Source organism: Pteropus medius, unplaced genomic scaffold, assembly GCF_902729225.1.
Source record: "Pteropus medius unplaced genomic scaffold, Ma_sr-lr_union100, whole genome shotgun sequence".
NCBI classification, from domain to species: Eukaryota; Metazoa; Chordata; class Mammalia; order Chiroptera; family Pteropodidae; genus Pteropus; species Pteropus medius.
Window position 1 is genome coordinate 5191774 of NW_024354875.1, and position 72089 is coordinate 5263862.

A 72089-nucleotide genomic window follows, 5' to 3' on the forward strand; every position below is an offset into this window, starting at 1 on the left:
TGGGTCTTGTTTTTCTCTTTTCTCCCCTCTTCCCCCTCATTTGTTTCCCACACATATTAGTCTCCAGCCCTAAACTTATCATTTTCCAACTAAGAGTCTTCATGTTTGCTATTTTTTTTTTTTTTGGCTTAGAATGCTCCTTTTCAAGGTTATCATGGACAGCATTGTGTACAGCACAACTTCAAGGTGACACTCATTTGTACTACATTATTACTGGTTTCCCCAGAATTTTGAAACATAGTGGCCTGATCGTCTACTCTAAGAAACTCAGTTTATACATTATATCTTTAGGTCTTTTCTCACAACCATATGCAAAGTCCCTCTACTCATCTTTTCTATCCAGTAACTCTGTTGGTTTCATTCATAACACTCATGAAAAGCAGTAAAAATGCCATTAATTTAGTTGTTACATATTAATCATATTCCTTCTTTAGGCCAAAGTTTCTTGAGTTTCGTGACCTTATACTAAGTTGTGTTTTGCAATATCTGTAATATCTTAAACCATGCCTGGCACATACAAAGTCCTCTATAAATCAGTGTTGCGTAAATAAAAACACAAATGAATAAATTAGTGAATAATTTTTTTTGGACACATTCATTTTTATTTCTCAATGCTAGGTCCTCATTAAAATTAGAGTAAATACCAGCCTCACGATAATGGTCTCACCATCGGTTGTGTGAAACATCACTTCCTTGGTTCCATGAATTTTTCTTTTCATTGAAGCCTTTTGATTAACATTTAGCTGTGCCCATGAAATATAGCTTACTGATTAACTCCACTTCCTCATTTTTGCTGATGCACATAGTGTGTTTGATGACAGCAATTTGTAAGTAAAACCTGAGTGGAAGTTAATATAGGATGGTAGATGGGGGAGGAGGCAGAAGAGAGTTGATCGATGGAGAGATCAGAGCACCCCATAGAGATTTTCCATCTAGTTTATGGTTCTATCCAAGGCCTGGCTGTTCACTGCTTAGCGAGAAGTAAGACCGATGATTGTGACACCCTATACTTTGTACCTTCTGCCTACATGATTTCAATACAGTGGTGGGCTCCCTGCACTTTATAGCTATTTGCAAGGGGTTCTCAGTTTTGCTCTTTGATGCCTTGAAAGGCCACTCGGCCAAAAACAACCTAGAAATGGAGAACAGGAAGGAGTTGTTTATACCTCTAGGAGCAATTTTCTACTGTAAAGGTATGGGATTTTGTGGCTAAATGTCCTAGGCTCTCTCCATCTTTAGTGGGACACTTTGGAAGCAGTTTCTACACTGTTACTCAAAGGGTAGAGCCACAGTCATCAGAAGCCATTGATGGGTTCAGTAGTGGGTTTATTCTTTTCCATCTCACTTTCCTCACCTTGTCACCAGCAAGTTTTGAAATCTCCTTCCAAATAACTACCTGGACCCAAGTATTTGCCTTAGTATCCACTTTGGGGGGGACCCAAACAGACAAGGACCTTCAACTTGTGTCCTCTCATTGAATTTGCATCCTATTCATCCTCTTCATAGGAACTTCTGTCATAGTTTTTCATTATTGCTTGATAAAAAATTTAGACTTTTTTTAAAGTAAAAAAAAAATTCCTGAAGTAAACATAAATTGATAAAAATCAAGTTGTTTAAGAGCTATGCATCCCAAAGCTGAGCATTCTTATTTAAGCCAAGTTGCTTCTTTTGATCAAGATGATCCCATCTTTTTACGATGGACCCATCATCCTTATAGTTGTCTAGTAACATAAAATCTGGTACGATCTAGTAGTTGTAGACAAGCAGACTAGATGAGGTTACTAAAACTCTCTTTTACTTCCTATTTTGTTTCTAACAGTACTTTTCTAGGGTCATTGCTATGGTTGGAAATGCTAATGGTATGTATTCACTCAAAATTGGAGAGATGAGTAGATTTTCCAAAATTATCTTAAAGAAAATTTAAATGTCAGATTTTCATCCTTACTTAATCTCATGAAAAGTATTTGGAAAAACTTTTTTTTTATGAAGTGCTTCAAATTATTATAACTCTGAAGGTGATGGTCGTGATTAGAAACTGTTCAGGCATGCAAACACCCACATTTAGTTAGATAAGACTCATCTTTGTATATGTAAGCATTTAAATTCCTGGCTCACTGTTAGATTAATAATGCTGTTTATCTATCATTACTGTTCCTCTCTTTTTTAAACTTATCTCCACTCTCTGGGAAACAGAAGTGGCAAATTTTAATGTACATTGAATCAGTGCCACAATGCTTTTCAGAAACTACTGAGAAAACACATCAACAGATATCTCTCTGGAATCCTCAACCTTTTAAACAAAACTCTGAGAGTTTTGAGATAGTAAATCATAGAGCCAAGATTTGAATCCAGGCCACTGGACTCCAGAGCCAGTAAATATTAAGTAATATTTAAGTAGATATTCTTCAAATCAGATAAAGCTAAAAATATTCAGTGAATGAGATATAAACCTAAAAGCAACAAACAAATAAGACAAACAAACAGAGATTCATGGACACGGACAAGAGACTAGTGGTTTCCAGAGGGTAGGGGTGAGAGGGGGATGGGGGAGATAGAGTAAAGGGAGTCAAATACATGGTGACAGAAAGGAATCTAACAACTGGCGGTGAACACACAATGCAATATATATATATATATGCCTTACTATTGAATTGTACACCTGAAACTTACTGGATTTCATTAACCAATGTCACCATAATAAAAATAAATACATTTAAAAAAATAAAATAAAATACTTAATCAATCTTAATTACTTTATTATTAAATCAAACTTAAAATTAAAAATATATTCAGTGAGAATCTACTACAATCAAATCACCATTCCAGAAGTAACTGGTCTTGGTATATCTTTGAAGTACAATTGATTATATGGTTAACAGTGGTGCTATTGACACGGATGTCACAAACGTGACATCTTAGAAAGTTGAAAACATTAATTGCAGATTCAGAAGTACAACCTTATGAAATATGCTTAACATTTTTTTTTCCTGATGATGAAACTAAAGTTTGGGGAGGTGAACTAAATTACCCCAATTCACACATTTTGTGAGCCACAATTTGAACTTAGGCAGCCTGACTGTTCTCCCAATCTAATTGATTATGTCTCTACCATATTCAAATTATGGTGCTAAAATAACTGCCATGGATTAATCTTAGCATCTCTTTTAATTGCTTACTAACTCTCTAACTTTACTAACAAAAAGGAATTTTCATTTGACCAAATACGCATTCAATCTGAGGGCTGGAACTGTTCATTGTAGGAAATATGAGAATGGACTTAAACAGGATTGTAAAAATGGAGTAGACCTGGGTAAGTGGAAAATCAATGGAGATATTTCTAGGCAAAAGGAGCTGGCTTTACATATGAAAGATTCATGCGTGGCAGCGAAATAACAATGATACTATTATCTTTATAATAGATAAAAGTTATCAGATGCTTACTTTGTTCCAAGCATGTACATATCATATGCTTCCTAATGTTCATTTTACAAGTGAACAATCAATAGTGTAGAGGGGTAAAGTAATTTACCCAAGTCACACGTCTAGTAAATTTCAAAGTTGAGTCTTGAACTGAAGCATGTCTAATTTCAAACCTATCTTGTCAAGCTTTTGCAATACTATTGACAATTAGGAACAAAAGAAATTTTTTAATTAAGAGCTTTTTCTCCCAATGCTGGAAAGATGGCAGTCAGTGGAAGTTGCAAATCACAGACTTCTCACTCAATGTTCAGTGCAAAGCTGCTTCTTGAGTATGTGCTCAGGAAACGCAAGAGAGCTCACTTCCAGACATGGACAGACTCACCGGAAGGAGCCTGTAACTAGGCCAGACTGCTCAGTACCTAATAACTCTGGGGTGGTGCTACAACGATTTCATGATGGCATCTTAATTTAGAGCAACCTGTTCTCATTGAGGAGCTAGAGACTCTGTGGAAAGAACTTAACACAATGTAATCCCTTGTCTCTGAAGATGGAGCTGGTCACACTTCCTTGAAAGCTAGAACTTGCTGTTTGGATGAATTTCTTAGTGAAACTCATCCTGAAGCCCTAAACTTGGGTGATATTTTTTGACTCTACATTTTTTGGAACATCTGCTTCAGTGCATGCTGTATTCTAACTTGCGTTATTAATACTTTTTCACCTGACACATCTTTCCTCCTGAATCACCAATATTTACAGGCAGAAACCTAGTCTGAATTACTTATGTGATTACATTCCCTATAAGTAGTATCTTTCATCACGTCTTGCAGAAGTATAGGTCTACATTTGTTGAATAATTAGTTGATTCATTTAGTTACAAATGAAAGGTAAAGAATTGCAACCATGACCAGAGCCTTCATTTTTTAAAAAATATTCTTATGATTCATGTCTGCTTTCAAAAGTCCAGAGATGGCATTGCTATTGATAGGGCCAAGCACATCCTGGTGAATCTTCAGGGTAACATGACCCAAAGTATGACACTGAACATGTTTTTATAATTTCTTTATTATTCATGTTACTTGGCTTCTCATACTGTAACATTCAGGAAAAATATGCACAAATATCTGAAAGTCTTCATAAGAGGAAAAGTTGAATAATAAGCATTGGAATTTCTCTTTGAAGAGTTGTTGTTTTTATCCATGTACAAGTTGACCTTCTCATGTGGTGCGCACATGACAAGGCTTTCAGACTGAAACCAGAGACACAGCCGTGCTCAAATCTCACCCTCCTTCTGTCCTTTGATGTTTTATTTGAATGTTTGTATTGTCCCCAAAGGAATTAAGACAAAATACTTCACAAGGGCTTAGAACATCAAATGTGAACCACTTTCTTTTAAACTGAAAAATAAAATCAGTGGCAGAACAACTGTAATAAATATCATACATTTATAATCAATAATATATATTAATCAATAAATATATATTATTTTTATATATAGTGTGTGTATGGTATAGAACTAGCATGTTAGGTATGATATACATAAGCAAAGGAGAAATCAAATGCATTAAGATAGATATTATATTATTATAATTATTAATTTTTTAAAAAGGATTTGAGGAATATCTGTATTTTTACCAAAAGGCATATAGGCCCTTTTACCTCTGTTACATTATTAAATTGTGGTTTTAAAGTTAATCAATTAACTTGAATATGTAATACATTCACAACATTTTTTTTAAGAGTAAAGGTTAAAAGTGAAAAGAATTGTTATAACATCCTCCCCTCCCCTCTCCTCACCTCGTTTAGTGTCCGTCCTTGGAGGAAACCATTATTACCAATTCTGAACTTGGACTTGCAGAGATTTTACACATTCAGTTTCTGTCAGTACAATCTAAACCTACCCATTTTATACTATTTAAGAGTTTCATAATGTCCCACGGTATTTATGTTACATTTTACTGTATTTGTTTACTCTAATGGAATGAAATTCGGAACATTTTACTATTGTTTTATATCTCCCTCTGCAATGCTACTTAAAGTGTGGACTGAAGACTTTGACTTTCTATAAAATTTTTATTACTGATCTGCAACAAAATAATGGAAATTGTGCATTAGTATTTAGAAACTTTAATAGCAAATTGATAATGTTATAATAACTCAGCATATATTCACTGTATTTTACAAAATTATTAGTCTACAACAGATTGTGGGGAAAAAGCTCTATTACTGTTTGAGAAATACAGCACTTGGTTCAGACTCATAAAAAAATAACTAATATAGTGTACACACTGACTAAATATCTATGGAAAGAATAAATGAGTATGTGTTTTCTTTCCAGCTTTATTGAGTTATGATTGACAAAACCTGTACACATTTAGGGCGCACAACATGATTTTTTTGATTTGTGTATACATTTTTAAATGATTACCATAATCAAATTAACTAACATATCCATCACCTCATTTAGTTACTGTTGGAGTGTGTGTGTGTGTGTGTGTGTGTGTGTGTGTGTGTGTGTGTGTGTGTGTAGTGAGAACACTTTAGATCTACTGTCTTAGTAAATTTCAAGTATACAGTCCATTTTTATTGACTATACCCACCATGCAGTACAGTAGGTCTCCAAGAATTGTTCATCTTATAACTGAAAGTTTGTACCCTTTAATCAATATCTACTTATTTTCTCACTCCTCAGCTTTTCTGTTACTATGAGTTTGACTTATTTTTTTAAGATTACACATATAAGTGATATTTGTCTTTATCTGGCTTATTTTACTTAATATAGTTTTTTACTTAATATAGATATTTGTCTTTATCTGGCTTATTTTACTTAATATAGTTTTCTCCAGATTCATCCATGTTGTAGCAAAAATCAGGACTTCATTTTTTTAAGGCAAGTAATATTTCAGTGTGTGTATTTATGTGTATGTGTGTGTAATTTTTAACCTTATATATTTATCTATCGACTTAGTTTTTTCCATATCTTGGCCACTGTAAATAATGCTGCAATGAATATGAGAGTCCAGCTATCTCTTCAAAATAGTGATTTTATTTATTTTGGATATATACCCAGAAGTGGGTTTGCTGAATCATATGATAGTTCTATTTTTAATTTTTAGAAGAATATTCATATTGTTTTTCATAACAGCTGTATCAGTTTACATTCCCACCAACAATGTCCAAGGTTCCCTTTTCTTCACATTGTTTCCAACACATGTTATCTCCTGTCTTTTTGATGGTAACCATCCTAACAGGTGTGAGATGATATTTTATTGCAGTTTAGATGTGCATTTCTCAGATGGACAGTAATGTTGTGTATTTTTTCATGTACCTACAGAACCACAAATGACCACAAATAGCTAAAGGAATTTTGAGCAAGAAAAACAAAGCGGAAAGTATCACATTTCCTGATTTCAAATTATACTACAAAGCTATAGTAATCAAAACAGTATGGCACTTGTACAGAAACAGAAATATAAGCCAATACAACAAAATCGAACTTGTGCATATGAGGTCAACACATTTTCAGAAATGAGCTTGTGCATATGAGGTCAACACATTTTCAACAAAAGAACCAAGAATACACAATGGAGAAAGGATATTTTTTTCAATCAATGGTATTGAGAAAACAGGATATCCATATGAAAAGGAGTGAAACTGGACTCTTAACTTATACCATACACAAAAAATTAACTCAGATCGATTAAAGACTTGACTGTAAGATTTAAAGCTATAAAACTAGAAGAAAATATAGGGAGAAGGTTCATTGACATCGATGTCAGCAATTATATTTTGAATTTGACACCAAAAGTAAAGGCAACAAAAGCAAAAACAAACAAACAAACAAACAAACAACAAACTAGTGAGAATACTTAAAACTAAAAGGTTTTTTCTGTACAGCAAAGGAAAGTATCAACAAAATTAAAAGTCATTCTACAACCTACTAAATGAACAAAAATATTTGTAAATCATATATCTGATAAGTGGTTAATATCCAAAATATATAAAGAACTCATACAACTTAATAGCCAAAAACAACAACAACAAAAACAATTTTAAATGGGCAAAGGATCTGAATAGGTATTTTTGTCATGAGGACATACAGAATGGCTCCTACCTCCCTTAGAAAACCAGGTTCTTAGCTTTCACTCATATGGATCAAAAGGGTGAAGGAGGTCAATGGCCATTCCAACCTGACTGTGAGACAGCAAATCCAGAGAAAGGAATAAACATTGATCCAGTCTTACCTTGGAGGTGTTCATGAATAAGCCAGTGTATCTCCTCTGGGTAAGTAAATGTGAAAGGATTTTTCCAGGATTTCTGAGAAAGTTGAAGTGCTGACAGAATGCTTCTTTTTTATGGGCAGACACTAGAAGGTGAGAATGGAGAGTTTCTTCTTGTATAGAGAAGAAACAAGTTCAGCTCTGAATCTTAGAGTGGGGAAAGATAGTTATTTAAATGGAAATGTAAAGGGGAGTGAGAAGGTGACTAACGTTGCAATCTGGAAAAAGCCAACATTTAAAGGTTAGAAGGAGAAAGCTAGCTATGTTAGTAAAAGGGAAAAAAAATATATTGCCCATGACCATGCTGAATGTACTGTTCCAATTACGTTTTTATTAATTAAATAAATCAGTATAAAAGAAGATTGATGTTGATAAGAATGACATTGATCAAAATTTCTACTCACAATAAAAATATATTTTTAGATCAAATGACTTTTTTAGAATGTGTGAAGATGTGTTTGCTGAGCGTGTGGAGTGAGAGCTGCTGTTCTTGCTAAGTATAGTACATGCTGCTAGGAAATAAAACAAACAGGTGTGAACCACCCAGTTGTCCCTGATGCCTCAGCAAATCTCACACCCACCACTGAAAATGTCAAACTCAGTTTTGAGCCTATAACTCGTATCTGTAAAATTGGTATTTGAACTTCTTTAGCTTTCTGTTAGCATTGCTTCAGAAAAAATAATTACTAGGTACCTAAATAAACACAGAGATTATAATAATCCATTAAATAGTATGCTGGAAAATGATGGGACACATACCTTATTTTTTAAATAGACAATTATGCAGGCAAATCAATTTTTTAGTGTGAGCGGAATTTCGAATAATGCTACTCTCTTTAAAAATCCTTTGCCAGACAGTTGACAAGTTTCCAAATGTCGAACTCATGAGTTTCTTAGGTTGCTATATATTATTTCTGATACAGTGGCATCTGCTATAACTAAGTCCCCAAATAACAAGGGCTTAAACAAGATAATTTCTCTTCCACAGGAATCTGGGGCTCACATGACACAGAGAACCCACCCTCTTTAATATAGTTATTTTTCAGTCCCTGGGTATTGTCCATATCCTCATAGTCCAAAGTAAGTAACAAGTATTTTACCTAATATGAAGGGAGAAAAGTAAGAGGAGACCACATACCTCATTTTAAAGACATGAATTCATTCTGCTCATATTCTATGTTACAGAGTTGAATAACATGGCTACAAAGAAGCTTATCAAGTGAACTCTTGTCTGGAAAGTCATTGGCATCATTGGCACAATAAAAATCTTGAGGTTCTAGGACTATGATAAATGAGCACAGCAAGAATTTTAAAGGCTGGTAGCAATATTCACAACAATCGATTTAGGAAATGGAGGAATCAACTGCTCCTGGGGAAAGTTTCTCAACCAAAATTGTCAACACAGAACCTACAAAAAGAAAGATAGATATGCTTGATTACATAAAATTAAAAAATTTTGCATGGCAAATCAATTAGCAAATGCTAAATTTTGAGAAAAATCTTAAAATACAGATGCTAATAAAAGTTAAATGTACTTACAGTCCAAAGGTCAAGATGAAATGATAGGGAAAAGGCATACATCACAGTAGAAAACAAATCCAAATACCCAAAAGAGTATGCAAATATGGTCAAACCCACTAGCAAGAAAATGTAAATTAAAGCAATAAGATATCACTTTAAACCCATCATACTACAAGATTTTTGAAAGTTTCAAGACCTATTCCAATATAAGTGCAAAGAAAGGGGTATACTAGTTTACTGTTGGGGGAAAGAGAAATTATTATATCTTTTTAAAAACCAATCTGGTAACACCGGAAGTTTTAAAACATCTTTTAGATCCCACACATAGGAATCTATTACATAGACACAGAAGAATCAACTGGTAAGATCATAGGTATTAGTGCTTATGAAGGTTTGGTTAGTAGTGACAAAAACCTGGAAAAAGAGTGAATCCCTAGCAACGGCAAATAGATGAATAAATTATTAAGCTCCTATATGACGGACTAGATAAGAATTACTACTTAAGAGAATAAAAATTATATTCTATTAAGTCATTGTAAGAGAATTAGTATAAAAATTATGAGAATTAAAGTTATACATTCATTAAGAATATGCATATTCTTAATATATATATTTAGAGCTATAACAATTGCTTTTGAAAGACTTTCATGAGGTATTATTGTGTGAAAGAAAGATGCAGAAGCTAAGTGTATGAATGTATCCATGTTCTATAAACACCTGAATTGTGTTCCACAAAAAGATATGTTGAAGTCCTAATCCCCAGTACCTTTAAACGTGACTTTATTTGCAAATTGGGCTTTTAAAACAATATGATTAGCGTCCTTGTAAGAAGAGAGACATAGACATGCACAGGGGAGAATGTTAGGTGAAGACAGAGGCTGAGATTGGAGTGATGTGTCTACAAGCCATAAAACACCAAGAATTGCTGGCAATCCCCAGAAGCTAGGAAAGATGCATGGATCAAATGTTATCTCACAACTTCCAGAAGGAAACAACCCTGACAATGTCTGGCTTTGGGTCTTCTGGGTTCCACAACCACAATAGAGTAAATATCTGTAGTTTTAAGCTACCCAGGGTAATGGCATTGCTACAGTCACCCTAAGAAACGAAGACAACGCCTAACTACCCAACCCTACATTTCGCTATGTAAGCATGGGAGAGAGCACACAGGGGAAAAACAAGAGGATAGTATGTCAAAAATAAATTAAAGAAAGTTTTAGAAAAAAAAAAGTCATTTTCCATAAATGTGTAAAACATTTTAAATTAATAACTTAAAACACAAACACATACAAATATATGCTTCTTCAACTCAAATACCAAACTGAGATTATGATGATACTATCTTGGGGTGGTTGGGCTTGTCTTTTTCTTCTTTCCATCTTCTGAATAATATATAAGTGAATATTACTTTTTTTTTCTTTCTCAGAAATACAATTCTGGTCCAGTGAATCTGTTACCTCTTTACATTAACTTTATCTTTTGATTGTAGAAAATACCTAAGGACTGCCACTTTTTTTTTTTTTTGACATTGTGGTCTAATTTGAGATTATATTGAGTTAGACAAGATTGAAGTTTCTCCATAAACAGCCACTTATACGTTTTTACAACAATCTTGTTTACGTAGCATTCACGAATTGTACAAATTAAACAATTCTTTAATAGCATACATCAAGCTCAAGGTACATGGAAGAACAAACTGTTATGAATGTAATCATTAAATTATCATTAACATACACTGTGATGCTTGTATTGCATGTTGAATAATTCTTCAAGCATTATTCAATTCCATTAGTAACTTGTAATGGTAGTTAATTTTGTCTGAAAAACTATCCCCTTTCTTGATTTTATTCTTAGAATATTTATGAATATCTCATCTTTTTCTATTGCCATTCTCCTCAACAATATAACATTATTATGATTGTAAGTTTTTATTGAGTATATCTGATATTTAAAATAATGTAATACAAGTATACATAAAATTTGACCTAAATGTAGGTCAATTAACTGCATTCTGGTTGGTGCAAGAATTTTCCTCCAAGGCTGTGATGTTTATATGTTGCTAAGATACAAGACAAAGATGTTAGCTTGACCGTCTTTATATAATAGAGTATATTCCACTAACTCGGCTTCTGAACAAATGAGTACAAATTGACAATAGTCTAAAATATTTTTTAAAAAATGAATATTAAATGCTATATGAAAACATTATATAGAAATATAAAACAATCAAAGAACTGCAAAGTAAAAATAAAGGAAGAAACACAAAATAGTAATTAAAAGGGCTTTAATAGTTATTAAATGTGCTATTATTAAAGTAATACTAAACACATATTGCAAATTTCAGATCAAAATACTTTATAATTCATTTTCATAACTTCCCTCTAATGCAGAGGAGTAAGCATTCACTTTCGCATAATGTGAATTTTTAATAACTGGTCCAGTCTGGTCCAAAGAACAGAAATTTATTACTTATAGTTAATTTTTTTTTTCTGGTGACAAGCCATTTTCCAAGCAGATCATCCACTTCAACACAGAAATACAAAAATTACTACATAGTCACAATATGGTACTATATCTTATTATAAAAAGTTGCCAACATAGGTGAGCCATCAAGGCTACTAGTTATGTTACTCTATCAGTCAAGTTGTTAAGAGGATAGCCCATGAATTTCACTAGGATATTTTTTGATGAAAATCTTTCATTGCAAGGCAAAGTCGATTCTCAGTCCAGCAGGAAAAATTTGTATCAGCTACATGTTGAACTTCTTAAATATTGGACAAATTAGAAGAGTGATAACCTTTAAAAGTAAAAGACATAGATAATCTGACAGATGTAGCAAGACGCAGGGTAATCAAGATGCCTCCACAGTGAAGTAAAATATTTTAATGGAAGTACAATAATTGATCAAAGAGACATTCAGGCCTCCTGGGTCTGCACTGAGGCTATCCCAAGTCCTTAAATCTGCCATAAAGCCCTAATGGACACCCAGGGGGACACTTCTGACAATTTATTTCAGTTTAAGTGAATTCTGGGACCTTAAATTACCAGAGAGAACCTAGTCACTCTTTAGATTTGCTTGCAGTTTCTGTTTCTGATTACTTAATGGATTAAATTAAAATTTTTCATTATTATTTCTTGATAAGCAACAAATAATTAAAAGTTATGTCATTGAATAGCTTGACCTATAAGTAAAACTCATTTGCTGAAAGGATCTGAGTTTTATCATTTTTAAACATTTATAATCCTCTCTCATTGCTTACTCAAAACTAGTTCAAAACATCCTTTATGCTAATACAAGTTTCATCACTTTTTCAAAAAAAAACTTGTATTACTTATATAATAGCGATGCTAACACACTATGTTAACCAACCACAAATTTATGCTAACCTACTAGCATTAGAACAGAATCTTAACTTTCAGAGATCCTTGTGAAATTACTCTTTTTTCCTCAAATAACAGCAAAATGACTGTGGAAAAGAGTCAGTTTATTGCCTTGTATAATGTGAAGTTTCTCCAAATAGCTTGTTCAAGTATACAATGGTTTTGAATCTCACTATGCCCACCATCTGGAATGGAGCTGCCATTGATTTTATTCTGCTAGCTGAACAAGGAGGAGTATAATTTTGAAAAGAAAAAAGAAAAGAAAAACAAAATCAGGATCCTGAAGGCCATATATTTTAGGCATTTTAGGTTTAAAAAATACATTGTGCTCATAGTGACAGACCCCTCTCCCACCTCAAATTTGTTTTCTTTCAGTATCCAGATCATTGAAAATAATTCATTAAATACCTTAAGCTGAATACTTCTATAAATTCTTCCTCCTCTTTAAAATTCATGACTAGATATAAAAATATGAAAATTAAAAGAGTCTAACAAAACTGAAGACCCCTTGTAAACCACTCCTGGTTTCCAAATATGAATACTCATAATTTTAATTTATTTTTATTAAATTATAAATTTTATACAACAGAATTTGCCCATGTTAAGTGCTTTATTTGATGAGTTTTAGTGAATGTGAATAGTTTTATCATCACTCCTAAAATCAAGAGATAGGGGATTTATATCACTCCCGAAAGGTCTCTCAAACTCAGTTGAATTAAATTTTCTTCCTTCACTCCCAGCCCTTGGCACTTTGCGTTTTCTGTCACTAAAATTTTTACTATCTGTATAACTACATATAAATTAAATCATAGATTATATGTGTCTGTATTCTTCCACTTGAGTAAAATTTGATCTTGGTACTTTACCTAATGTAAACAACCCGCATATTTTTATTGTAGTATTTAGACTATTTACATATATTGTAATTACCAGTATGATGTCTATGTTGTCTATTTGTTTCATTCATTTCTTGTTATCTTTTTCTCTGTCTCTGCCTTTTATGTGAATTATTTGTAGTTTTATCTCGGCTTTAGCATTCTCAGTGGGTTCTCTTTGTTTTTTGTTGTAGTTGTTCCAGGTTTACAATTACATCTTTAACTTATCCGGTCTATACTTTAATATAATTCTACTTAATGTAGACTATAACACCTTAAAACAGTATATTCTCATTTTCTCCTTCCTCTTTGACATGTTATAAAACTCATAACACAGTGTTATTATATTTGCTTTAAACAGTCATTTATCTTTTCGAGAGCTGAAGAGCAAAATCTGTTATATTTATTTATATATTTACCATTAATACTATCCTTTATTTATTTATTTTTGTAGATCTAAAGAAGTTAGGAAATTAAAAAAAAAAATTGCAGTACAAATCTACTGATGATGAATTCTCTTAGCTTTTTGTGTTCTCCAGTAACATTTTCCCCCTTTATGTTTGGAATATATATTTTCTAAGTATAGAATTCTGAATCGACAGTATTTTTTAAGTTTTTTAAATATGTGGTTTTATTTTTTCTGGCCTCTGTATTTGATGAAAGATCAGCCAACATTCTTATCTTTGTTTTTCTTAATATAAAGTGTCTTATTTCTCCAACAGCTTTTAAGAATTTTCCTTTGTCACTTAATTTAATAATTGAAGATCTTGGAGTGATTTTCTTCATGTTCATTTTGCTTGGTGTGCATTGAGCTTATTGTTATTATCGGAGTTTTACTTTTCTTATGAAATTGGAAAACTATAAGCTATTATTTCTTCAATTTTTTTTTTTCTGACAAATCTTTCAGACTCCTTTTAGGGATTCAAATTACAAGTACTTTTGACCAGTTGATATTTTTCTTCAGGTTTTTGCGGATCTGTTCTTTTTGCTGTTATTATTGTAGCTGTATATCTGTTTTTAAGTATTTTTTCTTTCTGTGCTTCATTTGAAAAGTTTTGATGTCTGTATTTTTTAAGACTGCTGGTTTTATTTTTCTTCTGCAATGACTAATATACACATAGTATATTTTTAATTTCAGATATTGTGTTATTCATCTGTAGCTGTTTCATTTGATTTTTTGAATATCTGTTCTATTTCCCTTCATCAAATTTAAGTTATTGTTTACACCTTTGAGTATACTTGTAACATATAATAAATTTTTAAGCTCTTTATCTACTAATTCAGTCATTTCTATATTATTTTCTTTATGGAATTTCCCTATTGTTTTTTATTCATTTGAAGAGTATTGGATTTTGTTCTGGTACTTTATTAAATATCTAAGTTACCAATTCGATCCTTTTGAGGCTAGCTTTTGTTTCTGGGACAATTTAGCTCTGCTACTAAGGCATGAGTACTTAATACTTTCTAGGTAGTACTTAATACTACCTAATGTCCTGTATATATATGAGTAACTTCCACTTTGTCTGGCAGAAACACCAAACAGTCTCAGGCCTGCGTGAGTTCTGGGAAAGGTTTTGGGCAATGTCTCTTTGGTGGTTCTTTCTCAGTCTTCAGTACGTTTCTTCTTACACATGAACAGATTATTTCTCAGACAAAGAGCCAAAACTCCCTTTTTTCCTATGTGCAGCTCTTTCCTTTTACATACTCTGTCTTGCATAATCTAGCCTCCTTTTGCCTTTTAAACTCTTATTTCTGTCTTCTTGACACATTAAGACAACCTAGCTCTGTTTAACTAGCCCACCCCACACTGTGACCTGGAAACTGTCTTCACGTTATATGCCAGGACAATCATAGAGCTATTTTTGTTGCTTTTCCTTTCCTTAGTTATTGAAATTCTGCACTGCCTTTTTTGTAATGTCTAAAATCTGGCATTTCGTATATTTTATTTGTTTTCGTGTTTGCTTATGGTGGGAGTGCAGCTCTGCTGGTAGTTATTTCTTCCTGGGCAGAGGTGAAAGTACCACGTAGTTCCTTAAAATAGATTCCTAATCCACCAAGATGGACAGTGTAATAAATGGAGACTGAAACAAAAACAGAATATTTGACATAGATGCAGAGATGGGAAAATTAGTAGGGTAGGATTAGAAGTCACATCTCCATGCCATTGTCCACTACTGCAGACGCTCTTAGTACCATCTCATCGTTTACTCTCATAGCCCACCTACAATAATGTCCGATCTCTAACAAACACCTTTCTATAGAACATGGTCAAGAAACAAAATGTTTTTATAAGTCTCTGAATAACAGACCATTTGTAGCAGGAGTCATAAAATTCATGTGTGTGTTTGACTCTTAATCAGAGCTGTATTGTTCCTCACTCGAAGACTCTTTTGTCTTTTTTGCTAATTTATAACCTATTTAGTTTTCTTTTCTTCAAGCTCATGGCAAGTTAAAGAATGAGATGTCCTTGAAAACGTTTGTGAAAGACACCCTAAATGTAAAGAAAGAAACAGAAAACTATAAAAGGCTGATAAAAACTAAAAACATCATTTTAATCTTAATGATGAACAATTTTTATCATTTATTTAGGGACTATATTGTGTTAAACACTTTTAGGCATATTCTACTTTATATTTTATTAATTAATGTAGGATAAAATTTATTCAATTTTTAAAAAATCACTGTAACTAAATTGTAATATCCCTTTTAACGAATGAGAAAATAGACTCCGGGAAATTAAGTAACTGGACCTAATTGATACAGCTAGTAAATGATAGATCATGGTCAAGAAGTTACATTCTTCTGAGTCCATAATTTATGTTTTTGAAAACTATATTAGTTGACATTTATAAATCAGAAAGCTTAGGTAATGTGCCTATAGTCATATATCTGGTACTTGGCATAGTAAGAATTTGAAACTTTGCCTACTTGATTACAAATATGCTGCTAGTACCCATTAAATTATACTAACATCTATTTCGCTATAAAGACAGGTGGTCATTTATCAACAATAGAAGACGATTAATAAAATTATGCATTATAGTTCTAGCTACATTTCTATGATAACCTCAAAGGAAATTATTTCAATAAATTATTTTAATTTTATGTCAACTAGAAGCAATTATAATTCTGATTTTACCCCAAATATCCTTGGAAATATATTAAAAATAAATTATAAAAAAAATACAGATACCATGAGAGGAATTAAAATGAACATCAGAGTAAATTTAAATTTTAAAAGATCAAAGAGATCTTTTAGCACTTCTAAATGTATTCTAATAACCAAAATAATTCTTACTGATTTTTAGCTACCACTACTTTTCACATAGGTATTGTTTTACATTAAAAATGCTACTAGTTCAAATATTGCTAAATTGTTTTAAAATATAAAAATTGCTCTAAAAACTAATAAGATGCAACTATGTTATCTGTAAGAAACTCACTCTAATATAAAGATTCTGATAAGTTAAAAGGATGAAGAAAGGTATATCATGATAAAACTAATTAAAGGAAAGCTGAAATAGCTATTTTAACTTTAGACCAAAAAAAAAAAAAATTCTGATCAAAAATTACCAGGAATACAGAGAGATATTACATAATGAAAAAAGGTTTGATTTTCCAGTAAGACATATGATCCTAAATGTGTATGTATCTAACAAAAGAGAATCAAAATACATGAGATAAAAACTGGCAGAATCTATAATATCAAAACCAAAGACATTATAAGAAATGAAAACTCAGATTAATATCTCACATGAATGTAGATGCAAAAATCTTCAATAAAATATTAGCAAATATAGCAAAAATAGTTACACACCACGAATAAATGGAATTTAGTCTTGGTATACGAGTCAGGTTCAACTTTCAAACAACTACCAATATAATCAACATGCTAACAAATAAAAATTACATGATCATATCAATAGGTGCAGAAAAAGGATCTGACAAAAACTAATACCCATTTGTCAGACGTGCGCGCACACACACACACAGACACACACACAAACCAACAAAAACTCTCTTAGCCAACTTAGGGATAGAGGAGAACCTTCTCAAGTGATAAAGAACATCTACAAAAAGCTTACAGCTGACATCATACTTAATGATTAGAGACTGACCAATTTCTCCCTAAGATAGTAAAACAAGGCAAGAATCCCATGTATTCATTATTGTATTGAAAGGCCTCAGTAGTGAAATAAGACAAGAAAAAAAAAAAGTGTTATGGTTAATTTTATGTGTCAGCTTGACTGGGCAATAGAATACCCAGATATTGATAAAATGTTCTTCTGCTTGTTTCTGTGAGAGTATATTTTGATGAGATTAACACTTAAATTGTTAGTCTAAATTGGACAGATTACTCTCTATAATGGGCATGGACTTTACCCAAGCAGTTTATTTAACAAAAATGTTAACTTTCCCCCGATACAAGAGAATATTTCCTGTCTGGCTGCCTTCAATTGAGACATTGGCTTTTTCCTACCTTCATATTCTAAATGAAACATGAGCTCTTCTTGGATATTGAGCCTACTGGCTTTCAGATGGAAACTACACCATTGGCTCTTCCAATTCTCACGTCTTCGGATTCAAATTAGAACTGACCATTGACTTTCCTGGGTCTCCATCTTGTTGACTCACCCAACAGATCTTGAGACTTGCCAGCCTCTGTAATTGTAGGAGATAATTCCTTATAAGTTTTCTCTCTCTCTTTTAAGACTTCCTAAACTTACTTCAAGAGGTGCGGTATCAGTGATAAAATAGAAACATCAATGAAACAGAATGGAAAGCCCAGATACAGACTCACTCTTACAACTGATCTTGGCAAAGGTGCAAAAGCAATTTAATTGAGAAAGAATACTTTTTTCAACAAAACATGCTGGAACTCTTGAACATCCATATGCCAATAAATACATAAATAAATAAGAAGAAGAACAAAGAGCCTTTGCATAAAAATTAAGTCAAAATGGATCATAGATCTAAACTTTAAAACTTTTAGAAGAATAAATATGAGAAAATATATCTGACCTTGATTTTGGCCATCAAAACAACAATAATGTTAGAAATGATTATTTGTTAGCCAAGAGGGGTGTAAGGAGATATGACTACTACATGTAATGCATCCTAGATGGAATTCCAGAACAGAAAAATCAGAAAATTTAGAAAATTTGAACAAACTATAAACTTTAATTAATAATAACGTATCAATATTGGTTCATCAGTTATGATGAATGTATCGTAATAGTGTAAGATATTAATGATAGTGGAGCAGGATGTCGGGTATATGGAAACTCTATACTATCTCCATTACTTTCTTATAAATCTAAAATGAGTCTAAAATTTAAAAAAATTAATAAAAAAAACAACTTTGAAAGAAATGATTACGTTTACTTCTTTACATATTGAAATAGTGCTATAGGATGTCTGTCCCCTTGCAAGGACAAGCCCTCGAAATCGGCTGCTTAAGCAAACATCTTGGAGAGTGTGTTTTCTGTTCAAACTGATGTTGATGAGTGTTTATGCTTCCCTTTTCTTCACAGCTCTTTCTTTTATAAATTCTTCAGGAGAAAGGAATAAATATATATTGTTTTGACTTTAACTGAATGTTTTAACATCTACTAACCTCTATTTTAGGAAAAGTGCTAAGTTCAAAGAGAAAAGCAGAAGAGGAAATGGAGTGGTTTGGAGCTATTTTGATGAAGAGAAGGACAATCAAACTCTTAGTAGTCTGTCTAAATAAAAAAGTCAATATTCGAACCATAAAATTTTATGCTCACAAACCCATGAGGTGTCTACAATCTTTATAAAGTCTCTGCCAATTTCATTGACAACTTCATTTATTTAAAGCTTAGAGATTTTAAGGGAAAATTTATAAGTTGAGTTATAAAGCAACATATTTAGGTGTACTTCTTTATTTTTATAAAAGTTCAACAGGATTCTTGTTATTAATGGAAACTAGATACATATGAAAAGGATTTGAATTTTTTAAATGTAATCATATTATTTTCTGATACACATCTAGTCCCTAAAAAAGAGTGATACCTATATTTAATAACAAGATAGATAGTAATATGAGATTCTTTAACCTAAAAAGGATTTACTACTACTGAACTTTTGTAAATTACATTACCATAGGCCATGAAAGTTTATGGCCAACCCCAAAGTTTCAGTCCATATATATGTGCATTCACATAATTTAGTTTCATCATTCCTTTTCAAAGAAGGAAGGAAAGAGAAAGTAATTATACACAAAGCTAAATATTTGCATATTGTAAGATGTATGCAGTGTCTTTTGTCTCAAAGTGCTAGCCTGTTATATGCTAATATGTGCCTCAGCATAGCTACTTAAAATGAATCATTGTAAACTTCAAACTGTGGGCATTGAAAGTACTCTTTTCAACTTCCATAAAAACAAACAAGCAAAAAATTACTTTATATTTTTGGCAAACAGATAAAGAAATACTAAAATAGCTCCAGAAGCTAAAACAACATATTGTGAAAATTTTAAATAACACTTTTCTTACTATTTTTTAATGAAAATAAAATTCTTTCTGAGGATCATTAATAACAGGAAGAGATATTCCATAATTTTGATTGATATACTTAAGAAATGGTTAAAGCAACTACTGATCTTACGGTAAGTTCTAGAATTTGGCTCCCCTATGAGACAATTCAGTTTTTATTGTAAGAATTGAGCAAAATAGAATCTAGAAATTAGAAGTGCTCTTTTTAGATAATGATATGGATGAATCTTAAACATTAATTTGAAAAATCAAATCTTTTCCCAGCTTTTTTTCTCCAACTGGCTTTATTTCCATTTTAGTTTGTATCTTCTTCTTCCTCTGAACCCAAGAAATCACTAGCATCTTTCTTGTCTTTTATATTAGAAATATCTCCTTGTTCATTATCTGGGTACTTTCATGTTCCACCTAAGCAGAGTAATTATAGTTCCTTGTGTTTTTGAGAAGACGTAATGTGTCTGTGGTAGGAGTTAGGAAGGTACATTTTGATCTTCGGTTAGAACAATACATTTCCTGCTGAAATTTACCTGAGTATGTTATCTGAAATTTACCTGAGTATGTTATAATCAATATAAGTATGTCTTTTTAATGCTGCCTTGGTCGACATTACTTTGTTATGTCTTTGAAAAGTTTTTTTTCCCCTTAAAAACACATGTATTCCATCACGCTATACTTTTATAAATACATGTATATGTGTGTGTGTTCTGTGTTATGCATATAAATGTGTGTATATGTGCATCTGTGTGTGTACTGTCTTAAGCTTTTGGCTATTGAGAGCTCTCATGGTCATATACATTATACATTCTTGTGCATCTTATAATATTTTAATATTCGTATTATGCTTTTGTGGCTGATGAGTATTACAATACTACACATGCTCTCAGCTGATTAAGTTCTCTGTTACTATCTCATCCTGATTGTTTTGACTATTATCAGATTAAATCTTATCAGCTTAAACTTATCAAATTGCACACTTTAAGTATATGCAGTTTGATGTATGTCAACAGAATCTTGATAAGCTTAGAGTGGTTGTGGATGGATTTAGGAGAGTGACCATCAGAGAAATGAAATTTCTGTGCTAAAGAAAATGTTATTTTGCTTTGTGTGGTAGTTACAAAACTCATTACACAATACACTTTAAGGTCTGAGTAAAAAAATCAAATAAATAACAAACAAAAACAAAAGAATGTAGAGATCATTAGAAAATTCAGGATCGATGGAAGCTCTTAGACATTATTAAGGGTGCCACAAATACCATGGTGGTCCAGGATTACTAAGGGCAAATTGTAAGGAAGATGATTGGAAGAAACCATAGGCAAGCATATTATGGCCACTGAGGAGCTGAAGAGAACAAAAGAGCGATGATTAACATTAAATCACTGCAAAAGCATTTATATAGAGAATATGTATTATGTCCTCCATGACCAAAAACTCATCGTCCACTCCAATCATCTAAAGACATTTCGGTTCCTTGGGATTTGATTTGGTGGCCAATGAATAGAACCTAGTAATAAAGTACTTTGTGATGTATTTAGCTCCAGGTACTTTTTGAGGTTTCACAATGAGGATTCACTAATATTAGAGTCAGTGAGCTCACAAAGTAATATTTCTACTAATGTAAGAGATAAACCACTGGACAATGGATGCCATGCTTTAAGTTATTATACTCTAAACACTACTAAAGAACACTACCAAATAAGACCACTGATTATGAGATCAGTTTTGGTTTTAAAAAATTCAACAACTCTGCATAATTAATGATGATGGTCAACTGTACCAAGTACTAGGAAAGAAAAATTTTGCCTTATGCTTTGTATCTTGTGGCGAAATGCAAAAGATGGATTTATAATGAAAATAGAGCTTTCTTCCTGTAGGTATTAAGTTACCTATGGACACACAATGTCATAGAAGAAAACACCAGTGCAAACACCCCATATATATATATCTGTCATTTAGTATCTACAGAACAGTGTATGTGGGGATTTCAAACACAGATGCATATATCATTGATTAGTGAAGTGATGATGACTAAGACCGTATGCCTATGTGGTATGAGTGTCAGACTACAGTCAAATATGTGAAAGGGAGGCAATTTGTAGCCATGCCACAATCTGGGCCTACTGCTACCTTTTCTAATATTTTCATGAGCAGCTAAATACCTGATTTGTACATTTGATCTTTAGATTTCCAAGTTCTGATGCAAATTTATAAAGGCATATAAAGCTCAATAAAACATATATTCAATTCAGATTTGCTCCTGAATCTGTCAGTTTTCAAACTTTAAATATTTGCATGGACTAAGTTCACTTAAGTATTTACCATTTTGTGGTTTATTGTACATAAACCCACAGGAAAACATTTTCTGCTGTCATATAAATAAGACTGCTTCTTTACACAAGAATTTATTTTCTATCATTTCAGAAGATTAAGACTTTAAGTCCTGGTTATCCAGAACAGAGTAGGGATGCTAGGAGGTAAGTATAGTATGTGTCACTTATTGTTTCTTTAGGAAAGAAGGGACAGAGTGAAGTAGGAAGAGAGGGAGGGAGGAGAGAAGGAAGAAGGGTCACTAAAACAGAGAATGTGAATCTTCTGACAGCTCTCAAAGATAATCAGAAGCAAGAGGCCCTTTCGTGTGGTCATATATAACAAATTTCTCTGGAAGAATAAGCAGTGAGATGGTCCTGGGACTGCAGATTACTTAGCCCCAGGACATAGGTTGTCTGTGCCCAAGCCAAGGATGATCCTACCTCTCTCTGAAAAGGTGACCTTTGTGAGAGCCCACTTCCACCACCCATGGGCAGGTAATCACATTCACAAGATAACTTTTCCTTTTTTCTATTTTTTCAATATTCCCTTAACTTTAAAAAGCCTCAGGGTACAAACACAATAAAGTCATTCGTTAAAATATTTAGTTGAAGTGATAGCAACATAATACAGTATATTTCATACTGCCTCTTTATCTTGGCAGGACCATTAATAAGGCAGGGTTGTTTTATGTCCTGAAGATTAATAAGCTGGGGCTATAGCACTATAGTACTCAGAAGTGGTTCACATTTGAAATTGTTTTACTTCTGTTTCCCTAACGTAAACATTGACTGCCTCAAATCTATTTCAAAAAGTAGGCAGAGTAGATGTGAACCAATAAGCAAAATAAATAGCTTAAAGTTATAAACAACATAAACTAGGAAGTGATTTTTAGGGATAAAAGTCAATCAACTGTCTTGAAAGAGCAAAGAGAACGAATGTCTCTTCAGGAATCCAAGAATTAAACCACACTGGAGCCTTAGTGACAACTTTCTTTCAAGAGCATCTGTGAGGATGTGGAAACTGAGCAATTAAAGATAGAAGTAACAGGCCCAGTGAGATATAAAGGCCAGTACTGCTCTCTGGTACATTAATTTAGTGTTGATTCTGTACCCTGGCTGATGGAAGTCTGCATTACCTGGAGATCACTTTGACGCCAGGATACGCCTTTCCCAATGGCTCATTAGCCTCAGTCAAGAGCAGAGTCTGCTACGAGTCAAAATTATCATCATAGATATCATGATTTATTAACACAAAGTGATGCTTGGGATATAGAGAAAAATGGCTGACACTCCTTTGTAATCTTACAATATTTTAAATGTTTTCACTTAACTACCTCAAAAGCTTCACGTGTCGATATTATTGTCATCCTGTAAATGAGGATCTGAGGCTCAGAGAACTGAAGGAGCTCGTCCACAGCAGAGACTGCAGCTGAGGGAGTCAGATCTGGAATACGAGCTTTCTGACTTCAAATTCTGTCGTATTTTTTTTTTCAGCTCCCCAAATATGTCTGTTCAAAAACTGAGATAATACTATGGTCTTCTAGGGACTCGAATGCCCTATCCTTATATCATTTTATCACTTTAATGACTTTGCTCCACAATACACGGGGATATGTTTCTGCGTAAACACACGAGCTTCCTTGATCAGAAAGATTGGAGCACATGGCTGAGAAGAGGAAATGTAAATTGTCCAGAGTGAAAAGGCATGAAGGTAACGTGAAAGAGAGAAATTCGAGAAAGATTGATGGGGCATTAAATGATCAAGGGATAAGAATCCTGATGTATTAGGGTTATGATGGGGAGCGAAGACATCTCAATGCCTATAACTGTGGATAAAACAAGACCCTGCAGTGCATACCGCAAATGATGTGGAGCTTTCACATACCGTGAGCGTACAAAGAAGTGAATAACAGAAAGAATGGGTCTTGCATCACACCCCTTGATTAGAATCTCATCTCAGCCAACCGCGCCCCCCCCCCACCGTCCACCAGCTGTGTGACCTTAGGTAAATCACCTTCGCTGAGTCTCAGTTTCCTCATTTGTATAATGAGAGTAATAATAGGATCTGATCTACTTAAGACATAAGACTCTTGTGAGAAACAAATATTAAATTATTTTCATGAAGCTCCATATGTTTAAAAATGTGAGTTGCTATTACTTATAGATAAGTATATTAGTTACATTATTTTAGATGAAAGAAATATATTTGTGTTTTCAACGGTCAGCCAGAATGTGCTTTTCAAGGTCTATCTGCCAAGCTTTAACAGGAGTTAATTAAATAATTAGGCAATAGTTAAGTAAATAAAACTTATAAAAATGTACTCATGAAGCAACCAAATCTCCAGTGAACATTATGCAAAGTATAAATCTTTATTTAAATCATTTTCTATCAAGTTATATTTGTAATTTTGTATTGCTCTCCATGTGTTCCCTTGTAATTTGCTTCCTAATTCACTCAGAAAACTGTTAAATAATAATTATTAGATTACAAACAAGAATCCCAATACATATGCAAACAAGAATAACTAGAAGATCTATGAATGGCCAAAAGGTACATGAAAGATACTTAGATCGCGTATAATCAGGGAAATGCAAACCAAAATCACAGTGAGATATTACTTCAAATCTGTTACAATGGCCATCATTCTTAGGACTAAAGGTGACAAGTGTTGGCAAAGATGTGAAGAAAAGGGAACCCTTGTGCACTATAGGTGGGAATGTAAATTGGTGCAGCCACTATGGAAAACAGTATGGTGGTCCACCAAAAAATTAAAAATAGAATTAACATATGAACCAGCAATCCCACTTCTGAGTGTATAACCAAAGGAATTGAAAACAGATATTAGAGATATCGGAATTTTCATGTTTGTTTCACGGTTATTCACAATAGTCAAAATATTCAAATTCTATATTCTTTGAACAACCTAAGCATCTCAGTGGATGAATAGATAAAGATGAGATGTGATGTGATGTGATGTGATATGTGTGTGTGTGTGTGTGTGTGCGTGCGTGCGCGCGTTAGTATTCAGCTATGAGGAAGAAAATCTATCATTTACAAAAATACAGATGGACCTCAAGGGCATTATGCTAGGTGAAATAAACCAGATGGAGACAGACAAATACTGAATGGTATCACTTATATGTGAAATCTTAAAAAACAAAATGTCAAACTTATAGAAACAGAGAGTAGAAAAGTAGTTGCCTAGGGCTGAGGGTTGGGGAAAATACAGGTTGGTAAAAGTGTACAAACTACAAACTTTTTCATCTGTAAGATGAATGAGGTCTGAGGTTTACTGTATAACATGGTGACTATAGTTGAAAACACTGTATTGTATATGGAATTTTGCTAAGAGAATAGAACATCAATATTCTCACCGAAAATATATGTGAGGTGACAGATCTGTTAGCTGGATGTAAGCAATCTTTTCACAATGTATACATAATCAAAGATTCACGATATACACTTTAAATATCTTATGACTTTGTCAGTAACACCTCAATAATTTGAAAAAAAAAGAATTCCCAATTTAATCTGAAAAGAAAAAATAAATAACGAGGAAATAATGAAAGTTTGAGAGCTTGCTTGATCATGGAGAATTAGGCAAACAAGAACATACAGATATATAACATCTAACTTAGATTCTGGGAGACTGTTTGAAATTAAATTTCTTATTTTGACTTTGTGCTCTGAATAGATGCATTAGCTACTTACTGATTTCTAGGTAGAAGCACCATCACTGTGGCAAACGTTCACTCCTTCCCACAACAAACTTGTGTTTACAACTCACAACATCAAATACTTCCGGCGCTGTAATAGACACTGATGCCACAGACAAAGACAAGGAGCTCATAGTCCGATAGCACAAGTTTAACAGACAGGACTACCAAATGCTATAAAATGCCAAACCTCCAGTGCTTTCACCCTCACTTAATCTAATACCACATTCCCATTTCACAAGCTAATCAAGGGCAGTCAAGAGCAGCAGCCATGTTTTATCTTCATTCACCAAACCTAGCATGGAATTACTGTAAGACTGAACAGAACAAGTTGACCTAAGTGTAACTCACATACTATTGCAATTTAAGGATTTATTGACCCTGGCAAACCAGCTCTACTCACTCCAATGCTATGTGCACGTGTTCAGATACAACAAACGCTTCTTAAGAGTTTTAGCACTTTTCCTGAGCTGTGGTTAAGATGAAGGAGAGATTTGCCATGCCAGCAGTTTCACACGGAGAACTTCCCCAGAGACGGTCCCCTCTGGCTGACCTTGCCATTACTTTGTGTAGTGGGTTGATGAATGGTGGCTCCCAAAATATATGTCCACATCTTAATTCCTGGAACCTTGTCAATGAGATTTTATTTGGAAAAAAAAAAAAAGGTCTTTGCAGTTATAATCAAGTTAAGGATCTTGAGATAAGAGATATCATTCTAGATTATCTGGGCAGTCCTAAATCAAATTGTAAGTGACCTTAAAAGAGAAAAGCGGTGAGAGATTTGAGTCAGACACAAAAAGAGAAGACACAGACAGGGAAGGAGGCAATGTGACCACAGAGGAAGAGATTAGAGTGATGTGGCCACAAGTCAAGGAGTGCCAACAACCACCAAAAACTAGAAGAGACAAAGAATGGGTTCTTCCCTAGAGACTCCAGCGGAAGCACAGCCCTGCCAACACTATGAATTCAGACTTCTGTCCTCCAGAACTGCGAGAATAAATGTCCCTTGTTTAAAGCCACTCAATTTGTGGTCACTTGTTAGAACAACCACAAGAAACTAATATACTTGGTTTTGTTCTCTGGTTTCACCTCATGATGATGCCAGTGCATTGATGTCCATACAGAGCGATGACTCTCTAAGAGAACTCGTGGTCTGGCTACCATAACAAAATGCCATAGACTGGGTGGTTAAATAAGAGACAATTATTTCTCACAGTTCTAGAGGCTGGGAAGCCCACGATCAAGGTACTGGCCAATTAGGCTCCCAGTGAGGGCTCTCTTCCTAACTTGGAGACAGCCACTTTCTCACCAGGTCCTCACATAGCAGAGAGGGGAAGCTCTGGTCTCTTCCTCTGGTTACAATCCCTTCATGGAGGCTCCATCCTCAAGACCTCATCTAAACCTAATCACTTACCAAAGGCCCCACCTCCTAATACTATCGAATTGGGGAATTGGGCTTCACCATATAAAACTGGGAGTGAAGGGAAGCTGGGTACAAACTTTAATCCATAACAGGTTTCATATTTCAACTCACATATATGTGAAATTTGCGAACAAATACATTTCATTCCTAGGGTGTTCCAATTTGGCATTATTATATTGGGGGAGAAATGCATATTTAGCTTACAGGAACCTTGCAAAATGCTCAGCGGACGGCCACCTTGGGAAACAATGTCTTTGCTTTCTGCTGATTTGAAGGCGACTCTCATAATTCCTACTTGGCACCCACATCCAGGCATACAACTGTCAGCAATCATTGTACACTTTCACTTGAATAGATCTTTGGCATAATTTTTGTTTGTTTCTTTTAGTTAAAGGGCATATACTTATTCCATTCATTATTGACAGAACGAATGACATGATACAATAAATGAATGAATATTTATACAAGTAGTGTTCACTTCATGGAGAGCATATTTCTCAACAGTCCTCCATGAAAGGCAAATTCTCTTAGATTCCAGGAGTGGTCTCCAAAGCCCAAGTAGCAGGATTAAATCTTTGCCCCACCACCCGCCCACTGTGTAACCGTGCATGTATCTTCAAATCTCCTTATCTCAGTTTCCACTTCTACTTCAAGAAAACAAGGGTTATAATAAGAGTAATAACAAAGTTAGCAGGACTGCGAGGATGAAATGTGTTAATCTATGTGAAAACCTTAGAAAAGTACCTGGCACACAGAATGCTATGTATCAGAACCAGTCGCTACTAGCATTATGGACATTTTATTTTACACAATCTGTGATTTTATCAGACTACTTCTGCTGGCGCAGAGGTAGTAGACATGGATTCATGTGGCATTGCATTCTCCAAGAAGTCACACACCTCATTTCGCCATTAGTAGTGAGTTATCACTCTCAGTCTGTGATTTCCTTGGCACTCAAGCTATCTGAGAAGTTGAAGATTCTTTGAGGAAACAAGATCACCTCTTCATCATTTTACATCTCTCTTTCAAGTATGCACCCCTGATCCCAATTGCTTTTTACAGATAGATTTTGAAATACACGGATTTATTAGATTAATCCTTCTTGAAAGATATTTCTAGTAGTAATTGTTCAGAAAATTTGCTGTAGCTTCCTGAGCTTTTTAAAGAAGACTAACCAGAATGGTGAATGGTGATAATGGCTGCTTTTTCAAAGGCCCATTTCTTGCCCATGCACCAAAAATGTGACCCAGGGCGAGTGTGGAAGTACTTTGAAGTAAGACAGAATAGCTTGGAAGTTATGATTAAAGAAGACTTGTTTACAAAATAAACTTCAAGATTATAGGAAAACTTCCTCGGTGACTTTTTTAGGTCTTTGATTCAATGAACCAGATCCCGCTTTTCTCCCATGGGGTGAAGCTGACCTAGACCACAATAGAGAAAGTCTTGCAGATAGACTTGCCAACTCCATGCCAGAGACAATTAGTGGGCAACAAACTACAGCCTTTAAAGAGCAGGTGGAGGAATGATGAACAAAAACAAAATCAGTCTCTGGCCCTATCTCCTTTTTCACTGACCATTCATAATTTTTGCAAACATCTAATTAAAGAGAAGACTTTTTATTTTTTTCATCCTGGAGCTATAAATATGACACTATCAATCACAGAGGTTGTTAGGGCAGGTGATGAAACTGAAATTTCTAACCAAAGAGGAAGGCCTTTGTGTATCATATAATTTTAAGACTTCTTCTCTCTCAGTTTTGTTATTTTTGTGTTTGATTGTTTTTAACTTCTGATGGCTTTTTTTCTCCCAAGATGATACTCATCACTGAACCACACTCTCCATTCCTGAGGGTGAATAATCTTCAAAGTCTGCTCACAGAGGCAACTGAGAAGGCTATTTTGCTCAGAATTGTGTTTCTAGCTTCTAGCCCACAACATGCAACATTATAAGCACTCCATAAACAGTTGTTAACTAAATGAAATCAAAGCCATGAGGCTTTTATCTTCGAGTGTGATCTATTTTGTTTGTTTTCTTTCCATTTGTGAGAATAATGACATCTGGATAAAGCTGTGAAGAGACGTACTTTAAAATCAGCACATGGAAAATTCTTTCTGAGAGTATCTTACTCTGGCTTCCTCCATCTTGAAATCCTGTTAATCGACAAGGAGATTTCTCTGACTACTCTGTGCACTCTGCTTAGTCTCCACTGTAGTAATTATTTTCTTGTCTTCGGTGCACTCATCATTATGGAATTTATGTTCATTGTATGTTTCTACCTGTAGAAAGCAAGTCACAAGGGTTAGGTGGCAGGATTCCCTCATTCATCATTCAGCTCTCATTATTCAAACATAGCACCAAGCCCATAAAGGGAATTACTACATATTTTTTAAATGAATTAATAAATAAAAAAATAACATGCATGTTTAAACTCAATGTAATCTAGAATTCAGTTTTTTAATTTTGGGACATGGTTTTGAAAGAGTTGCTAGTTACATTATACGCACAGGATATCAATCATGCCATTTAAGGTATACAGATTACTACAGAACATGAACGAAACATTGTGATTTTTATCTCAACTGATATGTATGATTTCGAATTTAAGTTTGTTTCAATTAATAAGACTTGCTTCGGTACATGCATTATATTCACATTGTCGGCTAAATTTGTGTCATAGGAATTTGCATTAGAATAGAAATATCTAAGATAAACTGTTAATCATATTTGCTTTAATATTATTCTCACAAAATTCTTCTATGTAGGCATTATTAAAAGTTTTGGAGAGGTGAAAATGAACTGAGAAATGATAAATTGCAGAAGTTACACATAAAATCAGAAAGGGAGACAAGAATCACATCTTTGAAATTTTGGGTTTTGGGAAGTTTTGTGCATTTTGGTGTATCAAAATAGACTGTTAGCCTTATATGTTTTTATTTACCTAATATGTTTTTATTTAAGTGTAATGATTATATAAATGAAAAGATGACTTCCCTAAGTCATCAAGTTTTAGCGTTTTGTAATTTTAAGTTTTCCTTAAATTGAATGGCAAATGTATGACTTTGGAAATCTTGGGACTAAATGTTTGCAGAATTTATAGCAAGAAGTGAATTAAATCTTCTTAGTATGAACCGTGGTAATAATAGTAACAAAACTTTCTGGTCCTACCATGTAATTCCATCTTTTTTCCCTCCCACCAAAGAATTTACTTTTCTCAAATTACCAAGACCTATTAGCCACACCCCTTCACGTTATCCTCTTTTCCCAGAAAACGTTTTATGTCAAATATACTGTAAGTTTTATTACACATTTTAATTGGAGATCATAAAGATCAGTGCTATCTAAAGAACATTCTGCAGTAATAAAAGTGCTTTATTTTTTTTAATTCTTTTTTGCCCAGTATGGTGGTAAATAATCGCATGTGGCTATAAAACACTTGAAACAGCTAGTGCAACTAAAAAAAATTAATTTTTCATTTTATTTAATTTTATTAATTTAAATTTAAATAGACACACGTGGGTAGTAGCGACCACATTGGATAGCACAGATATAGATTATGCATCTGAAATAGCCTTCCTGTTTTTCTTTCCACAAAAGGGTGAGTTTGAAAAGAGCTGAATACAGTGGCAGTTCTCAGGATTTCGGAAGTCCACCTCATATAAAGACGGAATGATATACCACTAAGTTACGAACCAAAATATTTTCCACCTAAGGTTGCCTAGGCTCCTCTTTCTTCTTCTTCTTCTTCCTTCCTTCTTCTTCTTCTCCTTCTTTTTTTTTTTTTTTTTTCACTCTAAAGTTTTGGCTGACTTTAGAACCAGAGGCTCGAAGTAAGGCTACTTTCTCTGGGTTCCCAGCTGAGAGTGGAAACGGTTCTGTGAGTGCCAAACAAGTCATGAACTAGCCAACATGGATGAGAGCCATAGCCAAATTTACCAGATGAGAAAGGAGGCAGAAAGACAGAGAAAGAGAATCAGACAGAATACCAAAAGAAAAATCTTGGTTAAGCCAGCTCTGAAAATTTGTTATTTTTGTTTATTTGTTTGCTTGTTTGTTTGTTTGTTTGTTTGGGGTTTTTTACTGATCTGAGTTTTAAACTGGGTATTAATCTCACTGTATAGCAAACAGATGTTTTTGGAGTTTGGGAGTAGGGAATTTACATGCAGAAAAAAAATAGGATGAGAAATTCAGTGATTTTCAGAGATCTGGAAAAAGGTTATTTTTTTCTTCAGCAGACATAATCATTATTTTAGTTTCCTATAGTCATAAGGTTTGGAATATAACACATTATATGCCAAATCGAACCACATGAATTTCAAATTGTTTATTTTCTTAAGTATCATTACCCATTTATTGTACTCCTGAAACAAATTAAATTTGTGGATTTCCATAACTGTAAAAACTATATATGTCTAAAATGGTTCAATTCACTAAAGGTGTGCAGAATATCTACCTCTCTGGACCATTAGCACCATTCATCTCTGTTATTTTTTTTTTTAGCAGATATACAGCTCCAAACTATGCTTACTAGGTTTGTTAGGCAACAAAGAACGTATTTTGCAGGAAAGAAACATCTTTTGGAGCCACTTTCACCTTTTTCCCAATGAACTCCTTTTTCTTCAAGCTAATTTTTGGAGTTTGGAACTCTAGGTAATGGAATGGAGTTGCCTGCTATCATGTAATGTAACAAATCTGTAAGGGAGGATAGAGTGAACTCAGAACCGCAGAAACCAGCTGCCTCCACTCTACCACCCTCCAAAAGAAACAGGTTATATATAATGCATGCAATGGGTCTGTGGGCCAGAGGAAAATAGCCTGTGCTGTATGTTCCATTTTCACTTGAAAAGTTATGTTGGAAATACCACAAAATGAGCAAATATTTAAAATGCCCAAAACGGAAATCAAGAAAAAATAGGCATCTTCAAATGTAGAGCTCTCGAGTAAATGTATTAATGAAATGTTCGTTGAAAGGGATTACAGAAAAGTCCCTCGAAAGTCAGTGACCAAACATCTAAACTGAGACACATTGGTGAGTGAAAGCTGGCGCTATTAATAATTAAGTTATGTTTCTGGACCAATCAAGACATGTGGCTTTCCTAGTATGTCTCCCATTATTCACTCCTCCATTATCCAAAGACCACCCATATTCTAAGACACTGTTTCATTCCCACTGTCTTGCTAATATTTTCATGACCTCCTCAGTCCTCTTTGATTTTCCTATTCCTACACTTTTGTAGCTCTTATCATCGGTGCCACGTATTACATTTATCATTCACTAATATTTCTTATAGTTCTATTTCTATAATTATATTCTAAGTTACTGAAATCAAGGGCCTTGTTCTACTTTTTAAATTTCTCCAAAGACCAAAATAGTCCCCCGGAAACAATTGCTCAAAAAATAGCCCAGTAGCATGAATTTCCTTGCTTGTTTCCTATATTTTAAAAGACAAGATCAGGTTTTTCCTTTACCACGAGGTCTTCCCAAATCAAAGCAGAGGTAGAGCACCCTTCCTCTGATTGACTTTGGATATTATTAACTGCAATACTCAGCCTCATGACAAAGCTTCATTTTATCAATACAAATCATTCTATGTAGTGTACTATCTTTCCAGCTAGATCGCAAGGCTGTTGAAGGTAGGCATCATCTTATCCCTTTCCACATCTCCAGTGTCCAGCATCATATTTACATCTACAACTGCTAGTGAAACATCTAGTACTGAACTCCCTACCAGCGTCATAGTGTCTTACCACCTTCTACCTCCATATACCACACAACGCAGCAGTACCTAAGTATAAATGGCCCAGGTATCACAGAAACAACCACATCTTGAGTCATACATCTAGTTTGCAGTAAAGGGGAGAAGCTCTGGTTTGTGGCATGATGAGATAAGCATCAGAAGTGGCAGAAAGGAACAAGAAAAAACTAGAAGTAGTTCTAGCTGGAAGTGCAGTTCTTCCTTTTTTACCTTCTGATCTTGCTTCAGCATGAGGCTAAGGGAAATCCATAAAGTTGGCTAGTTGGATCCTGAAGAGGGAATCTAAGTTGTCCAGATCAAGTTCAAGCATGGCCCAGATGAGTGCAATACAAGGTGGTCCTAGATGGGGATCAAGTTGAGACTCCATGAGAGCCTAGCAGGAGGGCAATTACATGGACTGAATTATATGAGAGAAGGTACTTCCTGCAAGTTGTTGGTTCTGGTTTCCCAGGAAGGAGACAGGAAGGAGCTAGGTTGTCATGTAACTGGGGCTCTTCTGAAACTGTCATGATTAATATAGAGACTGAGGTGGCTGGGGTACAGATAGAGAGCCTGTCGATATCCCCCAGCTAAGAGATACCATGAGACAAAATGAAACAAGAATGAAGGCTACAGACAGAAGTTTAGCACAGAGTAGCCTTTCTCTATATGCATTTTTTAGGACATTAGTATAAGAAAGGATAAAATGATATGGTAAGTCCCAGAGAAGCTGGGTTGAACAAAGTTAGCAAGATCGTTTACCAAACACTATCATGCACATTGTCTGTCTCCAGATATGACTCTTTTATGCAATGAAACACTCAAACTGTTTATCTCCCTGGAGCCTATATGGAAGTACTTCTTCAAGCATAATGGAGCTATGCAAATGAGAAAAAAATGGCGTGATGACACCCATGCAGCGGGTCCCTAGTCCCTTGGCTCAGTGCTGTCCATCTCAGAACACTGTCTCCACAACTCATCTGGTGTAATCTTTGGCCATACACATGTAAAAACTGAGAGCCTATTTGCCTTAGACTCAACTTATGATACAGATAATTAAGAGTTGGCTTGGAAAAGAATAAAATGTGAAAATATCTGCCAGGAATTACATAATTAATTAATTCGTTTTCCTATCCATCTAGGGGCTTTTCTTATAGTTCTTTCATTGTGTCTTTACCTGTCTAGAGAACACTGTCTAAGACCGAAGCTCCATCCAGAAAAGAGGGGAAAAAAAGATAAATAATCCCAAATGATGATATCAAGTTCTACCAGGTTCTTCTGCTATGTAGTTATGTTCTAAGAAGGTGGTTTCACATGGGTTCCCTCCAGTGTCAGTCTGGGGTTACTTTTCAACAATGTTCTTTCATAAGTTGTGTAAGAGCCTTTGTACCACAGCACAAAGAGGCAGTGGACAAACTGTTCAAATCTGACTTCATCCCAGCTCTATCATTTATGATTTGGGGACGTTACGCAGATGTCCTGGGCACAGTTTTGTGCTGCCTGGATACAACCCCCACCACTGATGAACTAATTCTCCCAGTGGCTGAAGGTGTGGGTCCCTGAAGTCTCTCAGAGGAGGGCTACCTGGAAACCACCCTCCACCGGAAAGAGATGTCTTGCCCTGTGTTATATCCTGTTCATGGAGCCTTTCACATCCAATGACTGGTCAAAGTGTGAGTACAAAGGCCTAGGCCCCTGTCTCAGTTGGAGGGAACTCAGAAGGGCCATCCCAGGTCAGAGCTCCCCGTGACATCAGCTGAGACTGGCTGTAGAACAATATGCATTTTTTAGGACATTAGTATAACACAGGCTAACTTCTCCCTCTGCTTATAACTGCTCACCTTACTCTTCACTTTTCTGCAGGAGTTGTTACCAATATAACAATATAGTTTCTGCACCCAAACCTCTGTCTCAGGTTCTTTCTAAGAGAACCAGTCCACAACAGCTAGTTCATTGACTTATCCAGGGTTCAGGTCTCTCACCTGTAATATCAGAGGGATTTCAATACCTCAAATGCATTGAGCGATTACTATGTGCTAGGCTCTATTCTAAGCACTTTACAGGGATTAACTATTTTAATTTCTAATGACCTTATGAGATAAGCATTATTCTTTTCCACTTTATACAGATGAGGAAACCGAGGCACAGAAATCATCTAATTTGGAGAAAGGCACAAATTGAGTAAGTGAGGATCCTGAGATCAGTCATTTTTAACTTTAGAATCTGTATTCTTAATGCTTATGTTTTATGACATTCCCCCATAGAGCAATGGTCAAAATTAAATGGAAACATATCATAGGTCCATCACAGTGCTGGGAAATAATAGTTAATCAATAAATGTTTATTTTCTTCAACCTGTGTATTTGTCTAAGTGTACAAGGGTCATGAAGCTGACAGGGGACTATGGAATGATCTCTGACTACTAAGTGACCAGCACTGATTTTCCAGGGGTGACACATGGCCTAGAGGTAGAAACTGCTTTCCAGTCAGATCACTTATATTGGGAGCCTGGATCCTCTGCCTACTACTTCAATCTTCTGAGTTTCAGTGCTCTGATCTATTAAAAAAGAAATAGTATTATCTAGCTTATAAGGTTGCTGTGAGGATTAAATTAATACATAAAGTATTTGGCACATTGACATAGTAAATGTTAGTTATTATAGTTATCATTATTTATTATTATTGGAGCGATATGAGGTTTTTTGTAAGGATTAGGTTTGTGTTCATACAACTTAAAAAAATTCAAATGACTATGTTAAAGATAAAGTTTATTTCACTTTCTTGTAAAAAAAGTACAGAGATGGGTAATTCAGTGTTCGCATAGCCCGTGTAGCTTCCAACAGGGCGGATGACCAGCTTGCCTCATGGTTCAAGATGCCTGTTAGGGTTCCAGCTGTCACATTTACATTCTGAGCCATAAGATAGAGGGAAGAGCAAAGAAAAGGATTGTTTCTCCCACTGGAAATTGTCCCACTAAAAGTATTACCCCTCACACCGTAAATTGGCCACATCTAGCATGTGTAGGAAGCTGAGATATGTCACTTTTGTTTCAGGCAGTGATGGGGCAGCTAAAATCAGGATTCTATTATGGAGCGAAAAGAACTAGGTCCAGAAGCTAGAAAGCATTGAACAGTCTCCATCACAGGGCTGAGCCCTCAGGAATCCATTTAATAATACACTATAACGTTTTTCTGATTGCATTTATGCAAAAAGGCAAATTGGTACTTTACATATTGCAATTATCCAATGCCAGTTAAATGAAAGACTGAGAGTTTTTATTCTAAACCTATATATTTTAACTCATTTTTGTAAGTGCTTATGTTGCTGACAATTCTAATTTGTACAATAAAACTTGTTGAAGTAATATTTTATAAAATCATAAAATAGAGAACTGTAACTCATGCCAATTCTTACAGATATCTCATAAATAAAACATGAAGAAAGGGAAATAAATTTGTATTAAAGAAATTTAAAGCTTCAGACACTTACTTGTTATGTAAATAAGTTGTTCATAAAGTCCATTGGAAACTGACCATATAGGCAATAGATAAATAGGACATTTGAATGTTCAGGACTAAACTTTATGGTGTCCAGTAGTAAGTGATCAAAGGATGAGTGATTGCCAGCAGCATTCTAATTATGTAAAACATATAAGAAATAATAACCTTGAAATCATTTAGGAAATTTACATTAAAAAAAATCCTTACTCTACTTACTCGATTTACTCTCTCTCCTCGATACACATAACATTTTCAAAGCACAGATTTTATCCAAGAGCAAACCAATGTGAAAGGGCATTCAAATCAACCCCTAGACTGATGACAAAAAAGAAGCGACCACATGAAAAGGAACATGTTGCTTAATGAGAGCAACTGAACACTTTCTCCCATTCTAAGAACGTGTTAGAGGGAAGCGACTCATAGCTTTCGATAGTTTTTTTAACCTGACTTCACCATGAAGCCAGCCAGTCAAAATATAAAGTTATGGGAACATGATTTTCAGCTACACCACAAACCTGGAGAAATAAATATTATTCTAAATGTATTATATTATTAAGGACGAGGATTACCTAAGAGGACCGGCCAAATGATCCCATCTATTGTTGCAAAGGCTCTGTTATTGACAGAGATGTTGTTTTCTCACTAAGTAGTCAGCGAAGTATCCACATGTGTTACAGTTCACTCCACTGGAATCCAAAGAAAACAGTTTGAGTAAAGAAATCACCCTGAACCACAGTTTTTTCAAGTTAAAAAATAAGAGTGGCGAAGAACAGATATGAGTATTTGATTTTCCGATGGACTCTATGTAGGCCCTAAACTCCACGATGAAATGAAAACACATAGCTGATCAGCTGAATTTTGGCTTCAGAGACCCAAATAATTAGATGTACTATATAGTTCCGCTGATTCTTTTATGTGTTTTTGCAACTCAGTTGCAAAGAGTGGTTGGCAGTGAGTCTGCAGCCCCTACCTTCACATAGGAATCAACTAAGGAAGCATGATTTATTTCTCCAACATTGTTCTGCTTGTACAACTTTTATTCCTTACTGGGTAAATGTTCTAGTAACTCTTCCAACTAAAAAAAGTTAATATACTAAATGTTATAAAAAATTCTAAGCCAAAAAGATATAGATAGTTCTTCTACTTCCTGCCCTCTCTCTCTCAATCTCTCTCTGTCTGACTGTCTTTGTTTCTATCTCTGTCTCTGTCTCTGTCTCTGTCTCTGTCTCTCTCTCTCTCTCACACACACACACACACACACACACATACAACACAGTCTGAGGTAAAAATGAACATAGAGTAAAGAACTCAGATTTTAGATTATTTGGAATATAAAATAAAGCCTCAGGTTAAATTCAGGCTCTCGCTAATGTTACCTAAAGTCCCTGATTGTTAGCTTCCTCAACTGACAAATGAGGATAATAACATCTATTTCAAAATGATGTTAGAAAATGAAGAACACAAGCTTTGTGGTCAGAAAGGCTCTGTTGCACCCTGCCGCCGGCCTCCCCGAGCCTCAGCCCCTCCTCTACCTCCTTGGGTGGTGGCGAGATAAAACTAAAGCATCCAACTCAAACTTCGGCTCATGGAAGGCTGCCCCTCACCTCCACTCTGGTCTTCTGCAGCCACCTGTACGTTTCCAGTGTCGAACCAAACTCACAGACCTCGTGAAAGGATTGTCAGGCTTAGATGCTGAGCACCCCACAGTCCCCTTGAGATTTTCTTCACCCTCTGAGGTATAGAGCTTTCCTCCCAGGCGCTTCTACCAAAATTCCTGACGCCTATCCCTGCTTTGCATCCTCCCAGCCTCTGACTTCAGCTTGAATGTGCGGGCTATACTCTTACTTGTGGTGAGCCTCCATGTCTGTAAAAGAAGCTCAGGGATGACCATCTCACTCAAAAAAAGGATTTGTATCAGAGCCATATTTGTCCCTTGGTTGTGCGAGACAGTTCTTTGTTCTGTGCTTGTGCTGTAAGTGTACTTAACGTTCCTGGTCTCTGTTTACTAAATGCCAGGACCTGCACCCATTCCTAAGTGTGGGGACAACTAAAAATGACTACCCCTCCCCATTCTGTAGAACGTGGCGTAACTTCAACCCCAAGTTAAGAAACACTGATTGATTGTGGCTCAAACTCTAGCGCCTTGAAGGATAATAATATTTCAGAGTCTACAGTAGGAAGAACAACTCTGGGGCCCACGATCAATGGAAGTTGAAGCATGCCAACAGTTCGTAAGCGTTCCCTTCTCCGATTAGCTCTCAATACTGACCCCAGGATTTATAAAGTATTTCATAAGCACTGTCAGAAAGAACATGTGTGAATAATGTGGGTATTTTTTCTATATTACATGTCTAGTATGAAATTTTTTCTTTACACTGAATTTAAAGGTAAACTGAAGCACATTAAAATTATTCAAACGGTGATTTGAGTAAACCTCGATTAGAATAGGGAAGTGCTAAACCCCAGGAAGCATGTATTCTACCAACAGGAGCTAGGGCAGAGGTCTTTATCGAGAAGACTCGGAGGCAGAGCCAGAAAATTATTTATTGGCTGCAGCTTAAGCAGTTGTGTTATTCGGAAAAAGCTTCGTTGGCGGTATGTGAATCATTGTTCTTAAGTTTTATTTTCTCAGATTTGAGGGCATCGACTCTGGCTTAGGTTATGGTTTGCTTGTGTAGGCTACCATGGTGTTTAGTGCCCCCTCAGACTAATGGCTTCCTCGTTTAATTACTTTAATGATCATTATCTTTAAAATAGTCTCTTTATTTTCTTCTCCAATTTAAAATTCTGCCGTGCGTACTATAGGCCATGAATCCATTTTGGATGTATGTGTTGGTGTGAGGTGGGAATCACATTTAATGTCCAATGGAAACACAGAGTTGATGGGTGCTGTAGACTGAATGTCTGTGTGTCCCTCAAATTCAGGTTGAAAACTAATTCCCAAGGTGATGATATTTGGAGGTATAATCAATAAAATGCCTACAAGATCCCTTAAAATCCTAAGGTCAAATTTTCTACCTTTCCTTCAGAATTCCATGGGTTTCTACTACAATGCATTCTCCTCGATTCCCTAAATGTTTACAACCTGTTCAAAAGTTCTTTATCCCAAGTCCCGAAAGGAAATTTTGCTCTTTAAGTGTCTGTACTATACCAACAATTAATTCAAGGAACTGACCGCTGTGCCCTCAAGAATTGAGTAATAAACCCCACTGTAGCCATTAGGGCTCTTTGAGAGTGAGAGCTCCCCCAAAGCACCAACGGGCAATTATTGTAAATCTACTTGGACAGAGCTCTCAGCACAGAGAACATTTAATTCTCGAAGCCTACTTAGAGGCAAAAATAGCCTTACTCAGAAGAAAAGGCTTTCTGAGAGTGCCGGCCCAGTGGAAAGTTCCCACGTTACAGTACCCTGCATCTGACAACCGAGCACAAGCTCTGAAACATGAATCACTGAGTGAATTAAAAATCATCTAGTTCAATGGTTCACGAACGATATTTAAAGATGAAGACACTGAGGTCGGCGAAGTTGGTAGTAGAACTGAGACCGCCGTATCAGACTTAACCTTTAGCCCAGTCTGTTCCAAACGACATGCAAAGATTTCAATGGTAAAGCAGCATTGATCCATCATGCCTAGAATTTAGTTTATTCCATCTCAAACGTTAGCAGGCAAAAGAATCACCTAACAAGATGCTTAAAATTCAGATTCACTGTTTTATACCCCCAGATTCTGAATCAGCAAATCTTGTTAATAGCCCAGGGGTCAGTTTGTACTGAGTATGCTAGGTGATTCTGATGTGGATGGTCCTGGACCACACACACTCTGAGGAACTGTATCAGATATACAGATGCTAAGCCATACAAGGCACTGTTCTATATATTTACAATGAAAAGTTTCACCCACACACTATTAGAGAAATTTTTGTGTGTCTAGCTTCATTCTCGGGGCAGGTGTTCTTGTTTGCCATTAGTTACTGCATATAAACGCTCTTACTGAGTTAGCTGACCCTTTAAACAGTTTACGCAGTTCATTCAGATATCGGTGGCAGTTGTGTACTAACCGGTGGTTCTAAATGCTTTTCTGTCTTCGTGTAATTGAAGGATGTAATAATCTCATATCCATTGCAGCGACTCTTTCCTGCAGTAAATCTTGAAGCAGGGTGGTCAGGCCTAGGAGAATCCTGGGTCATTAGGAAGAGGGATAGATGTCATTTGAAAGAAACTCACAGTTGATTCAGATGCCCATTAAGATATTACTTGCATTATTGTTCTGAATTGAGTTAGAATATGCTTCTCGTATTTATAGGAATTCTCTTCTTTTTAAGTTTTTCTAATCTCTCTTTAATGCCCTGCTTATATTATGCCTCCTCTGTGAAGTCATTTCTGCTTCTTATCTCTCAAATTATTCTCTTCATTTATGCTCTGCAGAACTTTGATTAAAACCCTGTATAACCCGATCTATATTAGAATTTGTTGTTTACATGTTGCTGTAGACTGAATGTATGTGTCTCCCCAAATTCATAGGTTAACACTTAATCCGTGATGCAATGGTATTTGGAGGTGGGGCCCCTGGGAGGCTATTAGGCCACAAGGGCTCTGAATTTATAAAAGAGACCCCAGAGAGTTCCCTTGCCCTTCTTCCATTCGAGGACGCAGTGAGAAGATGCTGTCTGAACCAGGAAGCAGAACATCACCATACATTGAATCTTCCAGCACCTTGATCTTGAACTTTCTAGCCTCAAGAACTGTGAGAAATACATTCTATTGTTTAAAAGTCCCCCAGTCTATGGGATTGTGTAATAGCAGCCCTAACTAAGACACATGCACACTTCCTCATAATCTCTAATAGAAGTCTTACTCATCTTTATATCATCAGCTTTAGAAATTGCCAGGCTCTCAACAAATGTTTGTGGAAGAAAGGAAAGCAGGCAAGCAAGAACACACAATTGCCCTAGTACTGATGTTAAGAAATCTTTGGCCGTGTTTTTTGGTCGGTAGATATAGACAAGGATAACTGGAAGGAAGATTCTTCTTAATATAACTATCAAGAACTTTCTATTTTGAGAAACCTAAATAATTGTATGTCCTTTCCATGTTTTAATTTAAAATATTATACTTTGTAAAAGTAAGATAGCATTGAATTACAACAATGAATGACACTTTGGATAAATTATATATATTATTTATGATCCAAAGAATCCAACATATAATGTTATTTGTTATAGGACGATGGTTTCAGTGTTTGACTTTAAAAATTTAAGATCAGAGAACATTTTTAAAATGATATTTCAGAACAACAAAAAACCTTCTCAAACTCATACAATCGTTGGCACTTTTATCTCTGCCAGGTAAGAACTCTACAGATGTGTTTGTATTGATGAAAGTCTTCAGTGGAAACACGTTTATTTGAATTGATTTGTGAAACTGTTGCAATATGGAATACTTACTACTTGTTTCAGTATTGGGCCCCGGAAATCAATTACAAGGCAGTGAGGCCATTATGTTCCTCCATAAACAAAGATTCTTTAAATTCCAGTACTCAGGCACTATGTTTGAGATGATGGACCAAGCGAGGCACTGCATCCGAAGAGGGCATGCTAGCATCTGCCATAAAATTAATATCAGTTCGTTCTGAATTTTTCAGTTATGCTCAGATAAATACATTATTTTTGCAGAAAAACAAAACAAGTCCTATGTTTACAATGGCGCTAACTTGCATGCCAGCTCTTAAAATAAGACTTTCACTAAAGTCATTTCAAAGAAAACCTAAATGCTATGAAACATCTGAGTCTAAATGGTTTAGAAGTAGAAAGAAATCTTCCCTCCATGAGTACTACTTGGCTGCAATTAAAGAATGTTCTGGTCTTCTGGAATGTCCAGTTTTAGCCACTCAGGGTCTGACCAACCTGCCATCACACCGATTTCAGTAGTACTTACTAGATTCTTTCAAAACAGAGTTGTTCTTTTTCGGGAAAGATCACTTACAATTATATCCAAGAAACAATGCTTAGAGTTTATTTTTAAAAGGAAGAGGAAGTTTAGGTCAAGATTAAAGCATACAACCACCATGAAGTCTCCACCTAAAAAGGCCTCTTAAATCAAAATTCTAGGCTTTTAAATTATATTTCCTCAGAGGGTGATTTGGAGTCCTTGGTTTCTTCCTCTACAAAGAATGGAAGGAACTTTCTGGCAAAATTAGGCTGAAAACCCAAACATTAACTCTTTAAAATCTTGGGGAAAATAAAACATGTAAATAGCTGATTTTTAATTAGGTCTAAAAATTCCCAAGCACTAATCATATGTTTGGAAAAATAGTTACCAGTAAGAAGTAGTGACTTTACATATCAGAGTTAACTCCAAAAGAAGTGATCATTGGTAATGAGAGCTTAACTTTCTAGAGAATCTGTTCGCTGGCTTGATGGAATAAGAAACTGCTTGCAGTCTCTGCTTGTAGAAATTATGGCCTTTGCAAGCTGAGGGTGACCTTCAGCCAACAGCCCTCATAAGCCAGGGCCCTCAATCCTACGACCACAAAGAAATGAATTCTGCCAACAACCTGAGTAACCATGGATGCAGATTCTTCCCCAAATGAGCCTCTATAGGAGGACATCGCCCATCCAAACTTCATTAAAGTCTCATAAGACCCTGAGTAGAAGCCCTGGACTAAGCAGTACCTGGACGCTCGACCCACAGAAACTGTGAAATAATAAATGTGTATTTCTGTAAGCTACTAAGTTTGTGATTATTTGGTAACAACATGGAAAACTAATACAAAGAACTACCATATTTTTTTCCTGCTACATAGCATTACCTTCTATGCATGTATCACATAGAATTTTAAAATTTTTCTGTTGATGGATATTGATCATACATCTCCCCTTGCACATAGATAAATATATCTGTAGGGTTGTCAATAGTAAGATTCTATATTAAATATATGATCGTTAATACTTTCATTGATATCGCCAATATACTTCTCTACCAAAAGTATATTTTTTTATGCTTTCTTCATCAACATATGAAAGTTCTTCTCCCCTCAACTGTATTTTCTTGCTATTGTTTCTATTTTTCCAAATGCTAATAGAATATTGTACTCCTTTTTATAATGCTAATACTTTAATGCATTTTAAAAATAAAATTAGATGAGTAATTATCTAACATAATATATTAATAAATTGATTTTTCATGTTATCTCCCTAAAGTAATGGTTATATCCAATCAAGGGCTCAAAAACTTAGAGAAATGACTTCATTCATATAACTGTTCTGTTCTCATAAGATATAGCTAAATCTCTCTGGTCTATTGAACTACAATGGTTTCGGAGAAAGAGTCATATTGTTTTATTAAACTACTGCCATCTTCTGTAATACTATAGGTAGAAGTGTCAAACAATATACATACGTATAACTTAAGACCACAATTTCATGGAGCAGTTTCCTTGAAGATGTATAAAAACCCAATATATTTTCAATGAACTTGGTCTTTTAACCTTCCAGAGCAAGAGAGGGCAAAAGAGGTTTGGATAAATCTTCAGAATCATTGAGATGAAGAGAGTCATGAATGTAAAGATAACACTTGATGCAATAAACCAATGCGCACAATTTATTACTCATTTTAGGGTATTTTTTCCTCTGAAACCCAGCAGAAGTTCAGTGCACGTTCAAAAGATTTAGGTCAGACAATGATTATGAATATGGAGAAGAGAAGATGGTAATTATTCAAAAATTATGTATATGTACACACGTATATGTATATACACACATTATATACATACATATATATATACATATATATATATATAAACACATACATATATATATAAAATTATATCCCCCTCTCTTATAAGAAGGACATATATTTTCCTGAGATATTGTCATGGAACATATATGTGTTCCACTAAAATTTCTTTTCAGATATTCTTCAATATATTCTGAGTAGACAATCAAATAAAATAAATGATTTCAGATCTCAGTAAGCCCTGATGTTAATAGCATCCTTTAACAGGCAGGACGACGTTTGAGAAGTAAAGCTTCTTTTACATAAAAATACTACTGTAATACTGTATATAAATCTCAAAAAATGAAGATGGAGTTTACTTTCTAGTATCTATTCATAATGATCAAATTATAAAAATTATTAAAAGACAGTAAACCTAAAAATTAAAACCTAAATTCTATAGATTTAATTAAATCCATAATTAAGCTTTATATAACTTAAAATTTTATAAAAGATTTAAAATTAAAAATGTTATGATTTATTTTTGTTCAAAATTACCTCCAATTCCTTTCATTAGAGATCTTCAGTATCCTTTAAATGTCATTAACTAGCAGGCTAAAAAAAATGAAGAATTGGAACAAACTAGATTTAAAAAGTTTTTGTCATCTACATGTAGAAGAACGTACAAAAAAAGATATAATAAACTTCCAGTTTAGCAGAATGAACTACAGTGAGAGATCTCCATTTCACTAGAACACATCAAAATGGAGAATAAATATAACTGTGACAAAAATTTAGTATTTTGTGAACTCAGAGAAAGAAAGAATCTCCACATGCCAGATACAAACCAAGGACTCAAAGTCAAGGGTACACGTGTGAGCTAAAATTGAGGAATTGTGAGAGAATCCAGATGCTGAACAGATTTCAGTAGCTGGGGGTTGGGTGTTAAGTCTCATGGAGAAAGATGAGTATGAGCCACAGATCTTTGTACAGAGGTACCCAGGTGCCTAGAAGTTATGAAGACTTCTCTCTCAGAACGATAAGGACTAGAAAAACTCCACCCTCAGAAAATGAGAGATATCAAAACACTTTACAGTTTATCTGCTTTACTTAAACATAGGTGTTCCTAGTCTTACTATCGTTAATCATGAGGTATGGGAAGAGACAAGTCCAGTAGGCTCTGCCCTTGGTCAGGGAGGCACTTTGGGGTCATCTCCCTTGGAAAAGTGAGTGCTCGTGTGGGAAGTAGAGATGCACAGTTTCTTGGACATACAGAGGCATAGACTTTGGCAGGAGCTCTTACCATCTTCTAGAATATATTCTCCCTTCCTCTATATGCTTTTGGCGACAGAGATTGAATTCCTCTAAGCTTTGGTTATGCACATGGTTTCGAGCTAGAGACACATTTTGCAGCTACACTTGTGCTAGTGGCGGCCACACGACTTGATTTCAGACAGAGAATTATGAAGCTTCCTCCTCTCTGTGCTATTGTACTCTTTTCCTTTCGACTGAAATGCTGGTCTGCAGTGGTGCTGAAGATGCATATGCCCCGTGATTTAGAAATAAAGCTCTTCTACCTTCTTGAAAATCTTTTAAAGCATGTATAAGGAGAAATGTATAAGAATGTCTGCAGAGGCATTACTTATAATAGAAATATTTGTAAACAATCTAAGTGTTCCGCCCCCCCAAAAAAGAAGATAAATAGTGTTATATCAATGCAATGCAATGGAATATAGCTGCAGGTTTAGGGGAAAAAAATATGTATTAAAAATATAATTAAATGCAAGAGATTGACAAATATCAAATTTAGCATAGCTATTATGTCATCAGTTGTGGTGTCAGGAGAAAAAAGAAGCTATTAACATATGATAACAAGGTACATACTTTAAAAATATGAAATATTTATAAATAAATCATAATAAAAATGTCATAATAAAAAAGTGGGGCACTTTTTAACTATTAAAAAGTTAGGCCATTTAAGACCTAAGATTTTTTTTCCTCCCATTGGCCTAGATCTGAAGATTATACGTAAGAGTAACTTACTAGGAGGAAGTCCTATTTCTAATGATCATTATGCTTACTTTTGTAAGATCAAAATTATTCCTATTAGTGTCAGGGACACTATAACCCTACTGTAACCCTGACATCATCTTTCTTTTCTAGATGTCCTGTCATTCAATAAGCAATACAGAGAAAGAATGAGAAAAACTACTTTTATATGCAGGTGATATGATTGCCTAGGTTGAAAGACCAAAATATTCTACAGAAAAAAATATTAAGACTTATAAGAACATGGTTACTGGATAGAAGATTGACCTAAAAAATCAGTAATGTGCTTATACCAATAATATCCTTTATAAAACATAATTAAAAAACAGATATTCATAATATTTTTAGAAAAGCTATGATACCTCAATATAAATAAATAAAAAATAAATAATCCATTATTTGAAAAATACATAAAAGAAACTTTTATATTCAAATGATAATGTACTATTTAGCAATTAAATGAGATAAAAACAAATATACATCATACATATACATATACAAATATACATATACATATAAAAGTATATATATACATGCACGTGCACATATACATATTCATAAACACAATCATGGAGATATGGGTGACAGAGAAAGACAGATGAGACGATGGTTACTTCTACAGAAGTGAAAGGAAATTAGCTCCTCAAGCAAATAAAGAAGGCCTTATGGTCAAACATATAGTCAAAATCGTAGAGAATTTTGTCAATAATGTTATAGAGAATTTTGTCTATAATGCTCTATGTATTTTGTTCATAATAACATTATAGAGAAATATTATAAAGTTTATAATGTTGCATCTCTGCATAGGTAATTGCTATATGATTCTCTTGTCTTTTCTGTACTTTTTAAACTTTTCAAAATTCAAAACAATTGGTTTAGGAAATAAGAGACAAATCTATAATTATCATCACAAACTTCTATATTGATGTAAAGCATACATGAGTTACCTCACTTGCATAAAATAAATCTGCACAGTGCAAATATAAGCTCCTAATAGTCTAAAATATAAAAGGAGGGAATTAAAATTCCCATTTTAAATTCTCTAACCAATTATCTGCCTCATTTGCTAATTATAAATGTAATTTCAGATTTATGTGATGTAAAGCTCTTGTTAAATGATATTTCGCTTCAGAAGAGTTCTTTTCCTTTCAGTAAGTTTTTAAAATCTAGTTTGAACTTAGTAATGATTTTTAATCTATTTTGAAGGAGTATAAATTTTATTTTTATTAAAGGATTAATGAAGAAAACTATACAGGTAACAAATTATACATTCTGTAGGTTTCATATTTCTCCTCCATCTTCTCCGAGTTCGGGCTGCTATGGTTTTTCTAAGAGGTAAGAAGACTGATCCCTTGCTGCCGTACCTTGCTGCATGGGCTGAGAAGCAAGAAGAAAATAAAGTGCCATTTGGATGTGTGCTGTGGGTAAATTCTGGCCCTGGGCGGTCAATGACTCTCCGATGTTTGAATTTCAGTTGGCCTTATGTATAGCCTTGGAGATGGATTATGCTCTTTTTTGGCCCTCAAAAAATTAATGAATTTTTGTTTGATGATCTCTCAAAGGTGATAACAGAAAGGATTCTGTGGAATAATGAATCCAAACTTCTAGCATTCATGAGAATGACATAAAGAACTTAGTAAAATGTAGATTCCTTGGCTCTGACCAAAGATACTTCTAACAGATGGGTTTGTGTCTGGGCTGGGAATCAGCATTTTCAACACCCCAGGTGATCCTGATCCTGTTAGCTCAGAGATGACAACATATGGCAACAGTGAGGAAGTCATGAGTGGGCAGAAGTGGGGTGCTGTTCCCTTCGTTGTTTCCTAAAACTTTTCTAACTCTAAACCATGAGTCTATAGAATGGTAAAGCCTCTCTCGCTTCGGCCAAAAATTCAGAAGTAAGCTGTATTAGATCCCTAAGGTTACTGTAACAAAGAACCAGAAATTAGGTGACTTGAAACAGTAGAAATTTATTCTCTGACAGCGGCTCTGCTTCTTCCACCTTCTGGGGACCCAGGCATTCCTTGGCTTGTGGCTCCCTAACTTCAGTCTCTGCCTCAGTCTTCACAAGGCTGTGTCTGTGTCTGTGTCTCTGTGTCCCTTCTCCTCCTCTTTTAAGGGTACTTATAACCCATCCTACCCCAATGTGACCTTATCTTAGCTAATTTTGGCTACAATGACCCCATTTCCAAATAAGGCCACCTTCTGAGGTTCCAAGAAGGACGTGAATTTGGGGAGGACACCATTCAATCCAGTGTACAAACCTTAAACTGTGTAATTAACGTACCTTGAAATAAAGTTAAGTTCTTCATAAGCAAATGAGAAAATACTTCCTCTCTTAATTTCATTTCACTTCATTCCGATTCTCTTTAAATTCCTGTGGTAATTCTTTTTTAAGCATTTCCTCCTGTTTGTCAGGAGATGCAACTTTCACTTTAGAATTACCTCATTGCTGTTTTTGCAACATTTAGCACATCCTCAGAAACCAGGGGGTCCTTCAGTGATATCTCTGCATGCGCACATATGCTGAGAGAACAGAACAAAAATCTCCTGGGAGATGGATGCTCCGCTTTCCTTTAGTTGCCAAAAGGAATAACTTTTGCAAAGAGCTGAATGAAACGACTTGCAAAGGGATGAGGAATAAGTCTCTCTAACTTTTTTTTAACCATTCAAATCTGATATCACCCATTAACTTCCAGAGTAAAAAAAAAAAAAAAGTCAATTTCTAACAACCCTAAAAAGAACATTTTTTTTAAAGGGCCAGACAAGAAAGACTAAAAATTCCAGGCAACATTTTTGTTTCCTGAATTCAAGAGCTGGTTGTCACTGGTGTCACTTTTAGGCTGGAGAGACATTGTGGTATTTAAGAACATCGGTAAAAATTACTCATAATTCAGGGTATCCTTGATTGTGGCTCATCATCACATAACTTCATTCCTGTTTTAGAAAAAGCTCAAGTTTGACTGAACTCAGAGAAACTCCCTCAAATGGTGTCTTGATTTCCGTAGGCCAAATTCAGTCCTTTGTTCTCAAGCAAGAACATCTCTTGCAAAAGTCTCCATGAAGTCTTGAGTGTGCCCAGCTGTTTTGTTAGGATGCAGTTGCATTATGTATCCAACATCACCATCGTCTACTAAACTACCCCAGAAACTCACTTAAAAATATATATATATAGACACACACCATGGAATGCCACTCAGCCATGAAATGATAAAATATTGCCATTTGCAACAACATGAATAGATCTTGAGAGTATTATGCTAAGTGAAATAAGTTAGATGGAAAAGAAAAGAAACCGTATGACTTCACTCATGTGGACTATAAAACAAAAAGGAACGAACAAACTAACAAAATAGATGAACTCATATCATAGATACAGACAACAGCATGATGTCTACCAAGGGAGGAACGCAGGTGAGGGGGGCAAATTGGGTAAAAGGGGTCAAATATGTGGTAACAGAAGAAAATGAGACTTCTGGTGGTGAGCATGCAATAAATAAGAGTACACAGATGTCACCTTACAATCTTGTACACCTGAAAATTATATGATGTTATTAACCAATGTTACCCCAATAAACTTAATTTAAAAAAAATCCTACAGAAATTATGCTTGGTGAACAAGCTTTATCCTGCTTGGATTCCTCGTTAATGAATGCAGTGAATCTTTGGCATCTATTTTTTCCTTAAAAAATGCACCGACAAGTACACTCATTTTGATGTTGAAGTTTCCAGAACATTTCTGCTCTTATTGCTTCTAACCATTGCTTTTTAAGGACTAGAGAGGCACAGATTGACTTTCACACCCAAGCACTTATGAAGGAAATGACTGTGCCCTTATAAATTGTTCTAAATAATGATTTATGGACTTGGATACTGAAATGCTCTTACAGTGCCTTCCAAGTGCTCAGAAATGTGTACATGTCAGATAGTTTAATAATCTTGAGTCCTAAAATTGTTCTCTCTTTAGAGACAAGAATTTTCCATTTATGGGTAACAGAAGATGATCTGGAATGTGAGTCATTTCTTTTTCATAAATCTCCCACCAACTTTTCAGTCCTTATTGATAATAGGGATAATAGGATTGTGTGGTACTAATTCACTACGCCTTCGAAAAGTACACACGTTTTTAGGTAAATCAAATAGAAATTCATTGTTAAGCAATGACCTAAAGTTTTCATGGATGTCAGATAATGTGCTATATAGTCCAGTTGCCATAATTCTAACTTCTTCCACATATACCATGTTAAATCGAGTACAAATACTAATCACTGAGGCATGTGAAAATATTTGGTAAAATATAAAGTAATATTCATATTTATGGTCTTCTGTGGTAGTGGTTCTCAAACCTTGCTATGCTTTATAGTCAACTGGGAATCTTTAAAAAATTCAGCTGGCCCCATCATCTAATGAATGAAGAAAAGAATTATGGTACAACCACACTATAGAATACTGCTCAATAGTCTTCGTATGACATACAGGAATAAACTACTATAACATTCAACAATGTGATAAATCTCAAGAGTATTATGTTATGTGAAAGAAATTAGGCACAAAACACTATACACTCTTTGATATGCACATGGCATTCTGTAAAAGGCACAGCTATAGGGACAGAAATCATTTTTTTAAAAATGGGTGAATTTCATTGTATGTAAATTGTAACTCAACAAAGCTTGGGAAAAATTCAGATGCCCAAGACTTACCCCCAGAGATTTTAATTCAGTTGTGGTCAGACTCAGGCAAGGGCAATTTTTAAACTCCAAGATAAATCTAACACACTTGAAAAACTACATTTTAGAAGCCCCTGTCACCCTCGAGTTTGACATCACAATCCTATTATAATAAAGGGTTGCTACCTAAAATATTTATGTCACAAGCTTCCCCTCTTTTCTACAAATAGACTATAATGCAATTCCCTTTTCAATGAACATCTGATTGATTTGTAATGCATTTATGACTAAACACAGTGATTTCTTTATGAGTTTTTTCTTCTGTGTAAAGATCCCATTCAGTCATTTAAATTCATTCAAGAGCATTGCTGAACACTGGCAGCCTACATCAACTTACTAAACCCATTTGCCTGATGATAACATGACATTTCAGTTAAATTCAGACTAAGACCTCTCGGTGAGTCCACATGTTGATGTGATTACTCAAATAGCTAAGGCAAACCTGGTTTAACGGGAAATATATATTAAGCATCTACTATTTAAAAGGCAGCACCACTCCCAAGGACCTTTCACTCCAGTGTGAGAAAAAGGGCACGCTCATTCAAAACAACAACACAGGGCAGGAGTCAACTGGCACCATCATTTCTACAGCCAGGGACAGAGGTAAAAGATCTCCCACCTGTAATGCTCAGACCATGTTTCCCTACTTTCTATTTCTTTTGCATCAAATCTACCCATTACATTAAAACCAGATTGAATATCCTAATCTACAAATCTGCTAATTTGACATCTGCTTGAAATCATTCAAAGGCACTTCTTCACTTTTAGGATAAACACCCAATTCCAAGATGTTGTTTAAAAGTTTGCACAATCTGAGCCCTGCCTCTGGCCCCAGCTTCTTCCTACTGCTGCCCACTTTCCCCTTTCCCTTTCCACAATGAGTTCATGTTCCAAGTTCAATTAATACAAAATTTGGGGAAAAAAGCGAGGGAAACTGGATGTTTGTTGATAGTATATCTCACTGCTCTGTACTGAGAACTGTGCTAATTCTGAGGTGGTTTTATGGGCTTGAAACCTGCATAACAGCACAGGGTCCTGCAGTGAGAAAGACCCCATGCTTGATGTAATGCTCACTTGTCGCATTCTTAATATTTGAAATTCTTAATAATTTTGAAATGCTCAATAATTTTATCTTTGATCTTGTGGTTTGAACTTGATGTCCCGCAGAACAATGGAGCATGTGTGTTAGCAGAGGGAATAACCCAGGTGTCACTGTGTGCATGTAGTAGTCGTGGTTCGGCAGCCGGGGAACAAGTTCAGGTACAAGTAGCATTTGATCCTGTGAGCTGCCGTAGACCCAGGGTAGTCCTAGACACCCCTCTGTTTTTTGCGATGATGATTTTTTTAATGTCTAAAATGCACACTGTAACCCTTTTCACACTTGCCAACTCACCTTTCATTACCTAAATATTGGAGAAACTCTATGCATCCTCCAAGACTTAACTGAACGGCCATTTTTTCTATATAAAAGCTCCTCCAGCTGTGCAAAAGTTCATTGTTCCCTCCTTTGAGCCATCACTAGTCTTGCACTAACCTTTATTCCAGTATGTGTCCCCAATAGTACACACTCATTCACAGATATTTCAGCTGTCACTAAATTATAGATCTCTAAAGGAAATAACCCTTTCATTAATCTCTATTCCTGATGCTTAGCACAGCACTCAGCTCATCTTTGGCTCCCAGGAAGTGTTTAACTGAATTAAGTCCCTCTCACTGACTTAGCAAATCGGCTTCTTGCTGATGGAAAGTGAGTGTGGTCAAACTTGACCCTCCTTGTAAGCTGAGGAGGGAGTAGGGAGAAGAGAAACTCTGTGTATTGAGAATGGTCTAAACTTTCCAACAATCTGCCAACACCTGCACTGATGAGACAAGGCCAGTTCCACAACAGTGAGCCTCTGAGCCTCTCCTTCTCATCTGCTCTTTTCTCGTTTGTCACTTGCTCTCAGTCTCTTTCATGTAAAATTAAACAATATCTCGAATACACTGGGAGCGAGTTTTTCCCAGATGATTGAGTTTAATATTGCAGTGTTTACTTTCTAGCTTTTTGTTGAGTATTTCAATCCAGGTGTTTACAATATGGTATTCTTCTGTAATTTTTGTTTTTCTTCAAGTATATTTTTTCTGAGGCAGCTGGTGGCACATATGTAAACAAAATCAAAATATTTGTTTAAATTTTCCTAGTGTTTTGCATCTACTGGACTTAATGACAAAAGATGTTTATTTTATAGTTGATTGTGAATGATGTAATAGAGATCGTATTGCCTGGGAAATATAAAACAATTGAAATGGGATTTATAAAAGTACATTAACTATTAGGGTATATGGGTATTAAACAGGGAATAATTGCTGGTGTAGTGTTTAAATAAAAATGAAAAATACACATATGGATATTGACGTAGATGGTACATTTTATTGAGCACCTATTGTGAATAAGATATGACGTTCAAACAAAAAAATATATTATGTGTTTTGTGGGTTTGGAAAGCAGACACATTTGTGGGCCAGATTACAAATTTGCAAAATTTTTAGATCATCTTGCATATTCTCTAGGCTAATCGATCTTAATATTGTCTCATCATAACTGATTTTCTTAAAATATAATAAGCAAATCCTCTTTTAAGAGGGAATTTTCAGCTTAGGGGGAAGGATGGGTAACAGCCAAAGATTTGAATGTATAGGCAGGGGGTGAGCATGAGACAGACTTCTTGAACATTATCTTAACTCGACATAACCATTAACTATGTACCAGGCACAGCACTTGACCTTGGAGTACAGTGCAGAATGAAACAGATGTGGTCCTTGTCTGTGAATGTCTAGAGTGATATTAAAGAGTCATATTGTTCTATGTAAAATTGCGCCTGGGAAAAATGTTACAAAGGAGAATATACGATAAGCTGAAAAACCTGTGCTGGGAGGTGTGGATATAATCAGGAAATCTGGGTGAGGGAACCCAATAAAGGGAATAGTAGGGAGGCAGGGGCCAACAGAACACAGAGAATTTTGGTCTTTATGTGAAAATCACAGGAAGCCCTGGCATTTTAGCAGCGGAGTATGCTGATCAGACCTGGTAAAGTCTATCTGGTTGCAGAGGGGGAAAAGAATAGGGAAAGAGAGCCAAGAGAATCCTCTCCCCTAATCCTTGTTCTTCACAATGTCTCTCATCTGAAGCCAGAGTCCAAATGTGATGGGTAGTGAGTCAGTGTTGGATACTATAGTACACATAAGATAGATAGGTAGATAGATGATAAATGATAGATGACAGATTAAAGAGAGAGAGAGAGAGAGAGAGAGCTAGATAGATGATACATACATTGATGATAGGTAGGTAGATAGATGATTGATTGATTGATAGATATTATTATTAATTATTCACCTTTCCCTTTTAATTATCCACAATCATTTGTCGGTAGTGAAAAATATTCACACCTACGATCTTAAAGCAACTGCAGGGACAGCAGACCAGGGCTTTGTAAGTTCACCCAGCTGCTCAATGGAATGGCTCTGTCTTATAGGTCATGGCCCCAGTATAAGAAACAAAAACAACTTTGGGTGTTCCTTAGTTAGCCTTGTGGAGTCTGGCAGCAATGTACAAGGACAGGCCAGCCAGGTTCAAGACACATCTGTGTGTGTCAAGGAATGTATAGAAATGTAAGCCAGCTGAGCAGTTGATTATCTTTTGTAGGTTCTGAGTAAGGAAACACATTTCTTCATATTTTTGCTTCAAGCTAATCAAAGGCACTTGAGTGGGAGAAACACAGAAGTCATTTCCTAATTGGAAACAGTTTGGGAATCTAAACACTGGAGTCGATCTATCCCACCCTCCCTAATGAACTACTTGGAGCTTTCCCAGCACACAGAATAAAGAGAGGCTGTGTGATATAACCTTATGCTGGGTGAAATGTCAAACATCATACTGGGCAGGAAGGATGCAATTCATTCCATGGATGTGAAGTCTTTCTGGAATGAATTACTAAAGATGCTGATAATGTCAACATAAGAATTATTACCATAGTATGATTGAGCTTTGGGACATTTTAGTACAATACCTAAAAAATTATTGCCAGATCTATCTATTGAATTCCTTCATTAAGCCAACAATTCCTGTATGCTACATTGAAAGCCAAATTCTAAGCTAGGTTTTGGAGACAAAAAGACACACAGGCCTTGCCCATGTGGATCTTCTAAAATGATGGCGACAGACTGGTAAACAAAGGGGAATTTGATGGAAGACTGTGGTTGGTGTTGATAGAATGAGGCACAAATGAGGGGATTGTACTCTGTCTAAACCTTGTCTTTTGTTCTCATTACCTCCTTGTCCCTTTTGGATCAGTGACCTTATTTTGGATAGCTACTCTTTATTTCATCAGGGCTCTGCTTGCTAGGCATATCAGCATGCAGCGGCCTAAGTTAAAAGACCCCTTTCCACCAATCTTGTGACAAAGCCCAAGATATGACTCGTTATTCTCCAATCCTTCCCCACCGTATCACCCCAACTGCAAGGATGGCATGCATTATTAGAAAAGAAAGTGAAATCATGCCAACAGGAAGTAAATTTAAAGCAACTTTCTCATATTTTATGGGCTATAAAATTTCTGGCTGGCCAAAATCTGAAAAAGACTTAATCTCAACTTTCTATTTTAACTGCTTATATAATTGCATACCCATATAATGTATTTTTTTTAATTTCTCACTGTACACATGGGACCTAGAAAAGACAAATGAAATGATAGCATTATTAACACATAATGATAATATGAAACATTATTGCACACTTGCACCAGATAAAAATAGACTTTAAAACAAAGGCTATAAGAGACAAAGAAGGACCCAGTTATTCTACTTCTGGGTATTTATCTGAAAAAATCTGAAATACTACTTTGAAGGGACATGTGAATCTGTATGTTCATTGTGGCATTATTTACAATAGCCACAACATGGAGGCAACCTGTGTGCCCATCAATGAATGAATGGATAAAAATGAGCTGGTACATATATGCAAAGGAATATTACTCATCCATAAAAAAAGAATAAGATCTTGCCACCCACAATGACATGGATGGACCTAAAGGGCATTGTGCTGAAAGGAGCAAGTCAGTTAGAGAAAGACAAATGTCATATAATTTGTGGACTCTAAAGAACAAAATAAACAAACAAAACAGAAACAACTCATAGACACAGAGAACAATTTGATGGCAGTCGATGGGAGGGGGTTTGGGGGCATGGATAAAAAAAGGGAAGGGATTAAAAAGAATAAATTGGTAGTTACAAAATAGTCATAGGGATATAAAGTGTAGCATAAGGAATATAGTCAATGTAATAACTGTGTATGGCGACAGATGGGTACTAGATTTATTGCGGTGACTACTTCATAAGTTATATAAATGTCTAATTACTATGTTGGACACCTGAAATTAATATAACATTGTATGCCAACTGTAATTAAATTTTTTTTAATATTAAAAAAACCATTATTGCAAATGAATACTCACTTAAAATCATTCAAGAAAAAGTGCAATGGTGCCATGAAACCATTCCTTGGAAATAAAATATGAAGATATGAATATCATTGATGTAGAAGAATCAATAATCATATATATATATGATTAAAATAGACACACACACACACACATATATATATATATATGTGTGTGTGTGTGTGTGTTATGTTCTATTTTAATTACTTCTTCAACTCTCTTGGCCTCTGTATTTTATGCAATCTCTCTACCCCTTCCTTATCCCCAAATATACATATCAATCCTTTAGTCCATTGTCTTTACTCCTATATCTTGAAAACAGTGATGTAAGAGTAAATATCATTACTGTGTGGTTCGGTGCTGATCTATTATGGTTTTCAGTTTCATCCGAACCCTCAACACAACTTGTTAACCTTTTGTCTTATTGCAATGATTAGTCCTTCTTACTATTAAAATTGATCATGAGTCTCAAATACCCTGCCAAATCCTCTCATCTCACTCTAAGCCAATATACTCACCTAAGTAAATAAATGGAGCATTGCAGGCAAAAGCATTTCCATCCTATACCACTACTCTCTCTGAACTAGTCCTTGCCTTTTCGATTTTTTGTTACTTTCTTAAGCAAATGCTCTTCCTCTTTCTTCATCTCAAAGGTTAGCGATATACAGAGGTCTGCTCGCTCGTTCTTCTTTCTTCTCAATTGTCTCTGGGTGGCTTCCCTGGAAAGACAACTCTGAAATGGAATTGAGGATGCATGGGCTTCATTAAGGCATGATCTTGGACTCAACATTTGTAGAAGAGAAAGGAACAGGAGTGGGCAAAGGGGCCTTTCAAAACAACCCCAAGTTGGAGTTGGAGGGTTTTCTGTCCTCTGGTCAATCTGTCATCAGATACTAATTCCAGCTTATCCTGAGAAGGGAACATGATTTGGGGAGAGGTAGGTCTCTGCCGTAAAGGTGATCTCCAAAAGAGGCTTCAGAGGAAGGTGCCAGCAGCACTCCCAGACACTGGATCATGAGTGTTTTTTTTTTTCATGAAGAAGGATCTGAGCCATGTGTCACATCATCATGTCACAGTGGATTGCCTCCTGGACACATACAGGTGTGCTCCTCACCACATATGCCAAATCCTTGTGACTTTACCTCCCCTCCGTATCTCAAATCTGACCTCTTATGCCATGCTTTTATCTTGTGAAGATGAAATATACAAAATGTAGGAGCAGATTTTCCTGTTCCCTCATCGTAGGAAAGGCTAATCCATGAGAATGAACCCTCTGTTCAGGGAGAAGCAGAGACCAGAGTCTGAAGGAGTGGTTGATAGTATTTGAGTTCTCATGTTCCAGGTGTCCTTCAAGTCCAGCTCCCTTCCTGTAGTGACAGAAAACTTCTGGTGTGCCTTTCTTTTCTTTAACCAATTCAAATCATACTTCTGATGCTGGGAATGACCAAACTAAGCCAGATCTTGGTGGGTCACTGTGTCCTTCAGGTTAGGCAGCACCCATCCTGAAATTTTTCTTGGTTTTTATTATGTCTTGGCTGACTTGTGCCAATATGATTAATCTCTACCATATTTTTCTCTCTTGATACTTTCTTTTTTTCCTTTTATTTAATTTTAATATGCTAGGATTAAACAGGGAGGTGTCTGTATTTCTCATACAGGTGTCAGGATGACTCATTTCCCAGAGCTGTTTACAACTCTTTTATCAGAAAGAAAAGAAAACCTTTGGAAAGACTTTTAGACACTCATCTCCTTGTCCACTCCCAACATTTAATTACTCGCCAACACCCTTAAAGAATTATCCTTTACCAGCACATATCATGCATACAGCACAGCTGAAGAGGAGGTAAGAAGAACACATTTGACTCATTCTTCGCAGAGTGAGAATTAAGAATGGTACATGTGTCTACCTGTGTGTGTGTGAGTTTGCATATATGCATTGTAATAGGGGCTTTTCAGGGTGGGGAGCCTCAGAAGTGAGCTTGTTGTCTTAGCAAGCCTTTCTCCATCTCACAGATTATCCATTCTCTTGTTAGAAATTAATTGACCCCTGTGGGACCTATCTTTAGAATCAAGCTAACCTTAAAAGAGCTAATGCCTCAATGATGCTGATTCTTGAAACGACAAAGCAAACAATTGTAAGAAAGATACAACTTTAACTCACCAACTGATGTTTCACATGCATTCACTTTAAACCTGGCTTTCTCCCAGCCAGCGAGGAAAGCATATTTTCCTAGAGCAGTGGGTTGATGGGGAGTACCTTGTTGCCATTGTCTCTGTCATTCAATTCCGAATCCCGGTTTATAATTGGTTTCTAGGAATCAAAAAAATAAATAACATTAGTAGAAGCATTTTACACTACATTTTTTTACATATATTATTAACTTTTTTAGTGCTATATAATATTTTAAGAAGTAATCATTAACTTTCCCAGGTTATAAATTTCAGGCCAAGGGATGCCAAAATAAGTACCAAGGTCACATTATTAGTAGAGAAAAGGGTTAACATAACTTGAGTTTTCTGAGACCAGAGACCAAAATTCATCTAATACAAAGTGGAGAATAAATGGAGAAGAGCTGAGTTTCTCTTTAATAATATATGTCTAAATAAGCCATCAATAATCCACTCCTACTAAAAGCAAAAAGAAATTTCTGTTTCTAGAAAAAGAACCGGTGATAATTCATCAACAAATATTTATTGAGCCCTTACCACGTGTCCAGTTATTTTCCCATTGCCCAAAGTCCTTGAGCTGATAACTTTGACAGCCTTTTTGTAAAGTCAAGTCCACTGTTCACTTAGAAAGAGAACCTGTGGAAAATGCCTGCTCCTTCAGAATCTGTGGGAATAAGTGGGGATATGTGTGAATATGTGCATTTTTAATGTGTATTGTGGCCAAATTCTTATGCATGGCAAAGCTTGAAAATCCTGGTTTACAAATCTTCGCTCAGATTCTTAAATAGTTTGAATTTATCCTTTTTTAAATTTCCAGTACACAAGGTAAATATGGACAGAGAAGTAAGTGCTACTTTTTTTATTATTAGCTTCGAAATAACATTTTCCTTGAAGTGATCTTTCTCTAATGCAGTGAAAGAATAGGCGCTGATAATTCAAGACCACAGAATCAAGTCACTAAGCACAGGAATATTTGGCCATGTATGTTAGCAAAATCTACGAGGGTGGCCCAATGTGAGATTTTCTCTTCGGCAGCTGTCCCATCAGTTTGTCTGACTAAAGTTTATGTCTATATTTGAATGACTCATCCTCTCCTTCTGCTCTGTTCGATGAATTGCTTGGTGGAATTTTGGCTAACTTGGACCATCACATGTCAAGGGACAAGTAATAGATGGTGTGTATGTATATTTCAAGATGAGCAGATGCAAATGTCTGAATTATTTGCTCTTTTAAGAAACTCCAGGATGATCTAATTTTTCCCACCACCTTAACTTTAAAACTATAACTCAAACTTTATATTCTTTCATATCAACTTTAACCTTTAAAAGTTCCAAAGAATTAAATGACATAGTAACAAGCATTGACAGAGAACCATAATGACAATATTCTGTGTATGTAAAAAGGAAAGATAATGTTTACCGAAAAAGCTTTTATAGTTTTGCTGGTGGCCATTGCTACTATCTGACCTGTGAATTCTGCCCTCTAGGATCCATTTCCCTGTGGTATGAGACCTTCTTTAAAATCCATGTAGAGAAAACAAGGCAAGAAGAACTTGGATCAAAAACTCATTAGCGTGTACACAGGCAAAATTCTTACAATCAATCTGAGACGGAAGTACCAGACTATTTAACAATTGTTTATTAATATTAATAATCTTCTGGTCATTTTTTTGCAATCTGAAATATGGCCTCTTTTCCATGTCAAAGTTCTAGTCATACATCAACCAGCCTCATCCTTTTTTTTTTTAGCTATATCTAATGGCATTGGTTTGAGTTCTATTTTATGTACAATCATTTTTTTTTATTTGAGATGCTGCAAGAACTGTCTTTATTCAAAATAATGAAATACATTTCCAAAGGGATGTGTTTTAGGCAAAGGAGAGAGAATTGTGTCGAAGGATGTGAATAAGTCACTGCAGCTTTGCTCTCGGAACTATGCTCATATCTTATGATTATTTTTATCTTCCTGTTTAAACAGACTCAGACTATTAAATTTGGATTCTATGCTTTAGAACTTTGAAGTCCCAAATGTTCTCTTACTGTTTTGCGAGAGGAGCCCACACTGTATATTTGGAAGAATATCACAAGTAAGCTTGATCTCAATAAATAAACATATTATAGCATATTATAATTGCAAGTAGATCTATTTATCCTATCCACTAAGTTGTGAGTTGCTGAAATAACTGTATCCTATTAATCTTCCAGGCGTTTCCTCTAGCATTCAATGAATATTCAATAAATATTTATTGAAGAAAAAAAATTTTATTTATTGATATTTAAATATCAAATATATTAAATTATGTTTATTGCACATCTAATATAATAAGTATTATTATTATATTAAAGTCATTTAATCCAATCCTGTGATAAATCATCAGTGGCCTTATTATGAGATGAAGGTTTTTCTGGATGAGATAGCGAATTCATGTTCAGAGCAAAACATCTATATAATCCATCTCGCATAATTTGCATCTTTATAAGTAAAGAAATAGATACTTAATTTAAAATCTTGGAAGGAAGGTCAAAAAGAGAATTCCTTGAGTAAAAGTCAGTGGTGTTATTAGTATAAAAAGTAAAACAAAGTAGTTCACTCATTCTGCATTGATTCTCAAATACCAGCTTTGAGAACTTTTCTGGAAAGCCTTGACAACATTATGATTCACGTACGATCCATTTGTTCATTTGACCTTCCCTCTTACTACATGTCGGGTGGTTTCCCAGGAACTGAAAATGTAGCCGTAAGCAAGACAGACAGGGTCCCTGCTCCCATGGGGTTTGAATTCCAATAGGGAGAATCAGAGAAATAAATGAAGAAAAATATTTCTGATAAGTGCATCAAGGAAAAAAAAACAAAAACATAGTGATATATAGAGTGTTACTTGGATCAGAAGAGAAAGACCACCTATCCAATGAGATTCTCAGAAAAACCATGAAGGCGACTTCAGCGCTCAGATCTGAAAGATGAGAACAAAGGACATTTGCTAAAAAGGAGGTGAAGAGGAAACAGCAAGTACAAATGCACTGACGAAGAAATGAACTTGGCAGAAATAGCGTCACTATGACTAAACCTTAGTGATCGGGAACAGATGGGCAATGGCCGGGGCACAAGGGCTTTATGGATTAAGAAAGGAAATTAGATTTTATACTAAAGGCAAGAGGACATTGGCAAGTTTTAAGCCATAGAATGACACGATCGTACTAATATTTTTGAAATCTCTCTCTTCATGTCAATGTTAAGGTCCAAACGGAACATCTAATAGCAATAATATTCTTTACTGTCGCTGGCTACTTTTCTAACCCGTAGCACATTAAGTGTAATTAGCACTTAATTTTCAAAAGCTGTCTTTGTATTTTATTTTTATTTTTAGTCATCATCATAATAGTTAATGTCATCTATCATTATTTGGCTGCCAAAAATTAGATTCTAAATAACTGGAACTATACTTCACTTTTGTCCTCTGGAATGTGGGCCTTAAATCCTTAACATTTTAATTTTATATGTGATACTTTTTTTGTCTGTCAATAGACATTAATATCTTATACAAATACAAAGTTGTATTCAACTAATATAACACATTTAAAGTTTTATGAAATTCTTTAATAATGATCGACCACTGAAAATACAAGGTTAACTTCACAAGTCTCCAAAGCTCATAGAAAGCAATTAATTTGAATTAAAAAAAAAAAAAATCTACAGGGCAATAGGTTATTTACTGATAAGAAGAAATATTATTAAATATTGGTTCTTTTTTGTTGAAAAATATATAAAGTTCCAAAGTAAAAGATACTGTTTATTTTCTGTATTTGTCTGTTTTTAATTTTAAAAAACTTCATCTTTTTTTATGGCTGAGAAGTGTTTCATTTTGGGGTAAATAATCAGAAGAGGAATTGCTGCATTAAATGGTAGTTCTTTTGTGACAACCTGGATGAAACCTGAGAGTATTATGCTAAGTGAAATAAGTCAGATGAAAATGAACAAAAATCATATAATTTCACTCATATGTGGAATCTAAAACAAAATGTAACAAGTGAACTAACAAAACAAACAAAAACAAACTCGTAGAGACAATAGAATGGTAGTTACCAGAGGGGAAGGGGAATGGGGGGAGAGCAAAGAGAGTAAAAGGGGTGAAACATATGGTAACAGAAGGAAACTAGACTTGGGGTAGTGAGCACGAAATAGAGTACATCCATGTGGAATGATAATGTGGGATATCTGAAAACTATATAATGTTATTAATCAATGTTACCCCAATATATTTAATTATCACTCTTATTATATTATAATAATTAATGCCATCTATCATTATTTGGCTGCCAAATAATTATATTATATTATATTATCACTCTTATTATATTATATTATCACTCTTTCAAAAAAAATGAAGCTTTAAACATATTAGAAGTATGCAAGAGCCAGGAAATGATACAGATATGGAAAGGAAAAGAAAATAATACTAGTAAATCAAAGAAATTTATCTTAAAAGCACAGATATCTAGATCACTGCACCCTATAACAGAAAGGAAAATATCAGGAGCCTTAGACAGTCAAAGAGAAAAGAGATTCCGGGATATACGTTTTGACTAACAGGTGATATATTAATTAATCATCATTCTCCAAAGAAACAAAACCAACAGAGACACAGAACCAATATATACGTGGAGCCTGACAAGTCCCTAGATCTTCAGTTGGTAAACTGGAGATCCAAGAAAACCAATGTTTTAGTTCAAATCTGAAGACAAGAAAAAACTAATGTTCCAACCCAAAGGTAGTCAGACAACAGAAATTCTCTCTTTGAAAGGGGTGGTGGGACTGCCTTTTCATACTAATCAAGCCTTCAACTGATTGAACAAGGCACACACTCTGGAGAGGGTAATCTGCTTTACTGGGTCTACCAACTTAAATGTTAAGCTCATCCAAATACTCCCTCACCGAAACACTCAGAATAATGTTTAACCAAATATCTGAGCACTCCATGATCCAGTTAAGTCGACATATAAAATTAACCATCACAAATAATAATGCACTTTTTAAAGCTTGGGCCAGGATTTATTTACCCATTCATCCTACTAATGTTTATTGATCCCCTGATAAACATCAGGTCTACTCTAGATGCAGGGATCCAATGAGATGTGAGAAGTAATCTCTGACTTCAGTGGATTCATGGCCCTTGGGAAAGAAGATAGTACATACATAAACTAAACACAGTAAGACAGTTACCAAAGGGAATTGGTCATAAGCACTAAGTAGGTATTCAAGAGTTTTAACTCTAATATTTAGAGCATGGTAATGAGACTCCCGGCAAAGAGGAGATAAGGGTGTGTCCTATCTAAAGAAATGTATAGCATTAGAAAGGACACCAAGGGAAATGCCAGTGAACTGGGGAACCAGGAGAAGCCTGAGTGGTTGGGAGAAGCCCAAGTGAGAGTGGAAGTTATGTCATAAAAGACTTTGCAGGCACTGAGTATTAGTCTCCATTACCACCTGCCAAGTACAGAGGTTTTACTAGATGGAAGAGAACTCAACAGTTCGCAAAGAATCTTATCCCAATTTGGGAAAACTTCAGCTAGCTTTCTTGAGTTTAGCCCATATCTTTTTTTGCAGTTACCAACTATAAACACTTATTCTACCCTCTATGATTTGTTCTGTCAAACATTTAACATTCAAATTATATTATCACTCTTTGTTCAATGCCCATTAACGTAGTACCTGTCACGTCAGATAATATCGTGCAATGAGTTGGTAGATTACGGTGGACAGAACAGATGTGGCCCATTCCTTATGAAGCTGAAAGTCTCCTAGGTAGAGAGTCATAAATGAAAATGAATGATTTTTAAATGCGATTAGTGCAATGAATGTGAAGTATAGACTACTTGATTGTCAAAGCTAAAGCCAAAATCATCCCCAGACTAAGAAATCCCAGAGAAACCTATGGAAATCTTAACCTGTTTTATCTTGGAGAATCAGTGACATAATATCTAAACCAACTTACAGGCCCGCTTTAAAGTACACATAAACCCCTGGTCTCACCCAGGCATAGACCTATTACTTTAACTGTCATCTTCACCTGAAAACAAGAAATAAATTTTTTTCTTGACTTCATGATCTAACTCATTCACACATTGTTTCTATCACTAATTTAACCACCCTTTTCAGCATTGTTTTTTATTTGACTTAGAAATTAGACCTTGAGACTATGCTGTCAAAATCCAAGAAATGATATAAGGAATGAGAATAAGGTTTATCATAGTTTTCTATCTGTAGGCAATTAGGTTTTTATAGCATCTTCTTATAACTAAATGGGAAACATACATCTTGTGACTGAAATGAGATGAACTCATTTTCTTACCTGAAGACCAAGCTGTTTTCATCATACCAACTGCACCCAGAGGCTCCCAATACTCCCAATCTCAAATAGGAAGCAACAGATGTGTGCCTCCAGTCTTCGGTGAATTACCACCAAAAAGGTTATAATATCGAAATGACAGGGGGAATAAAAGAAACCTGGAAGCTGAAAACTGGTTCACATCCACTGAACACTGGCCCAAATCTTCTGGTTGGCCCTTGTATTAAAAACATTTGCAAGCTGCTGTAATTACAGTCCCAATTTATTGAGGCCTTGTACTTACTGTCGGGTCTTCTCACTAACTTTCTCTCCTAGTCCTCCTGCTGTAGTTGGATCCCAGCCATTACTTTTCACTGTCCCACATTAATCACACACCTGCTTCAAACTGCCTGGTCCACAGATCACTCTGCGGACATCCATGCTCTTCACAGCATCCATGCTCGCAGGTGATGAGACTAAGGTCCTTTACAACTCCTGGCTTGCTAGGATCCTCTGTATCATTACTGCAGCAAGAAAAAATAAAGGCAGACTAGGAGACTAATGTTTGGCAGTGAAAGCTTTTAACAGAGAAAAAGCTTTTACACAGTGAATCATAATAGATAAAACATTGAACAGCCAACTTTGGCTCTAATTTTGCATTTATATATCACCTATTTTAAGAATACCTTGACATTTTACTATCCTAGAAATTCAAGGTTTTAATTCTAAAATGAGAAAACTCAAATACAGCCAACAGTTAATTTCAATGAACTTTGTTTAATAGTAGTTCTTGGGAATAAACACATATTAATCCATTCATCCACGAGCCATTCATGTATTAACGCACTCAACAAATAACGTATTTAGAATCAATTATCAGTAAGATTCTTCTCATTGGAGCCCCAAACCTGTGAGGAAAGATCATATAACGTATTTTTTTGAGAACTTTAGGAGTGGAATAAATACTACCTATTTCTGGAATCAAACAAACAACAAGGTTATTATAGTTTTATAATTTCATTTATTCATTTATTTATTCATTCGTTCACTCATTCAATGAACATATGTTGAAAATCTACTATCTATTTTGGATGAATCTTAGTTCCTACAGAGAGGAATAATTACCTCAGTAGGTTATTTCTGTAAGAACTAGAGTTTAGCATGGATGGCTTGCTCATGAAATGTGGGGACAGAATAGATTGGTCACTTTGCCAAGAAGCGGAAACTTTCTCCTTATGCATTTGGGAAACACTGCAGATTTTTATGAATGAAAAGGAGGTAATTCATTCAGAAGAGATTTTATGTATCTGTCAACATGTAGATTAAAAGCCTAACTATAGCCTAGTTGTGTAGATTGAAGAGTCACCATTAGATAGGCAAATATAAATCTGTTAAGGGTTCAAAGTACTAGGCAATAAAACCTAATATTCACATAGCACTTAGCACACATCTAAACACAACACATAAATTGGTTTTCAAAGATTACACTCACAGATTCAATCCTTGCAATGATCATGAGAGGAAGCTACAATTTCTTCCCCATTTTACAGGTGAAGAATCTAAGATAAGAGAAGTAAAAAAAAAAAAAAATTCCAAGCCTCTAAGCCACTAAATAGTAAGTGCTAGATTCAAAATCCAGGTACTGCAAAATCCATGGATTAACTATTACACTAAATGGTATTATAGTTACTGCTATCAAATCTTTATTGTAGCAATTCTTGCTCACAGTAACATCAAACTGCACAGAAGAATAATAACGAAGTTCCGAAACTCTCCTCTTTTTCTTCCCTAATTCCATGCTCTACAGAGCTCTTTTAATATTTATTGTTTGATCTTATGGTGGTTCCCTTCATAACTTTATATAATATGCTTATTGACACTTTTTAATATAAATAAGACCTATTTTCTTGTTGCTATGATTTGACGATTTAGCTTAAATGCTCTCTGACCCTTGATCGTTGTCTTATCGCTCTTAGTTTTCTGATTGGCCCTTTATGACAGCAGTAATATACTCAAATCCCTACGTCTTATTCTATAGGATTTTTATAGTATCAGTTGGCCCTTCCCCACTTCTTGCGATGAAGTCATCACTACCCTTGCTCCTGCCTTACAAATATTCTTCACAGTCCCCTCCCTCTCTCATCGCTCACTTTGCAAGTGAATTTTGTTACGTAGTTCTAACTTTATTAACTTTAACACTGTGTTCTACACCCACAACCACGTTGACCGTACTTTGTCCATAGACTGAATCTAGAGATTATAAATAGCCACACTATTATGATGATGCTGGTAATTTTATCGCTGCCTCAAACACTGCATTAGAATTACAGATTTATCTCAGAAATTTAATGTTGAGACCTCTGTGAAAGCTGAAAGAGATGTTCCTAGGATCAAGGTCAAGTTGATTTTATTTTATGATACGAACTCATATCACATTTTAATTTGCTTCTACATAGACTGTGACTTTTTTTGTACATTTGACTTCTATCATTTCTAATTTTCTATTTCTTTCCTTGCCCTTCCTTTCTTCTTTTGTTCCTCTCTCTCTCTTTATTCCTTTCTCCTTTCTTCCTTCTTTCCTTTCTCCACTCCTTCTGTCTCTTTTCTGAGAACCTTGATACTATCCCATGATTTTCCTAACATTTTTGTTCAGAAAAATGGAAGTTGGTTCAGGACTTTCTCAGGCAATTAGAGTTTCCCCTCTCACTCCTTTTCTGCTAATAATCTGGGGGCTCCAGGATGATCAGAGCATGGAAGAGAGGATATATGCTGGTCCTCCGTCTAGTCTGCCCTTGCTGACATCAGCTGGGATGACAGAGGCCTATCTGGTCCTCCGCCCAGCATCTCATTGGCCAGTTTCCTGCTGTGTTTACCAGAGACATTCAGCCCTTCTCTTGCTGCATTCTGTGGTCAGGAAAACTTGGCAGTGCTGCTGAAGTAAGTCTTAAAATATCTTTACACCCCATCATACTCTGCTATTCCTGGGACAGGCATGAAAGACTCTCTGAGGGATTTAGATAGAGATGCTATAAACATTTCTTCCATTTTTAAGTTCTCTAAACTCTGTGCTATCAAGTGAGTTTTACCAAACATTAAACCTACACATTTCCTAAAGCAACACTGGCCAATCAAAAATATTTTCAAAATTAAACTTGATCAAACTGATGAAGCTTCCTGGTTTAATTTCAGAATTAAAGTTGTTTTGAATTTCACCCTCAATTCAAATGCTTAAAGCTGAAATCAGTTAAAGACATCCTTGTCTATTAATTCTAACTTCCGTCCATCCTCCTCATGTATCAGGGCACTGGAACCCATGCTGTGTTTCTGTCACGACTCTCTTCTCTGTGAAAAAAACAAGGCCTTTTGGAGGATGACTGAGGAGGCAGCTAGGTTTCCAGGAGCTGCACCCTGGTGGCTTTCAAAGTCCCTTCAGTTTAGCGCTCAGCCCCCAGGGACCTGCATGTTTTGTTGTCTCTCATTTGCTCTCTTATCTCATTGAAAGAGCATTGTGGGCGCCGCGATTACGTATAAATTGATGTTCTAACAGTTTCCATGAAAGTTTAAAGAATCTTTTCAAAAGAAGAAAATGCTCGTTAGCAGGTATTCCGTAAATTTTTGAAGTGAAGAGAAAGATGAATCTTCAAAACACCTGTTTTATGCTAAAAAATATCAAGAACATATTTTATTATTGCTATACATTGCCACACAATAGTCCTTTTGTAATAAATCCCTGGGGGAATCCTGAAGGATTTTTAAGTAGAATATGTTCTTATGTCTCGGAATCATCAAGATCAAAATACAGGAAGAGTGCTGGCTACACAATCTTACAAAACCCTCTAACGTTTTAACGCTTTGATTGATTAGTCCGATATGACTTTGTTTCAAGCTTCATGGGTCCATTGCCCATGAATCAGATTTAATAAATATAATTTCACTTGAAAATATTAAGTACCGTAAATTTTTACCTTGATGATTTTTAACAAAGTGCCTCCATAAAAATTTCTGACAGTTTTCATGAGCAGCGATCATTGAACAAAAGTGTTTTCTGGATGTAATATACCACATCCAATTTACTTAAAATTATATTTTGAGAGGTTTTCTCAGTTCGTCTTTAATACAAGATGAAAAGGTGACTAGGCAATGACCAAAGTTTTTTAATATGTCTTAAAAAATAACGGCCGAAAAGAAAAATCAATAAAGACAATTTATTTTCTAAAAATGGAAATAAGGTTTAAAAACTAAGAGAACAGATCTATTTTGAGAAATATACATTTGATAACTACATAGCCTATGGGTAAAAAGAACATGAATTAAATAGAAATTTAAGGAATCAATTATCATCCTTAGTGCTTAATGCAACCCAGAAGAATTTCAAAAAAATTTCTTGAAAATTTTCACAATTTATTTAAGAATCAGGTTAATCACTGCTAGATAAATGAAGTAGCACAAAGAGATTTGTCTTAACATAAAAATGTAGTTACTGAAAAATTTACATATAATACATTTTTGAGAAGATAAGAATAATGATTTATATGCAATTATACAATCTAATATTTAGAAAGTCAGCAAACAGAAAAACTGACAGTTCCGGAAACAAGTTTGTTGTACTGTGAGGTATCTATGATGGTTAATTTAATGTGTCAAATTGACTGGGCCATGGGTTGCCCAGATATTTGATTAAATATTGTTGTGATTGTTTCCATGAGGTGATTTTTGGACGAGGAAAACAAACATTGGAATCAATTGAGTAAAAGAGATTGCCCTCCCTATCACGGGTGGACCATATTCAATCAGTTGAAGGCCTGAATAAGACAAAAAGGCTAACTCCCTCTACCCCAAGTAAAAAAGAAAGGCTCTTTCCTGACAGCCTTTGGACTAGGGCAGAAGTCTTTGGCCTGACTTCAGACTCGAATTAAAGCACCGGCTCTCCCTAGGTCTCAAATCTGCCAGCCTTTGGACTGAAACACCACCATCAGCTCTCTTGGCTCTCAGGTCTTTGGACTTGAACTGGAACTACACCATCAGCTCTTCTCAGTCTCCAGCTGGGCAGTTCATTTTGCAGATCTTGAGATTTGTCTGCCTCCATAATCACATGAGCTAATCCTCTCTATATAAATTGGATAGATAGATAGATAGATAGATAGATAGATAGATAGATAGATAGATAAATAATAGATAGATAGATAGATAGATAGATAGATAGATAGATAGATAGATAGATAGATAGATATGTATCCTTTCTCTGGAGAACCTTGACTAATACAGCTCCTATTCCCAAGTGTTTACCCTATGAAACTTTACATCTTCATGATTTTAAAATAATGTCCAATTCCATTTGGCATTTACTTAAATTAATATTTGTTATAGGCAAAGCAAATTTGTGGAAAGAGAGTTTGTTTTAAAGCCAGATTTAAATTCCAGTCCTTGCTCTGCCACTAACAACGTGTGTGATCCTGGGCAGATTATTCTACCACTCTGAAAAACGTGTTTCTTTATTTATAAAAGAGACATAAAAATAACTTTTAAAAAACCCTCCAGGGTTGTATAGCTTAAATGGACAATGTATGCATATGTAATAGAACTTCATATATGGCAGCAAAAGATAGGATATCTCTCTGGGTCCTGTCGGCACAGCACCTGATCGAATGGTCTACCTTTAGCCACTAAAAAGGATAAAGGACAAAAATTTGTGGAAATTTATTTGGCCCCAAACTCTACTGCATTTCTACATCTGTTAATCTGCTGAGGTGCCGAGCAAACCTGACTTGGAGATAGATTAGACAATATCAATGGGCTCTGTTCTAGCAAGCAGATCCTTATAAGGCCCTTTATGTTCTTTTCCTGATTAAGACAGAAAAATTGAGCTAAAGAAAAGATAAAATTTTCTTTATCTATAACAAGTGATGAACCTATTGGCTTATTTCTCCTTCTGTCCCCTTTTCTCCACAGTCTGGGCCCTGAGATAAGGGGAGAATATTCAAGAGAAAGTCATGGAAAAGATCCCAGGAGCAGTGGGCTGTGTGATGTCGAGCTCCTCTCTTGGGAAGAAATTTAAAGGGCAGAGAAAAATCCAGAATGATGAATGAGGCTGTGTGTGTGTTATAATCGGTATCTAATATATGTTTTATCTGGAGTGGATTACTTTTTAATACCCATTCCTCTATAGGAAAACTGTTTTCATAATAATTATGAAATAAAATTATTAAAAATAATAGCCTGATAGTAATTTTGCATACATAATTATGTTAATAAAGGTAAAATAAAAGAAAATAAAATAATTTTTAATATAAAAACAATAAAGCACAACTATGTATTTAGCAGACTTTATATCTAATTAACAGTTTAAACCTTGATCTTTAGGGGGCGGTTCTATATAAACTATGTAAAAAATTGCCCATTAACTTTATTAGCTAATATTAGTGAAACCTACACTATGGTGGAATGTACAGTAATTTTTGCTAATGTAAGCAAAAAAGCACAACTACTAAATCATACTGCTGTGATATTTTATTTCTCTTTAGGAGAAAAACTAATAATTAATAACGAATAAATTTAAATTTCATTTTCATGTATGCGAAATTAATATAAATTTCATTCATGTGAAAGTTACGTATTGTTTACATTCAGTAAAATATTTCATGTACAAATTAAAATTTGCCTTTCTCAAACAAAAATATTGTACCTTACAGTTTATACTGTCTTTCATTTCAAATACAATATAAACTTCATTTGCTGTATAGATTAGACTGAGAAATTGAAATAACTCAACTTCTCTGTATAATCACTGTGCAAGAATTATTTATTTTGGATCAACTGTTTAAATGTAGGACTAGGTAATTGTATACGGGTTGGAGATAAAAAACTATGCCCAAAATAAACTCAAATGATTCTGAATCGTTATAAATTTATTCTCAAAAGAAACACCCATAGCTTGTCCACATGTGTTGGGAACTGCAAA